This window comes from Taudactylus pleione, unplaced genomic scaffold, assembly GCF_031769625.1.
Source record: "Taudactylus pleione unplaced genomic scaffold, aTauple2 ptg000537l, whole genome shotgun sequence".
In the NCBI taxonomy this organism is placed as follows: Eukaryota; Metazoa; Chordata; class Amphibia; order Anura; family Myobatrachidae; genus Taudactylus; species Taudactylus pleione.
This window is the reverse complement of record NW_028284939.1, coordinates 10588584-10649531: the sequence shown is the minus strand read 5'-3', so window position 1 is coordinate 10649531 and position 60948 is coordinate 10588584. Positions and strand designations below refer to the sequence as shown.

Sequence of the window (60948 nt, the reverse complement as noted above, 5' to 3'; positions counted from 1 at the left end):
CACGCGAAAAAGCCCTGCTACTTTTCCGCAGCTAATCGAATACGGCCTAAGTGAGATTCGGAGCTCGCCTTTGGCATAAACACGGGACGGTAGTGGGTAAATTCTGTTGAAAGGTCCTGTCCAACTTATACTGTATGGTTCTGTATATCAAAACAAGTTCTAGTTTTCAAATTGAACAAAAGCATGATGAGATATCTATAACACACAAACATATTGGAGACTTTTATTTGTCATGTTAAAAAAAGAAACCACAATCATGTATGACCACAGATAACGAATGCTGATCCCTGACAACTTGCCGAAAAAAAATAATACCCCCTATGATCAGAAAATTGACTGGTCAAAGCAAGATCCCGTCTCCCTACATCTCATCATCTTAGCTCGCACAATGACCTCAAGCAATTTCCAAGGTGGGTGTACAAAGGAGATGAGACATGTACAACTGGCGCCCCCTGGTGGACACGGTCGCAATACAATTAGCATCACAAACGTTGGGCTTGTCAGCCAATAGTTCTCAGAGGTGGCAATTCCTCAGTTTCCAGGCAGAGCTAGAAGAACAACAAAGCATTACTTCCCTGATCAGGCTATTAATAAGGTAACAAAATAACACAGGTGAACAGAGAGATACATACTCAGGTGGTTGGTTTAGTTGGGTCTGAGGGGCTGGAATCTGCTATTGTTGCCAAGTAGATAAGATTCCGGTGCAAAACTTGCTGGTACCTGAAAAGAAGTTAATACTTATTAATGGTGTGAATAATGTGAGATTGCACAAACGGTCTTGTCTATACGGGAAGCCGACTGCCTATATACCGGCAGCCGGCTTCCCGACGGTCTTATCCCGGTATGGGTGAAATGCCGGGCATCTAGATGTAGACGCCCGCATTTCCCTGACGCCGGGAGACCGGCGCCGCGAGCGGACAGCCGCGGGGGGGAGGGTTAGGTTTAGGGCTACCGGGGGGGGGGACTTAGGGTTAGGCACTCCCCCGGGAGGGTTAGGCACCCCCCCAGGGGACTTAGGTTTAGGTAGCGGGGAAGGGGGTGGTTAGGCACTTAGAGGGATTAGGGTTAGGCACTTGGGGGGGAAGTTAGGGTTAGGCACCCCTAAGGAGGGTTAGGTTAGTGGATACTTACCTATCCACGATCGGGATTTCCAGCGCTGTCGGGCTTCCGCAGCGTTGCACTCTGCTCCTGTCGGGCTGCCGCTGACGGGAATCGAACCGCCATGCGGTCGACGGTATTTCATACCCATTCCGTCTATACACACTGATCAGTCGCCCGCCCAGCAGGCTCTATTTGAATATGCCCGCAGACTTTTAATGTCCTGTTCATTGGATTCTGGGCCTGATTCAGACCCGCTCGCGAGCGCTGAGCAAGCGGGTCGATGTTGCCCAAGTGTGCATGACGGAGGCAGCTCCGTCGTGCACATGCGCGAGACCCGTATAACGACGGCCAAGCCGTCGTTATGGGTCTCGCACCAAAGGGTGCGTGCTGTCGATGGTGATTGACAGCATGCCCCCTTTGGTGGGTGTGCCGGGGGCGTGGCTGCTCAGACGGCGGCGTTCCCATGGGAGCGCCTACCGTCTGGGGCCGGCCCCACTGACATCACTAGTGATGTCAGTGGGAGTGCTTTTGGCTCTGATAGAGCCAAAAGCACTCCAGGGCTTGCGGCAGGCGAGACCCTACCACAAGGGTCTCGTCGCAAGCCCGATGGTCTTGACCATCGCGACCATCATTTTGGCCGCTCACTATAGCTGTGGGTGACCTCTCCAAAAGGTAAGAGGGACGGCCTCGATGCAGAGCGAGCGCTGTCAGAGCGTCCGGCTCTGAATCAGGGCCTCTGTGCCAGATATATTGTATATTATGAACAGTATATCATCTCAATATATTGCATCGGCCGTGCAGCATGGTAAATGTGATACATCTGTGAACGACAACGTTCAGATATATCATACGTACACGCTGACCGATGGAACGATATATGGATAGTCAACTGAACGAATATCGGCCAGTGTGTACCCAACATAAGAGTTTTACTGGAGAAAGGATTTTAAATAAATGTTAAACGAAGCCTTGTGGTACCAACTGTTATTGCCAGAGCAGCTTTGTATTACAAGGTGAAAAAGTACAAGGGCCATATCCTTGGACCGTGGCAGAATGACCACCATGGTAGTTCTGCCAGCGATACATTAAAATCACTGGGTGTCACTACAAATGTAGGGGACCAATGGGATGAAGCACGGCATTAGCAGCCCCCTAAATTGTGCTGTGGGGCCTGGGTGCTTGTGGAGACTCCGCAGTCTGACGCAATGTGCAGAACACGGTGGAAAGAGAGGACATTGTCCACACGCCCTGGACACTTACAGTGAACACTCAGCGGCTCTTCCCTTGTTCTGATACTCTACGATGCAACGAATTAGCTGATCATTTTCCTCCAGTAACTACAAGACATGAAATGTGGTTACAGAGACTGAAAACACTGCACACAGCTTAGGCAACATCTGAGACAGTGTAAGATGCTTCTGGTCCCGAGTGTGACGGAGGGTAGGGGGGCACTCCTGGGTGGGTCAATAGGGGGGATGCTGCTGCTCCTAGGAGTGATGGAGAGTAGGGGGGATTCTGCGGTTACTTCCAGGGGTGTGATATAGGGTAGGGAGCTTCTGCCGCAGCTACTCCCGAGGATGTGATGGAGGGTAGGGGGGCTGTCGCTGCTAGTCCCGGGATGTGACTGAGCGTAGGAGGGGGTTGCTGCTAGTTACTCCTAATGGGAGTGACTGAGGTTAGGGGTGGGGGCTACTACCTAGGGGGGTGTGATTATAGGGTAGGGAGCTTCTGCCACTGCTACTCCTGAGGATGTGACGGAAGGTAGGGGGGCTGTCGCTGCTACTCCCGATAGGTGACTGAGGGTAGTGGCGGGGGCTGCTACTCCCGGGGGTGTTATGGAGAACAGGGGGGCTGCTGCTACTCCCGGGGGTGTTATGGAGAACAGGGGGGCTGCTGCTACTCCCGGGGGTGTTATGGAGAACAGGGGGGCTGCTGCTACTCCCGGGGGTGTTATGGAGAACAGGGGGGCTGCTGCTACTTCTGGGGATGTGATGGAGGATTAGAGGGGCGTTGTTCCTACTCCTGGGAGTGTTATGGAGAATAGGGGGGCTGCTGCTACTCCCGATGGGGGTGACGGGGGGCACTGCTGCTACTTCCGGAGGTGTGATGGAGGATTAGGGGGGGCTGCTGCTACTCCCGGTGGGGGTGACGGGGGGCGTTGCTGCTACTTCCTGGGTGTGATGGTGGATTAGGGGAGGCTGCTGCTACTCCCTGGGGGTAAAGGGGGGCTGCTGCTACTCCCGGTGGAGGTGACGGGGCGCTGCTGCTACTGCTTCCGGGGGGTGTGATGGTGGATTAGGGGGGGCTGCTGCTACTCCCAGTGGGGGTGACGGGGGGCGTTGCTGCTACTTCTGGGGTGTGATGGGGAGGGGGCTGCTGCTACTCCCGGTGGGGGTGACGGGGGGCACTGCTGCTACTTCCGGAGGTGTGATGGAGGATTAGGGGGGGCTGCTGCTACTCCCGGTGGGGGTGACGGGGGGCGTTGCTGCTACTTCCTGGGTGTGATGGTGGATTAGGGGAGGCTGCTGCTACTCCCTGGGGGTAAAGGGGGGCTGCTGCTACTCCCGGTGGAGGTGACGGGGCGCTGCTGCTACTGCTTCCGGGGGGTGTGATGGTGGATTAGGGGGGGCTGCTGCTACTCCCAGTGGGGGTGACGGGGGGCGTTGCTGCTACTTCTGGGGTGTGATGGGGAGGGGGCTGCTGCTCCTCCCGGTGGGGGTGACAGGGGGCGCTGCTGTTACTTCCGGGGGTGTGATGGTGGTTTAGTGGGGGCTGCTGCTACTTCCGGGGGTGTGATAGAGAATAGGGGGGGCTGCTGCTACTGCCGGTGGGGAGGGGGAGCGCTGCTGCTCCCGGGTGATACCAGAGGAACACACAGGACTCCGGGTATGTCCCCAGCTCCGGTTGCTGCACCCGGTATCGGGCACGGCTATGGGCCGGACTCTCACCCTCTGCACGTTGTCCTCTGGGATCTGGCAGCGGCCTCGCAGCTTCTCGGGAACAAATACCACCGACATCTCCCCGGGACCCCGCGACGCACACTGACTGCGTCACGCCGGAGGTGACGTTGGGAATTATGGCGACCTCATGACGTCATTGCTACGAGACCGGCACGGGTGTTATTGTTATTACTGTCATAAATCACCCTGTGCAGCTGCTGCTGCACTACAAGCTCCAGCATGCTCTGTAGCAGTCATGGCCAACCTGTGGCTCTCCAGCTGTTGTGAAACTACAAGTCCCAGCATGCCTTGCAAAAGTTTTGCTATTAGGGAATGCTAAAACTATGGCAGGGCATGCTGGGATTTGTAGTTTCACAACAGCTGGAGAGACACAGGTTGGCCAGGCCTGTCCTATAGCATGTAGTCCGCAGCCCCCTCTGTCTTACCCTCAGGCACAGTGCGCTGCTCTCTGGGTATTCGTATTGGGGGCACACATAGGGCCACTTAACTGTTATGGTACCAGCTGGGGTGGGGGATACTGGGGCTTTTAGTTCCACTGTGGCTGCCCGGGTGACAGACAAGTGTGAGAGAATATATTAGTATCGGAGAATTAGGGATGACTAGATCACTTTGATGGCAGGAAACCATTGAGTACACCTCCGTCACACCCTGGGATTAGCAACGGCACCCCCCCTCCTACCCAGGAGTAGCAGTGGTTTCCCCCTACCCTCCATCACCCTCGGGAGTAGCAGCGGCCCTACCTCCATCACACCCTGGCAATAGCAGCGCCCCCTACCCTCCCCTCCATCACACCCTGGGAGTAGCAGCCCCTCTATCCTCCATCACCTCCTGGAAATAGCAGCAGCCCCCACCCTACCCTCCATCACACCCCTAGATGTAGCAGAAGCCCCCATACTCTGACACACACAGGAGTGGCCCCCAATCCCCCAGGAGTAGCAACAGCAGTTTATGACTTATGAGGGGGGGGTATTCAATTAGGCTCCGAAAAGCCTTTATCCCCGACGACATCATTTTCATTTATCCCCATATTCAATTACAAAGGGCTCTATTTAGTAACATTATTTTTACTAAACTAAAGTGAAAAAGGGTGTTTTCACACCCTTTTCACATTATTTTAGTATCACCTATAGTTACTATAGGGCAATTGGAGTAGAATTAGTAAAATTCGATACTTACCTTTCCGCCAGGTCCCGTTTTTGCTTGTTCCTAATTGAATGCGGGGATAAAGCGGGCACGCGCCCTATACTTTATCCCTGCAAAACCTCCAATGTGGAGCGAAAAGTCCAGCACGGACTTTTTGCTGCCTAACTGAATACTGCCCATAGTCTGAGGTACTCCATATAAGTGTAAACCCAAATCCAGTTCTTGCCTTGCTGAATTAGTGTCCCCAATCTATTCCTAATCCAGAATGTTACCTGACTGTCCATATTCTCCTCACACCCACAGGGTGCTGGTGCTAGTGTCCTTTAGAGTATTCGTCCCTGGCCCCAGATTCTCCAGCTCTGACGCAGCAAGATTCCAGATTTGGCTCCTTCAGTACTTTCTTGACCTTTGGTTTTTCTTATGTTAAGCCCCCCACACACACACACACTACATCAAATTGATAACGATTTGGCCGATTCCGACGCATCGGAACAACAAATAGTCAATATCGTGTAGTGTGCACTCCCGTGGGGTCATCAGCTGCATCACCTGATCTTTTGTACATGCCCGTCGGCACGGGGATCATGGGTCGCATCGCTGGGTACACAATCGCTTAGTGTGTGTACCCAGCTTTAGTGTCTAGAACTGGATTTGTGTTTCTACATTGAGTTGACTTTCTGTCTGTATTACACACTATATTGTCAATGTGATTCACCTATGTAGCATTATATCTCTAGCTGTGTGTAAATGTCCCCGACCAGGGAATTTCCCAGGATTGAAGTCCTGGAAAATTTCCCTGCTTATGTCTGAATGGTGCTACCCCGGGAATTTACTACACCCGGGCTGCACCAAGGAGCTTTTACATTGAGTTGGCAGCGCAGAGCGTCCTCAGTGCTGCTGCTTTGAGTAGGCAGCGCAGAGCATCCTATAGGATGCTCAGCGCTGCTGCTCACCACCCCCACGTCGGTGGCTGTGTAGCAAACCCCAGCAAGACGCCAGGGACAGCCGCCCGCACACCTGCTGGATCACCAGGGCAGATATAAATAATTTATAATAAATGGCAGCCGGAGAGGGAATACACTAGGAAGGGCAGAGGAGAGGCAAGTAATATTAAAACTAAAAACCCAGCTTATGTCTGAAAGGGGTCTACCTGGGAATTTTCCGGATAGACGCTGTAGTGTGAAAGGGGGGTCTCGACCAAATACCCGGGAATTTGCACATGAGAAATTTCCTGGGTCGTATGTCTGAAAAGGGTATTACTGTGTCATTGCTGAAGCAAGGATTTTCGAGTTGCTAACTGAATGCTCCCCTTGGCCTAGGGCTGCTGCTGCTGCTGCAAAAAAAAATGCTGAGAGCGTTACAGCACCACAAATCGAGACAGTTTGGGACCCCCTGCTTTATGTGGTTAATAAAGGAGTTCTCCATATGAAGATTATAATCATGGTTCCAAATTTCCCCTCTGAAATAGGCATAAAGGAGGGGGAAGACACCATAATTACGTTAAATAAACTGAACTGCAGCTACCCCAGGGGCATTGTTGATGCAAGAAACCATCCCAATTACAGAAGTATAAGTATGTGGTATAGCACATTCATTTTATGTACCAGATACACAACACCTTGTACGCAGTTTTATTTATGGGATAGGACAGTGTTGGCTAACCTTGACACTCCAGCTGTTGTGGAACTATATATCCTAGCATGCCCTGCCAGTTTTTAGCATGCCCTAATAGCAAAACTGTAGTAGTGCATGCTGGGATATGTAGTTCCATAAACAGCTGGAGTGTCAAGGTTAGCCAACACTGGGATAGGACATGGAGGAATTCCCACCTGAGTGCTGTGTGTGGGGGGAGGGACACGGATAATGGAGTGGGAGAACCCCTTTTAGTACATCAGATACTGCAGAAGATAAACTGTTATCCAAGTGGAAGAACTCTTAGATACCGCCAGGAAACAATTACATGAATAAATACATCTATCTTAACAGATTACAATACATCCTATGTAAAAGTTAAACTATCCAAACACATTAAATATATACTTTTATATTTGGATTAATCTTTGGACCAGTGGTGGCCAACCTGTGGCTCTTCCATTGTTCTGATACTGCTCCCCTGACTGCCTCCTCCGATAGGCGTGCAGCTGTTCAGAGGCTCCTCCTTTGTTGCAGCAGTCTACTCCACTCTGGAGGCATGTATGGGCAATGTGGTGATGTCACGCCGCAAACAGGAGGCGGAGCTCAGCTTGTGACTGAACCTGCAGCCACGAGGAAGATGCGGGCGCAGAAAACAGGAGCCTACCTAGGTGACACAGACGTGGGGGGTGGAGTGTCCCGTGGACTGGGATCAAGTGTGGGAGGTGACTGGAGTGGCACGGGGAGAGGGGGTGGCTGGATTGGCACGAGTCTGCTGGAGTGTCATATGGGGGGCTGAAGTGACAAATGGGGGTTCACTGGAGTAACAAATGGGGGGCTAAAGTGACACCAGGGGGGTTGGATTGTATTATGTGAATGTTTTTTTTTTCCCCAATGTATTTTCTGTATACAGTATATGGCTTTTTCAGTGTATTTCACGTGGCTCTAGCTTTTTCAGTGTATTTCACGTGGATCTGGGTTTTTAATTTTTTTTATATTGTTCTGGCTTTTACTTTCCATTTAATATTTACCTCCACAGTGATTGTGTGCATACGCTTTTACATGCGCCTACAAACATCATACCAGGGTTTTTTTTGCACTTGAGCCGTCCCGCGCGCGCATGATCTCGGCTCTATGACATACCTACAGATATTTTTGGGCTCTATGCCTCTGACTGGCTGGCCACACCTGCTTTAGACTGTCAAAAATAAGTCATCCAAAATGTATCAGAAATCTCAGAATGCTTATAATAATAATGAAATGGTAAACACCTAAGGACCTCTTCATATATAGGAATAGCCAAAAAGTCTAAGTATTATAGTGGAGATACCCTAAACCTAACCCAGCTATCCGCTCTCGACTCCCGGCTCGGGATCTCAGCATGGAGCTACTGGAATGAGTCGGTATTTAGACGCCTATCATTAGTCCCATGCCAGGATTTCAGTCGGGAAGCAGTCGGCATTTCACCCGCCAGCTTCCCGACTACATACAGATTCCCATAGCGTAGGGGTGTGCAATAAGTTGAAAATAGTAACAATTAGTGTTCCACTTGTGTTAAAATATCTTTAGCCTCTGAAGAGTATAACCCATGAATTAAATACATTTGTTTTATTTTCTTCATCTTTCCAAGCTTTATTTTTACCTAAGCACTGGAGTCATGTATTTATATGTCCGTACACCTTTCATATCCTCTCCGTGAGGTTATACATCCTCCAGGTACCCTGAAATGCCATTACTGTTTTGTGAATCTTTATTTAACCAAGGTTTTTTCCTAGCTCCTACCACACAAACATGCTCTATAAGGTCATACAGAGGATCTTAAAGATTCTGTGCTGCTGTTCACACTATTGCTATTACTAGCAGAAGCAAACTTCTATGGATTTTAGAATGTTATCAGGAACAGTGTTCATTCAGCATATCAACAGCGTCTGACAGTTGACATTCAACATGTCAACAGTGACAGAATGTCGACATCCGACACGCGTGTTAAGCTGCGGTAAAGGTTAGTTGACAAGTCAATGGAAAAACACAATATCGATGTTGTCAACATTTGACAAGTCGGCATGCTGCCCATGTCGACATTCTGAATTATACCACACCCCTTTTTCCTCCTAATTTAAAGAACCAGTTGGCAGATATAGAACACTTTGTACTTACCTGAACTGAAGACAAGAAAAACTTCATATTGGTTTAATTGAACTTTATTCTGCCGCAGAATAAAAACCTTTAATTTTCAGGGTATTCCAAAAGAATTACAATATTGTTCTTTGTACAAAAAGAAAAGAAAAAAAACAATCCCTGATCCTTGACACAAAAACTCAATGTAAAGCATCACAGCATCATTACCATCTACAATAGTTTGTGCATTGCGACAGGCCTGTGACACTTTACACAAATTTCCTTTGTCCAAAACACTGGAGTTCTCCCCCAGTCCCATGATTGGATTATCACAAACTCACGCGTTTCACCCATTCTCCAAACCAAAAAACTGACTATAGTGCTATAAAAGTTGGGATAACGCAGATGGATTAGCTCACTGCGACTTGACCAACAGTCACAAGTCCGTAACAGATCGATCCACTAGGCGCTAGAGACACCAATGTGGCACTCTGTGCATCGGTGAGTTCTGTAGCTGCTAGTCTGCCTATTGGTTCAGCGCGAATGGTTGCTTCTGTGCGCAGAGAATGGTGGTGCCGTTACATTACCAGGCATTTAGCCAGGTCAGAAATTAAACACTAACAAAATCCTGCAAGAGTAGACCCTGTATGTCACCTATATAATCTCCTTTGGAACCTGTGTCTCCTATCTGTGGAGACTTAACATCTGGCCACTATAGACTTAACACATCCTAGCACTGTGACTCACTTCTGCAAGATGAGGGAAGAGTTTTGGGGGAAGGGGGTCTAGAAAAGTTCTGATGACAGAACAATGACCGGCTTTGTGATCCCTAGTTTCCGCTCTGTGGATAAAATTACAGCCACCAAATCTTGCCTGCAGACCTAAAAGCTATTTTCTAATCTAAGTATTATGACTGTTGCATCAAGTGCATCATTTTTACCCAAGTGTTGGCCTTTGTAAATACAGCCACCCCAGCTTAAAGTGCCATGTTTTGTACCCTTATTACCATACACTGGATCTATACATTTCCATGTTTAAAAATAGGGAGACCGTAACTCTATAACATCTTTGGTGAAAATGACAGCTTGCGTCAATATAACATTGCAGTAATTTCAGGTAACATGGCCATAATGAGAGCCTTTTGTAGGAGCACAACCATTTAAAAAGGGGCCTACAGTCCTGGACATGAACCACAGTTACGATATGGCACATTTCACAACGCAGCTATAAAATGGATAGGTCTCTGGCTGTTTCAGACTACGATTACTCAAGGGGTAAGGTGGAGAAAGTGACAAATCCATCATTTACGACTGGTCAGCCATCCTGCAGTAACGAGTGACGCAGCACTGGTTGGTGTCGGACTAACACAAACCTTCCACGGATAAACTGGATGAAATGTTAAATTCAGTGTGAGATGCAGGTATGGGGCACAATGGACTAAGACAAACAAAAAAAACAGCAGGGGCCGCTTGTACATCAAAAGGGGTCTCATCTGCATTTGGCAAGTGGTTGCTGGCTTCGGAAAGCACAATGAATGCTGGGTAGCGGTCACATGCTCTCAGCCCCGGTCCGTACATGCACTGCAGGCAGATATAGTGCGCACCAGCCCGTCAGCGGTGCCAAACAACCTAGTGTATTGGACAATGCTCCTTTACATTCCATTAGTTTGGACTTCAGTTTTATATTCATTATTTAAAGCACAAAGAAACCAAGTGGATCTAATCTTACAACCCCATTACATCTTTGGATCCCTTTTTACGTGTCCGCAGACGTTGCCCCTGCGTGAGAATAACTTAACCCTTGTAACAGAGGCTGCAAACAGAACGGCTACTAGTACAAGAGGCATAGGTGCGGTTTAAAACACACACGCACACGAGGCGCTGGAAACGACCTCCGCTATTCACTAGTCAGACAGACGACGTTCACAGCTGCTCTATATAAAGACACAGATATGGTCACAAGAATATGGTTTCAACTGCATGTGTTTCAAATGTAAATCCTTCACTTAAGTCTAGAAAAGGGGGTTTCAGGAATAGAAAAAAAACAAATGGCCTCCATTTAATTCTTACAGAATACAAAAACAAAAGGAAAAAAAAAAATATATATATATATTTCACCTCTGTATCTATCGCGATTAAACTGTGCCCATTCAACCACACGCAACACAGCATTTATTACGAGTGCTCACTCAATACTTCTACTAAAAACATTTCACAAGGTGTTAGCGACATCAGTGAGCCATGAGGCACTTGGTGCCTGAAGCCTCCGTGCCGTCACTAGGACCCCGTAAATGGATAAGCTGAAGATGTGGTTGAACGGATGCCGACGGTGCGTGTAGGCCCCAGGGAGACTCCAAGGCGACGCTACTTCTGAGATGCGCACGATTTACGAAGGTTCAGAGCTAGAGACGGGTAAAGTTGAACGCAACACTTCAAAATATGCATTTTATCTCTGCCTATAGAAAGTGTGTACATCTAATGGAAGCATAAACCCCCCCCCCCCTATTGGCCCATAATGATCTCAACTTGTACAACCCTATTACACATAGCGGAATACAAAACTGTCATTTCTTATTTCAAAAGCTATATAAAGCTCTGCAAGTCTTTGGCAGTGGGATATTATGCAATTTCACAACTATATAAAAAGTGTCCTTTATGAAACAGTATTACGCTATTTTGTACTCTATCCAACGTTAATGTGCTGCTATTGAAGAGTTTGAGATCTTGGGAGGGTCAGAGGAGGACTTCAGTATAACAATGGGAGGGGGTTTATCAAATCACCCTTTAAATAATAATAAAATAAACTTCAGGAGCCCAAACCTCACAGTATTAACGGCATTCTATAATAATTCTCCCATTTACTAGATGTCGGCAGGCGAAACGGGGGAAGGGGCTGTGAGACCCAAACTGCCACATACTGCCCCCCTCTTTATAGCTTGTTAAACTACGTATACCAAAATTACTTCAGGTCTTCCATTTCAAATATATTTAATGCTCAATATTTTCAAAAAGATGGCCTTTTTGTTTTTTTCCCCCAAAAAGAAAATGGCAGAAATGCCAACTGCTCCGAGTCCTTTAGTGTTGCAGGGACCGCGGAACGTGAGGATTGAGCAATTCAGCAAGACCCCGCTGCACTGAAGAAGCTCCATGAGACAGTCAAACAACTCCCCCCCCCCACCCCCCCAGTGCTGGTGACAGGATGTACGGCAAGTTAAACTTCATTCTTCACAAAAGACGGAAAACGAGTTCTCTGGACTGCAAATTTTTTTTTAGTTTTTGTTTTTTTTTTTAAAAAAAGATTCCATCTGCATCTAGGCAGCCACCTTGTTGTCTTTCTGCGGAGAGAGAGAAAAAACAAAAAACACACACATTATACACACCTGATGTGTAACCGCATTGCAGTAACTGCACACTTATAACGGAACAGTATCGATTGCTACCCAACAATATACAGGATCCAGACTATAGACAGTCAAAAGGTCGACTGGGACAAAAGGACTTTTTTTTTAGGGTTAACATTAGGCACCAAAGGGGAGGGTGAGGGTTAGGCACCAAGAGGGAGGGTGAGGGTTAGGCACCAAGGTGGAGGGTGAGGGTTAGGCACCAAGAGGGAGGGTGAGGGTGAGGGTTAGGCACCAAGAGGGAGGGTGAGGGTTAGGCACCAAGAGGGAGGGTGAGGGTTAGGCACCAAGAGGGAGGGTGAGGGTTAAGATTAGGGCTAGTAGAAAAAAAAAAATCATGTGTCAACCATTTTTGTGATGACCCACTGACCATTTGTACTTTTAGAGCTTCTTACATGTCGACCTTTTGTATCAGTCAACCTATTGACTATCTAGACACGGTGGAGCTTTTTACTGTTTGCTAATCCACCCACAACATACAAGAGGCTGAATTTGTTCATAGAGAGAGCATCTTGCAAGAATATCAACTTTAAACATATATAAAAAGGTATAGTTTCCCTACAGATGACCAATTATGGCACACAGCCACTGATCGGCCCCAAGCACCGAGATCAGAAGCACACAATGCTAAGGAGGACAAATTACAGCTTGGGCCGAGCTGCGGATCAGCGACACAGGGACCTGTCAGCGCGGGCAGGGAGAGGACAGCACACGCCAGGGCAGGGAGAGGACAGCACACGCCAGGGCAGGGAGAGGACAGCACACGCCAGGGCAGGGAGAGGACAGCACACGCCAGGGCAGGGAGAGGACAGCACACGCCAGGGCAGGGAGAGGACAGCACACGCCAGGGCAGGGAGAGGACAGCACACGCAACATGTTGTCATTTCCAAACTACTGCCGAATTTGCAGTAGACTTCTTAGTATGTGGCCAGCATTATATAGGACAACAGACGTGATATGTAGATACCATATTCTACAAAGCATAGCTTATCTATTTTAATCGATTATCTGAAGATGGACATCCCCTTTAAGGGAACTTAAGTATATATAACAATAATTATGCAGAAGTTGAATAGACCATATATACTGGCATGGGGGAGGGGGTTCGTGGTGTATTCAAACATCATTTTAAGCATTCTTTAAACTTACCCTGTACTCGTAGTCTCCAAATTCTCTTCCCCCACGTCCTCCTCCTCTGTAACCACCACGGAAACTTCGAGGTGCCCCAAAGGCGCCACCTCCAGGAGGGCCTCTCCTATCACCGCGGCCTCTACCTCCTCGGAACCCCATGCCCCCTCCTCTACCTCTGTAACCCCCACGACCCCTGTTTGAACGCAGTGGAAGTCCAAATGTCTCTGCATTAATCCTCCTTTCCTCGGCCCACGTGGGTCTTCGATCTCTGCAATGGTAAAAACGTGGCAAAAAAAAAAATTAAATAAAAAACACATTTAACATTTTCTACATACATTATATTTACAAGGTTAAGAAGCTGATCCTGTGTGTGTGACCGCAGCCAATGAATTCACTAGGAACTAGCGCCTTATGAATACTAGTCAGACCTCATGAACACTGGGGTCATGAAGAAAGACCGTAAGGTCATTGGATAAACTGCTCCACCGTGCATAGGCGATATCTGCTTCTTAAGAAACTAGTGAAATGACAATATAAGAATTATCCATGACCTAATGACTTGGTATTAATAATAACCATCTACATTTAAAAAAAAAAAAATCTATTATATAGTGTTGCTAGGCGTCTGTCTCCCATAAGCGCAGCTGGTTGTGCATGTACCCTGCATGCACAACCAACTGGAAACCACTGCACTGAGGTAGCGGACACGCGTATGGCGAATGCACTTGTGTGGCACACACGTGGGGAGGGGTGGAGACAGGGAAAACAAATCCTGCACAACTGCTAGTGACCGTCGCAAATAAAAAGTCCAAAATACTAGTTAGATTTTAATGAAATAGGACTAATTTGATGCCGCTAAATTGAAATAGAACAACGCAAAAGAAACAGGTTTTTAAAAAGTTGGTCTCCTGCACTAGACCGTGCTAGAAAAAAAAAAAAAAAAAAAAGACTAGCAATGCATGCTGGGATTTGTAGTTCCACAAGAGTTAAGCGTCACAGATGGCCTAAACCTGGAGGTTGGTTGGGCTACATTAAGGCCGCGTTGTGTGGACTGGAGCGTACTCCCAGCACCTGGTAATGCTAAATATTCACCTGTTATCATCACAGGAGATGTTGTCGAAGAAGGATTTGGTTTTATCATAATAAAGGCTCGCCGCCGCCTCCTCCTCTTCCACGTTTCCTTCACTGTTCTGCGTGTCCACCCCGGAGTCCGCTTTATCCTCCCCGTTCACTGGCTTTTCTGGTTTGTCATCTGGAACAAGTTAAGCGGGAAACGTGTACAACAGGATTAGTGGACAAACAGATGAGCACAGAGCCACAGGAAAAGGCGAAGTAGTCAAACAATATCCAACAGATTACGTCACAGCTCTGGGCTCTAAGGGCAGGAAAAGTTACAGTCTGTGTGCGGGTTTATTTCCACATTCCATAATGCAGGGGTGTACAAGTGCCCGGGCTGCACAGGGAGACTGTACGGCTTTGAAGGGGCTGCAGTAAAAGATTAATTGCTATAAAAATAAAAATGTTTACATAACATTTACTACTGGAAACCAGGCCCCTCTTTGCAGTTATACCTTACTGACCAGCACTGCGTTTATGCCAGTGTGGGCCAGAGGTGCACGGTCACGCTGAAGCGACAGCAGGCTTCATGTGGTGTTGACCATTTTACGATAAGAAAAAAAAAAAAAGTATTGAAATAAAAATAAGATTTTGGTACTTACCGATAAATCTCTTTCTCCGATTCCACAGGGGACACTGGAGCCTCAGTACAATGGGGTATAGGAGTGTGTTAACCGGGAGCTGGCACCTTTAAATAAAAAACTACTGGTAGCTAGCTCCTCCCTCTCTATACCCCCCTCAGGTCAGTCTAAAAACAACGGTGCCCGAGGGGAGCTGGACAGTAAGGAGAAGGAGACAGAAAAGCTACATTACTCACATATACATAAGAAAAACACATACATGAAAACAAGAACAAGTCAGTCAGACAACATTAAACGCAAACTAGCGTCTGAACCTGTAAAAACAGTAACAATGCAGGCAGAACAGCGTAGTGGTGGGTGTCCAGAGTCCCCTGTGGAATCGGAGAAAGGGATTTATCGGCAAGTACCAAAATCCTATTTTCTCCTTCATCCACCAGGGGACACTGGAGCCTCAGTACAATGGGGACGTCACAGAGCTTACATCCCGGGTGGGAGAGCGCTGAGAGCCCTGCAACACCGCACGGCCAAACTCCGAAGCGGAGGCCGCAAAAGTATCAAAAAACGATAGAATCGTAGGAAGGTATGCGTGCCTGACCAAGTGGCTGCTCTACAAAGCTGGTTTAAGGAAACCCCGCGAGCAGCCGCCCATGAAGGAACAACCGAGCGCGTAGAATGCGCCGTAATAGAACCCGGTGGTTGTTTGGAAGCCACCATGTATGCTTGCCTGATAGTGAAGCGAATCCATCTAGAAATGGTCTGTTTGGAGGCCGGCCAACCTGGACGGGCCACATCAAACCGAATAAACAAAGCATTGATTTACGGAGGGAGGCAGTCCTGTCAACGTAAATCCGGAGTGCTCTGACTACATCCAAGGATTTTGAATTGGAAGAGTCATCCTTAAACACCGGAACCACGATAGGCTGGTTTATATGAAAAGCTGTCACCACTTTGGGGAGAAAAGCCCTTTTGAGTACGCAGCTCCGCCCTACCTTCATGGAAAATAAGGTAAGGAGGGCGGCAGGATAAAGCACTAAGTTCTGACACACGCCTTGCCGAAGTGAGAGCCAACAACAGAACCACCTTCCAGGTTAAAGTACTTTATCTCCACTCTCTGTAATGGCTCAAAAGTATCAGACTGGAGGAAGGCCAACACCAAATCCAAATCCCATGGTGCTGTGGGAGGTACAAAGGGGGGTTGAATCCTCACAACTCCCTGGAGAAAAGTCTGTATATCCGGAAGCAAAGCCAATTTCCTCTGAAAGAAAATGGACAACGCGGATACCTGTACCTTTAATGAACCCAGACGAAGGCCTGCTGTGAGACCGGCCTGAAGAAAAAGAAGCAGACGTGATACCTTAAAGACTGAAGGAGGAGAATTACGTCTCTCACACCAAGCCACATATGTCTTCCATATGCGGCAGTAATGTTGAGAAGTGATTTCTTTCCTAGCCCGAATCATTGTGGGAATTACACTAGACGGAATACCCTTCTTTCTGAGGACGGCCCTTTCAATAGCCAGGCCGTCAAACGAAGCCGCCTTAAGTCGCGATAAACAAATGGGCCCTGACGAAGGCGGTCGTCCTGAAGAGGCAGTGGCCACGGCTCGTCTATTAACAGATTCTGTAGCTGGGAGTACCACGCTCGTCTGGGCCAGTCTGGTGCTATCAGAAGCACCTTGATCCCTACCCGCTTGACTCTTTGAAGCAGGCGTGGAATGAGCGGAAACGGAGGGAATAGGTAAATGTAATGAAACTTCCACGGAGCCGTCAGTGCGTCCACTGCAGCTGCCCGTGGATCCCTTGTTCTGGAGTAGTAAACTGGTAGTAGGTGGTTTAACCTTGACGCAATAAGGTCGGCTTGAGGACAGCCCCACCTCAGAGTTAGTTGCTGAAACACCTGAGGATTGAGTGACCATTCCCCTGGATGAACGTCCTGCCGACTGAGGTAGTCGGCCTCCCAGTTTTCTACTCCTGGGATGAAGATCGCAGAAATCGCTACTGCGAATTCCTCTGCCCAAAGCAGAATTCTGGTTACCTCCCTCATGGCGGCTCTGCTCTTTGTGCCGCCCTGCTTGTTTACATACGAAACTGCAGTGGCGTTGTCCGACTGGACTCTGATTGCCTGACCCTCAAGCAGCGGATGCGCCAGCTGGAGAGCATAAAATACCGCTCTCAACTCTAGGATATTTATGGGCAATCTAGCTTCCTGCTGCATCCAGTGCCCCTGAAAATGCTTTCCCAGAGTCACTGCTCCCCAGCCCCTCAGACTTGCGTCCGTGGTGAGGAGGGTCCAATCCCACACCGCAAACCTTTTCCCCGCCAGCAGGTGGGAAGGGTTCAGCCACCAAATGAGAGATGTTCGAGTCTGAGGCGCCAGGAGAACTCTCTGATGGAGAAAAAGGTGGGATCCTGACCACTGGGAGAGGAGATCCAATTGAAAAAGGACGGGCGTAAAATCTTGCATACTGAATCGTCTCGAAGGCCACCACCATCTTCCCCAGAAGGCGGATACAGAGATGCACAGACACTCGGCGATGTTGTAAGACCAGGCGCACCATATGCTGAACGGAGGCAGCCTTGTCTTGAGGCAGGAAAACTCTTTGCTGCACTGTGTCCAGTATCATGGAATAGTAAACGCTGTGTGGGGATCAGGGAGGACTTTTTCAAATTTAGTATACAACCGTGTTGCAGGAGGATGCTCTGAGTTAAGCGAATGTCCCTTAACAGCCGAGCTTCCGAAGAGGTATTTATCAATAGATCGTCTAAGTATGGAACAATGATGACCCCCTGACCATGCAGTAGGACCATCATTGCCACCATAACTTTTGTGAAGACTCTTGGAGTGACGAAAGTCCAAAAGGTAGGGCCTGGAATTGAAAATGTGACTCTAGGACCGCAAAACAAAGAAAGGCCTGATGGGGGGGCCAGATGGGGATGTGGAGATAAGCGTCCTTTATGTCGAAGGACACCAGAAACTCGTTCCTGTCGAGACCCGCTATAACGGATTGGAGAGATTCCATCTTGAATTTGAAAACTCAAAGATGAGGGTTTAAATCCTTGAGATTGAGTATGGGTCTCATGGAGCCGTCCTGCTTGGGCACCACAAACAGGCTGGAATAAAACCCTTGACCTCTCTGATGGGTCGGAACATTCACTATTACCTGGGACAATAACAGTTTTTGTATTGCCCCTAGAATTTCTCCTCGTTTTTCTGCAACCAGAGGTAAACCGGTTTTGAAAAAACGAGAATGAGGATGGGCCCTGAAGTCCAATTTCAGTCCGTGAATAATGATGTCCCTGACCCAGGCGTCCTGGCAAGACTGGATTCAAATGTCCTTGAAACGTAAAAGCCGCGCCCCAACCCTGGGATCCCCCAAATGAGAAGGAAGGACGTCATGCGGCAGGCTTGGCAGCTGCCTTGTCCTGCTGAGTATTGGAGGCGGCTGATGCTGAAGCTCTACCTCGGCCTCTGGAGAAGGCCGGACCTCCTCTGGAACGCCCCCTAAAACTTCCAGAGGCACGAAAGGAGGGAACTGCCAAAGATCTTCTAGTAGGAGGAGGAGCTGCAGATGGTAGGTAAGTGGATTTCCCACCTGTAGCTTGTGAGATCCACTTATCTAATTCCGATCTGAATAGTACCTCCCCAGTAAAGGGAAGGGCCTCAGAGCCCTTCTAGCAGATATAGCTAATGCTGAAGATCTGGCGGATAGATTACAAATGTCCTTAGACGCTTCTCCGCGGAAAGTAGCCGACTCTGCGGTCTGAATTAAGTCGTCAGATTGTGTACCTGTCTTAATCCCCTCAGCCAGCTGCAGCACCCAGGCTTCAACGGCCTTATTCACCCAACAACTGACTAGTGCTGGACGCATCAAAACCCCTGCAACTGTATACAAGGATTTTAATGTGTGTTCCATCTTCCTATCCGAGGTTTCCTTTAGGAAAACCGCGCCAGACACCGGAAGCACCGTTTTCTTGGAAGGACGGGCTACTGACGGGTCCACTGCTGGAGGAGTTTCACATAATCTCCTACTGTCAGGTGGGAAAGGGTAATAAGACAGATATTTCCTAGAAATTTGAAGTTTTGTGTCTGGGTGTTTCCATGCGGAAAAAAGAATCTCATCCAGCTCTTCTGATGCCGGAAAGGTAACAGACTGTTTAAATCATTTACCAAAAATCGATGGTTTTTCAGTAACCTCTAAATCCTCTACATGTAACACCTGGCGTACTGCTGTAATTAAAGCATCCGCGCCCTGAGATGCAGGTTCGGGGTCCTCAGGAATGTGAGTTTCCTCTTCCTGAACCTTGCCCGTGTCCTGCAACTCCTCATCTGACTGTAAGGGATTATGAATCAATCTCCTACTAAGGACCTGAGCAGGAGAAGAAGCAGCAGCAGGTGGGGCCTGGGACATTGCTTTTGTAAGTCCCTCCACAGATCTGGCCAGAGAGCGAGCCCAATCTGGTTCAGCTGCTGTTTGTCTCAGCCTCTCCCTGTCCTTACGAGCCGATTCCAGCTCTGATGACAGATTTGATATAACTGCAGTCAATTGTTCAGACCACCTAGGCTGGACTACAAGATCAGTATCCTGAGGTAAAGACACACATTTATCACACAGTAAGGAAGCATTAGATTGTCCCTGTGTGAATTTTTCACCACAAGTCTTAGACTTCTGTGCTGCTTTAGACCCCTTGGTAGACATGTCTATAGTACAGACACCACACACACAGAGAAAGGACAGTAATGCATTATACAATCGCACCACACAGAGACCTGAAAGGGGCACAGAGGGAGATAAACTATAATGTTTGCAGCGCTAACAGAATAGTGCCGATAACAAGAATAACAAATGCAAGTGCTGATACACAGAGTACTAGCCTGACTCCTACACAGCTCTCTCTCCACCCTGTAGTGCGTGTGCCTTGTGCTTAAAATGGCCACCAGCGTCCTTCTGGAAGCACTGAGGCTGCTGGGAGGCAGGAGCAGAAGTGAAACTTAGGCTCCCCCCCCCCGCACGCTATGGCGCTCTCAGCGCTAGCGGAGCGCACTGTGAATGCCCGCCTAAATACATGTCCTGGCTCCTCTGCTAACCAGGGAGCCAGGAAACACTAACCTTAGCCCTGCCTGTGCTGCCGGCAGCGGGCATATGCTACTGGGTCCCGCGGCGTGCACTGCATGCAGCGAGTCTTTGGGAACCCTAGAGACTGAGGTCTCTGTAGCAGGAGACCTCAGCGCAAACCGCATGCAGCAGCGGTGAGGATCTCCCCGGCAGTTCCCTCGTCGCAGACAGGCAGGGGCAGTAGGCTGCCTGTCTGTCCTCAATGCTTGAGTATTTTTCCGGAGCCCTGAGGAGGCTTACGTCCAGCTCCCAGGGCACATTTTTTAGACTGACCAGGGGGGGGGTTTGGGGGGGGAGGGGCTAGCTACCAGTAGTTTTTTTTATTTAAAGGTGCCAGCTCCCGGTTAACACACTCCTATACCCCATTGTACTGAGGCTCCAGTGTCCCCTGGTGGATGAAGGAGAAATACATTGGAAAGCTTTATTACTGCAGATTGCAGATGTGCTGGTGTCAGACATGTAGTATTCTCAGGTCTCTCCTTACATAGACTTGTGTGAGAAAATCTGATTACCTAATACTAACACCACTGGCACTCTTTAGCAATCTTATATATAAAACTCATTGTTCGGTTTGTCTGTCCGGTTATGCATGCGAACACCCCTGCACCGATTGGGATGAAACAAACGTGAGGTGGGCCAGTTGGATCCTGGCCCGGTTTTAGGGTCGGACCTCCTGTTGGTGTACGCCGAGCAGATCTTTGACCCGGGGAGCCTGTTCTGAGCCTTCCACTGGATGGATTTGGACGAAAACTTCAGAGTGGTAACATTGGATCCCAGAAGACATACTAGGGGTTTGAGGTCCCGAAGGTGTACACTGGGTAGAACTTTGCCCTGGGGACGGGGGGTACACTAGGCAGAACTTTGCCCCGGGGAGCCTGTTCTAGGCCTTCCACTGGATGGATATGAATAAAAACTTCAGGAGGGGTGGCAATTGGTCTGGGATGCCTAACGGAGTGGTTGTAGTCCCGTTCGGACCTCACGGCAGAGTGCGCCGGGCAGAACGGTGACCCAGGGAGCCTGTTCTGGGCCTTCCCCTGGATGGATCGGGACATCACATAATAAAACTTAACTTGAAGATTTCAACCCGGGCGCTTCAGCTAGAGATTGTTTTAAAATTATGACTCACGCTAAGTATTGCTGATGTGGTTATGTCTGCCCGCAGAACTCTCTCATTACACAAAACATCCCATGACACTGATGTTTGCATGAACATAACCACAAAGAGTCCCACATCTGACTGTGGATATACTGAACACCAACCTTTTAACTTTAATTTATTGTGAAATTCCCTGTCGATTTCCTCTTTGTTGAACTGTGCGTTTGCACTCTCAAAGTCAAAGTCTTTCTCAAACTTCATGGGACCGTCTCGTCTAACGTTAAACCTCCCTCTGCCTCCTCGGTGTCCGCCGCGGCCTCTCCTCGGTGGGGGAGGAGCTAGTAGTGCTGCTGAAAGGGTTAAAAAAAAAAAAAAGAAGTTTCCAATTAGAAATGACGCGGATTCCAGAGGGTGACGAGCAATCTGACGGTGTGTTCCCTCTTCATACCGCCGGGTTTAAATAGAGACCAATCCTGCCATTATAAAGAGGGAGGCATATGACAGAATCAACACTTTTCATTTCCGGAGAATACACATTATGGGGAAGAAGGAAGGAGTTCTAGAGTTAGTGTTTAATAGACAGGAGCAGTGCATGTAACTGGGGATATCCCAGCAGGACTTTTTGAAGCGAAAACTCTGAATGACTCCATAACGGGAAGCAGTCGGGAAGCCGGCAGATGCAATGCCGACCGCCCGCTTCCCGACTGCTTAATCCCGGCAAGTGTTAAATGACAGGTGACGAAATCCCGACGCCTGTCATTTTACCTACGCCTGGAAACAGGCGCCCGGCATCCCGAGCAAGGGGATGCCAAACGCCGCAGCGGACAGCCACTAGGGGGGGGGTGTTAGGTTTAGGCTCCCGGGGGGGGGGGGGACTTAGGGTTAGGCACCCCCCCGGGGGGAGGTTAAGGATTATAGATTAGTTCTAGTTACCTCTCTAGACGATTGGGATTTCTTCCTGTGTCGGGCAGCCGCTGTCGGGATTTGAACAGCCGGCCATGCGGCCGGCGGTAAATCATTCTGGTTCCTCCGTACACGCCATGGAACTACAAGATCCAGGCCCCTCATTAAAGTACACAAATATCAGGTTTGTAGTTCTGTACCTCAAGAATTGTAGTATGATACGAAATATATGTAATTAGGATGTTAGTATTTATTAGGCACCACAAGGTGTACACAGCGCTGTACATGGGGTAGACCTAAAAATAATTTAAGTAAATACAAACAAATGATGCGTCAAGAGTGCAGTACAGCCACGAACAGGGAGTACAGGGTGAGGAAGGATAGGGCAACTCACCCTCAATGATCCTGTACCCAAATAGTTATCAGTCACTACACCTGTGTTAGGGCGAGACACCCTGAACACCACGCACACGCCCTCACCTGCTTGTCTCCTGCCCAGATCCTGTTTGTCGTTCCTGAGCAGGTCTATGTCTGGCCTCGGTGCTCTGTGCGTCTCAGCTGTAAAACAAACTGCGGGTGAGGTTTGCGTGACGTGCAGGCTGGCGGGTTTACGTAGACAAGAGGCGCTTCTCACCTTTCCTCTGCTCCTGACTCTCCAATGTCTTCTGGCTGGTGGATGGCAGCGATCTAGAAGTTACCGGACTTCTCTTGCCTACTGCGGCAGTCACAGGCGCCTGTACCGCTGGCGCAGTCTGAACACTCTGTTCGATTGTTGGGCTCTTCCGTAAGGGGTCCAACAGAGGACTTGAGCGCCCTGCAGGCAGAGAAGGAAACTCCTGTTACAATGTACTATTTACATTCATTAACAGCCATTATCCAGGCATCCCATCAGAATACATAGATATTGGTCTTGCTCTAATGACAGGTCCAGTAAAAATGTAATCGTGTCTATTATTCTCCCCCCCCCCACTAAACACACCATGCCCCCACTTGCGCTGTTTTGCTGGGCTGCATTGATGAAGTTCTCTCGGAGCAAAACTGTTACCCTACGGCAACTGAGAACCAGGTTGGAGTGCCCACTAATGTGTTACAATGAGACCCTAAGCAGGACTCCTGAGTGATCTTCCATACAACGGTATGAGCAGGGGAAAGGGGCAAATTTATGGTCAGAATTTACTGGTACCCCCCAATTGGCGATAGAGTTTCTTCTCATTTCATGAAATGTTTTTGAAGGCCACAGCAGGCGGCTATAAATAGTGGACGGAACAAATATTCATTAGGCTGAAACATGGAATGTTTTATTCTAGGAATAATTAACTCTCCCCGAGTACACGAGCTGTGCATGCCGCAACACTATCCTGCTGGAAAGAGCCGCAGAAAACGTCCTCAGTTAAACATCCAATTGAAAGTTACAGGGTCACAATAATCTTCCACATTTATGGTGTTCTCCAAGGATAACGAATACCGTATTAGGGGGCGGAATTCACTATTACTAAATAGAAAAAGGTTTCAGATCTCCGGTTAAATACACGACTTGACAGTAACTTTTGAATAACTAATTTTCAGAGCGCTCGTCTCTGGAGTAGAAGAACAGACCACAATGCCGCTTGGGGGAAGAGGACAGTAGTGGACGTTTATTTTCACCCCGAGGATGGGGAGCTTCCTTTCTGCCTGCAAACAGATTGGGGAAGCTCCCAGTTTTGCCTATGGCTGGCTCAGGGGATCAAAGAAATCCAAAATGGTCAGAATCAGCGAGTCAGGGATTTTTAACATGCATCATTTGCTGCCAAATAGCGGAATGGACCAGCCGGATGGGGGAATTGTGGTGCTGATGTATGGGCCACCCCTTAACCCACAGTCATCAACTTAAAAAAGAAGCCTAAGGTTATCTATACTAACAAGAGCGCAAGAGTCAAAAGCATTTTAATTCTAAGGCCCCATAAACGGTGCTCATGTATTTTGGGCATCACTGAAAAATGGAAACTACCAAGAAGTACATGGCACTAAAGTCTGACAGACAGCAAGGTAATAATGGTGGAATCCCCAGGACCGGTGACGTCGCAGTGTGCCTGCGGTGACACTAGGTGGTGTTATTTAGCTGAAGGTCAGGCAGTTGGATTTTACCTTTGATGTTTGTGGCAGAGCAGAGGAGATACACCAGTACACTTGCTTTTTAACAGAACTTACACAGAAAACTAGGATAAGACTATGGGCCGTATTCAATTTGAGGCGAAAAGCCATTTTCACGTGTTTTGGGCGAAAACTTTTCGCCGATGACTTCATTTTCGCCTGTTTGGGTTTTACTCCGTATTCAATTTGGGAGGCTTTTCGTCTAGGCAGAAAGTCAATGCCATGTACTAGGTGAAAAAATTTTGCCCATCAATAGCAGGCGTAAAAAAGTGCAGAATTGGGGTTTTGGGGTACAACGTTGCGGGTACCCCCGTGAAGCCTTCAGACAGTCCCCCAAAGGTATAGTGTGTCAAAAATGTAAAAAAAAAAACCCACTGAAGGACACCCCAAAAATTACTTTGAATTTGGGGGCAAAAAAAAAAAAAAAAGCGTTGGAGGACAAAGTTAGAAAACTAGCGAACTTGACTCTGGGGGGGTCCCCAAGTATGCCCCAGGTGTTTTTTTCACAATTTTTCCAACTTAACTTCAGCAACTTTTAAATATGCTGACCCCCATTTTCAAGTACCGCAAATTTGCTGGGATAAGTTATTTTCTGGGAAAAACCCTCCTGAATACTATTCTGCACCACTTGTACAAAAACGCCGTTTAGCAGCTATTGAGCCCGTTTAAAAACACCAAATACCTTCAGCAAGCCAAATTGGGGGGGTACCATAGCTAACCCCATGTCAGAGCATCTTTTGGGGGGTGTCAGGCTGATTTCCACAGACCCGACAGTACTTTCCGCCTGCAAGTTTCGCCGGGTTCCGTTTTCGTGTACTTCCATATTGAATACGGGGTAAAGCGGGCACGGCCGCGATGCTTTTCCGCCTACAAAAGACGCAATGTAGGCGAAAAAGTGTTGCAGATCCACTCCAATTGAATACGGCTCTATGGGGGAAACGTATCATATCTTCTAAAGGGTATAGAGAGAGATTACCCATAGCAACCGAGCAGCTTCTACCTATCATTTTATAGAATGTACTTGATAAATGCTAGCTGGAAGCTGACCTGTTGCTATGGGTTACTCCTCCACTCTTTAGAAGGTGTGATAATTTCCCCCCTTAATGCATGTAATGATCATTCCCCATGTATTACATGAAACATAGATTTTTGATAGGGTCTAAATGAGGCTACAGAATGACCAAAATAAAGAGTCCTACCGACTCCGACAGCTCCAAACTGCTGAGGCACCAGGGGGCTGGCGTTAAACTGGTTGTACGACGGCATCCGGCTGAATGGAGCATAGGAGCTTACAGTCTGGAATGAAGACGATGCAGAAGACCCTAGAGAGGACTGGAGAGGAAACGTAGAATTATTAACAGTATATAACAAGCACATAGACATTTCACGTATCAGCCATTATACAGTTAAAGTTGTCCCAGTCACAGGTGAAAATCCAAATTACCCCAATTGCTCAGCCTACGTACTGTACAGAGGAACTGTGCTCTTTCTGTAGCAGAGTGAAATACTTTTATTCAACTATAATTATACAGCCGAGAGAGAAAGGAAAATAGAACAATGATTCCCTCTTATATTCCCCTAGTTAGTTTCATCACAAATGTAACTCTGCATTTAATCTGGAATAAGGACGTCTGCTCATTTATATGTAGCGTACTCATTTATTCTCTATTACAGAGCATGGGGTAATGGGACATCACAGTGAAATGAGGTGCAGCTCGTAGAACGTGTTTATATTGGAGGTTGGACAGTTAGAATATGGAGATCTCCATATGGACACAGTTTTCACTGGAGCTTCAGTTCTCAAGTGAAATCTCCAGTGTCTGACGCACAGAAGACCGGACACGCACCTGGACTATTGCAGGGTCTTGCGGTAAGGAGCACTGGGGTTTAGGGGGCTCGCACACAGTGAGATCCTTAATATCACTCCCCCGGAATATGATGTACTCGAACACTTCATCTCGGGGAGGAATAGGTCTGTCTGTTGGTCGATCCTCTGTTCCAAATGAACGAACTGGAAGGGACACAAAAAGGGTTATTGAAATATAGTGCCCTAAAGCAGCAGGGCACCAAAACATACTCCTGGCATTTCCCTATGGGGCTGAAAACACAATGCAGAACAAATACAAGCTCAATAGGAGGCGGAGTATTTACTGTACAAATACGTGGTGTCATAGTGGGGAATGTAACGCACCAGTCTGTAGGGACTACAGCTAGCAACGTACAATGGGTGCACCAATCAGCATCAGCGTCTCTTAAAATAATTTTGCGCAATATATATATATATATATATATATATATATATATATATATATATCCTTTACACACGTCTAGTGTCCTGTATAAATAAGTAAGAAGGAGGCTCTTGTATTATACTAAAACGGATGGCTCCTAGTAGTACATTATCAGAGCATGGTAACATATGCTCATAGGTAAAATCACCCTCAGTTATAAAAGCATCCAGAATAAAATGACCCCAAATATTAACAATCAAACGTACAGATTGTGGACCAATGAGAATTGCTGTCTCATGCATCTTCTATTCCAGATAATAGTTCACAGTTCCAACAATATAACACTTCATGTAAGGGAATGGGTATGAAATACCGCCAGCCGCATGGCCGGCGGTTCGATTCCCGTCAGCGGCAGCCCGACAGGAGCAGAGTGCGACGCAGCGGAAGCCCGACAGCGCTGGAAATCCCAATCGTGGATAGGCAAGTATCCACTAACCTAACCCTAACCCTCCCCTCCTTAGGGGTGCCTAACCCTAACCTCCCCCCCAAGTGCCTAACCCTAATCCTCCCTCAAAGTGCCTAACCCTAACCACCCCCTTCCCCGCTACCTAAACCTAAGTCCCCCGGGGGGGTGCCTAACCCTAAGTCCCCCGGGAGCCCTAAATCTAACCCCCCCCCCCCCCCCCCGCAGCTGTCCGCTCGCGGCGCCTGGCATCACTACGATCGTGATGCTAGGCGCCAGTCTCCCGGTGTCGGGGAAATGCGGGCGTCTACATCTAGACGCCCGGCATTTCACCCATGCCGGGATAAGACAGTCGGGAAGCCGGCTGCCGAGATATAGGCAGCCGGCTTCCCGATTGCTTCCCCATCTAAGGGAGAAGCCGCCTGCGCAGTAACAGAACGATGCGTTCTAGCGCCGGTATCACGGTATAAGCTAGAGAGCTGGATGTTCCTGCATGACCTATGATCTGATAGACACACAGCAGCCGTGACTTGCCGTACCCCGCGCGTCTGCAGTACAGGCAGTAACCCCAATATCGGCCTATAAATAGTGGTTAGTGACCGTAAGCGCTGTAGGAGTTCCCTGCCCGTGTAAAAGGATCGGTGTCACAGGTCTATCTATGACAACCATATAACTTACAGCAGGGAGTGCATTAGGCCTCCTAATACAAACACTTTTCTAATGAACACCGGCGTAATGGCCTAAGAAGATTAATAACACTGCACAACAATGGAAATGTTTCCGATGTGAAAATAGTTACCTCTAATTGCTGTCAGCATGCAAATAATGAATATGACATTTAAAATTCTCAGCTCTGAGTTCGGAGTTATAGCCCATTTATGACGATGTAGGGGTATTCCTAGTGATGTGAGCAGAATGGAGAGAATCTTACCAGCAATCTGCGTTCCGCGCAGAGGGGGCGGGGCCTAATGACCCAATTAAATGAATCCGTTATTTGTCCCCTTCCCTATTCAGATATATGCGATTCACGGGATTACCCCCACAAGATAACTGTGGTGCACTGAGTGACAAGCATAGGGAGCGTGACATCTCAGCAATGGAACAAAGATATCAGGGTAGGTGACAGTGACAAGAGATGCCCCAGGGGAGGAGTACAAGCGACAAGCAAAGAGAAAGCACCCCCATGAATAGGCCACTATATTACATAGTACTTTCCTATGCTGGCTGTATGTTTCCTGCGCTGTATGTTTCCTGCGCTGTATGTTTGTTTCGTTTTGTGTTCTTATTTGTGCTTTAATTCAAACAACTTATTTATTTTCTATCAAGAAAATATCAGATTTTAAAATAGCTATTCACTATGACTATATTACTAATGTACATACAGTATAGAGCAAGTTGTGTAGCTCAAAAAATAGAGCTAGTAAGAACATTCTGAAATCATTTTAGTTTTTCTTGACCTCAAATTAGTAATGCATGACTATTTTTAGAAAGGAAACAAATTAAAAGTACTAATTTTTTACAGTGTAATCAGTTGTGCATTATAAAGACATACGGTATATAAAGGGTGTCACTTTGCCTGCTGCGAACAGCAGTTACACAGCCTCTTCATGCACAAAAATAATGTGACTACTTTCTATTTAACAGTCTAATATATATATTTTCCTAAAAACAAAACAAACTATCACCTGTTTAAGTCACCCCCAATCCCAACCGCAGACGTACTTTACTTGCTTGTCCTCCATTGCAAACACACAAAATTACTAACAACTTTCCAAAATGTACTTTCCATGTATAAAACACAAAAGGAAAACAATCTATAGCCCCCCAACTTATGGGAATGATCTGTACTGCGGTCAGCTGCTGTGTCATATACTGTAGCTCCTACATTCCCAGTCATTTCACACATGTACATATGAAACACTAGTGACATGTAATCACTTGGCCCCTACTAGCCATTTAGATGCTTAAAGGTGCCCATCCACTAGCAGACATGAAAACGATAACGACATTGTGATCGAGCAGCCGTTTGTCAGTCTGTGATGTGCCTGCACTGAGCGAGCAGTCGTTCAGTGCAGGCTCATCAACCATCTGCAAACATGCTCAACCTGACGTTATCATCAGATTGACCAGCATGTTTGCACGATGGTCGTTTTAGACATTTTTGCAAACGATGAACGATTGTTATCGTTCAATTGCTCAACTTAATCGCCTCCCGACACTATTCAATTCAGTGCGCTGTGTGGTCGGAGAATGCCAGTTATCTCGCCTTAACAAGGGTGTTAAGGCGCAGTAACCTGCATTCTCTGACCAAAGTGCTGTTAGCGCCTCGCTATGCAAAAAACCAGCCGCGCATTCAGCACTTTGGTCGGATTTCTCTTCGCATCCCCAGGGGGGTGCGAGAAGAAATCCTTAGCGCGCCCAAACAGCGCGGTGTATTGAATAGCTTCGGGAGTCCCTCCCGTCGCTTTTCAATAGCGCGTTGAATTGAATCGCCCCCAATGTTAGCGGTGTTTTTTTCTCCTGCCCTATGGGATTGATGGGGGAGAAGTCTCTGCTTGATGCAAGGCAGATTTAGCACCTCTTATCTGGTTCATCCTCCCTATAGGCTTTGTAGTGTGTGTGATTTACTGCATTGGTTCATCTTACTCAGATAACGCCCACACGCAACAAGAATGTAAAATAATACCAGTCACAGCGTTGTGTCTCTGGTCACAGCATAATAAAAAAAAAAAAAAAAAAAACACATTTGGTTTAAACCAGGCAACCCCTGCATAGGGGTAATTCAATTGTTTTTGTGTACCCATAGCTCAGTTCACTTGGTAGCAACGGCCGGGTTCTCGCGCCCAAAATGCACTGGATCGGCTGCGTAAAGGGGCTTTTCCCTTGCAAAGTACCTATTAAGGTGTCCAAAAGCCAGGGGCGGAGGGGCGCTGCAATTATGGTGCCCATAAGCTTGATTTTGGGTGGAGTTCATCTCTGGTGTAAGCAGAAATCCGTGATGAGTGATGGGCGCCTAAAACAATTAAATAGCTCCAGGTCACTTCAGATGGGAGCTACGGGCATGAGAAACAATTGAATTTTCCCCAGAGGTACCAAAATAATCAGCTAGAAATGTCATCAATGTGTTCCAATGGGGTTTGTGGTTCCAATTTATTCTGCAGGTGTGTAATGGAACAATCGCTGCCATTTAAATACACCATAATTACCTATACACAAATATAATGCTTCAGGTTTCATCCCTTAAAGCAGGAGCATAAATCCAAGAATTCTGCAACACCTTCTAAAGCACACAAATATGAGATTAGGAATAACGTATGGGGTCTTCTGTTGAGGGCTGTGAATGGATTAAAGGATAGCTGTAGCGCAGAAAACCCACCACTCAGATAGAACCATAACATCCATTGCCAAATCATGGCTTACTGTACATCTCACATCTGTACATGCCCTTATTGTGCATTAGCAGATATATGGGCTGTGATCAGGCAGTTATACCTTACAGACGTGATGTCAGAACCGCTGAGGCGGGATATACCACTGATGTCATAACCATGGCTTCCTACAGTAGCAAGAGCACCTCGGGTGAAGTAGCACATAACTGAACCCAGCATTAAGCCTAGGTGCCAAATGTCAGGGCCTCAACCCAAAAACTGTAATTGAAGGGTACAGGCTGGTGTGCAATTCTTCAGGGTTACAGGGTAAAATGTTTAGTGGAGGCAGAAATCATTTTATCATGTACCATCAGGAACAGGCTGGTGTAGCCATCTGTGGGGGAGAGATTGAGTTAAGTGTTGGGCACAGGCTAGGGTAGTATAATATACAGGACACAGGCTGGCTCTAATAGCCTGGGGCAGATGGATTCCAAAGGCTTGCAAATGACTTGTTACAAGACCAAAGTACACAGACAGATTCAGTTGCTGTCTACTTGCTTTAATGTAAAGGAGAAAAAAAACAAAAAACTAATAAAAACTACTTCTATATGCCAGGACTGTACTACCAGGATAGGAACGCTAGGTAGTTTACACAGCTGTAAAAAGTGGACATGGCCTGATGTAAGCAGAATAATCATGATTGTTTGGTGATTATTACATTGAAATGTGAGAAATTAAAAAAAAAAAAAAATTCCATTTTTTTTAGGTTTAAGAAGTGGTTTATTATAGCTTTTATTTAGCTTTTTCTAATCTTAAAAATAGACCATTTCAATACCAAGATTTGTTTTATTTCTTAATTTGGCAGCACAAAAAATAAATAAATAAAACTAAATCGCTTTTCATAAAAGAAAACCTATTTGATGTGAACTCAGCCCAGACTTTAGATATGAAATATTAAGTAAATCAAATAAAACCAATAAAATGTAAGGTAACAAAACCTGACACTCATACTCTTGTGTTATACCCACATCCTCTGTGTACAACGGGGGTATTACGCAGCTTAATTCCGGCACTACCGGCCTTTATTAAAACAATATTAAATTGTGTATCGATTCCCCAGACACATGAGAAACCATTGTGCATTTTATCCCCACAGTGTACAACTATTAAATTATTCTCACGCACAAATATGCCTTATATTAGTACATAGCTGGGTACTTTATTTACACTGGTCACCACACAGTCAGTGTACTGTACAGGGGTGTGATAGGAATTGACGCCGGCCGCATGTTCAATTCCCGACAGCAGCAGCCAGGCAGGGGTGAAGATCCCGATCATCCAAAAAGGTAAGTATGCTAACCTAATTCTACCCCCTAACCCTACCTTAGGGGTGCCTAACCCCCCCCCCCCCCCCCCCCCCCAAGTGCCTAAACCTAACCCCCCCCCCTTCCCCGCAACCTAACCTTAAGTCTCCCGGAGGGGGTGCCTAACCCTAACCTTCCCCCAGGGGTGCTTAACCCTCCCGAGAGGGTAGGGTGCCTAATCCCAAGTCCCCCTCCAGGAAACCTATACTGTACCGCTCACATCCCCCAATGTGTGTATATTATACTGTACCGCTCACATCCCCCAATGTGTGTATATTATACTGTACCGCTCACATCCCCCAATGTGTGTATATTATACTGTACCGCTCACTTCCCCCAATGTGTGTATATTATACTGTAGTTACCAGACACCAGTGTATAATATACTGTACAGCTCACATCCCCCAATGTGTGTATATTAATACTGTAGCTACCAGACACCAGTGTATAGGTGTATAATATACTGTACCACTCACATCCCCCAATGTGTGTATATTATACTGTAGCTCCCAGACACCAGTGTATAGGTGAATATACTGTACCGCTCACATCCAATGTGTATATTATAATGTAGCTGCCACACACCAGTGTATAATATACTGTACCGCTCACATCCCCCAATGTGTGTATATTATACTGTAGTTACCAGACACCAGTGTATAGGTGTATAATATACTGTACCACTCACATCCCCCAATGTGTGTATATTATACTGTACCGCTCACATCCCCCCAATGTGTGTATATTATACTGCAGTTACCAGACGCCAGTGTATAGGTGTATAATATACTGTACAGCTCACATCCCCCAATGTGTGTATATTATAATGTAGCTGCCAGACACCAGTGTATAGGTGTATAATATACTGTACCGCTCACATCCCCCCAATGTGTGTATATTATACTGCAGTTACCAGACGCCAGTGTATAGGTGTATAATATACTGTACCGCTCACTTCCCCCAATGTGTGTATATTATACTGTAGCTCCCAGACGCCAGTGTATAGGTGTATAATATACTGTACCGCTCACTTCCCCCAATGTGTGTATATTATAATGTAGCTGCCAGACACCAGTGTATAGGTGTATAATATACTGTACCGCTCACTTCCCCCAATGTGTGTATATTATAATGTAGCTGCCAGACACCAGTGTATAGGTGTATAATATACTGTACCGCTCACATCCCCCCAATGTGTGTATATATTATACTGTAGCACCCAGACGCCAGTGTATAGGTGTATAATATACTGTACCGCTCACATCCCCCCAATGTGTGTATATTATACTGCAGTTACCAGACGCCAGTGTATAGGTGTATAATATACTGTACCACTCACATCCCCCAATGTGTGTATATTATACTGTAGCTCCCAGACACCAGTGTATAGGTGTATAATATACTGTACCGCTCACATCCCCCCAATGTGTGTATATTATACTGCAGTTACCAGAAACCAGTGTATAGGTGTATAATATACTGTACCACTCACATCCCCCAATGTGTGTATATTATACTGTAGCTGCCAGACACCAGTGTATAGGTGTATAATATACTGTACCGCTCACATCCCCCCAATGTGTGTATATTATACTGTAGCTGCCAGACACCAGTGTATAATATACTGTATCGTTCACATCCCCCAATGTGTGTATATTATACTGTAGTTACCAGACACCAGTGTATAGGTGTATAATATACTGAACCGCTCACATCCCCCCAATGTGTGTATATTATACTGCAGTTACCAGACACCAGTGTATAGGTGTATAATATACTGTACCGCTCACATCCCCCCAATGTGTGTATATTATACTGTACCGCTCACATCCCCCCAATGTGTGTATATTATACTGTACCGCTCACTTCCCCCAATGTGTGTATATTATACTGTACCGCTCAAATCCCCCCAATGTGTGTATATTATACTGTACCGCTCACTTCCCCCAATGTGTGTATAATATACTGTACCGCTCACATCCCCCCAATGTGTGTATATTATACTGTACCGCTCACTTCCCCCAATGTGTGTATAATATACTGTACCGCTCACATCCCCCCAATGTGTGTATATTATACTGCAGTTACCAGACGCCAGTGTATAGGTGTATAATATACTGTACCGCTCACATCCCCCAATGTGTGTATATTATACTGTACCGCTCACATCCCCCCAATGTGTGTATATTATACTGCAGTTACCAGACGCCAGTGTATAGGTGTATAATATACTGTACCACTCACATCCCCCAATGTGTGTATATTATACTGTAGCTGCCAGACACCAGTGTATAGGTGTATAATATACTGTACCGCTCACATCCCCCAATGTGTGTATATTATACTGTACCGCTCACATCCCCCCAATGTGTGTATATTATACTGCAGTTACCAGACGCCAGTGTATAGGTGTATAATATACTGTACCACTCACATCCCCCAATGTGTGTATATTATACTGTAGCTCCCAGACGCCAGTGTATAGGTGTATAATATACTGTACCGCTCACATCCCCCCAATGTGTGTATATTATACTGCAGTTACCAGACGCCAGTGTATAGGTGTATAATATACTGTACCGCTCACATCCCCCCAATGTGTGTATATTATACTGTAGCTGCCAGACACCAGTGTATAATATACTGTACCACTCACATCCCCCAATGTGTGTATATTATACTGTACCGCTCACTTCCCCCAATGTGTGTATATTATAATGTAGCTGCCAGACACCAGTGTATAGGTGTATAATATACTGTACCGCTCACATCCCCCAATGTGTGTATATTATACTGTACCGCTCACATCCCCCCAATGTGTGTATATTATACTGCAGTTACCAGACGCCAGTGTATAGGTGTATAATATACTGTACCACTCACATCCCCCAATGTGTGTATATTATAATGTAGCTGCCAGACACCAGTGTATAGGTGTATAATATACTGTACCACTCACATCCCCCAATGTGTGTATATTATACTGTAGTTACCAGACGCCAGTGTATAGGTGTATAATATACTGTACCGCTCACATCTCCCAATGTGTGTATATTATACTGTAGCTGCCAGACGCCAGTGTATAATATACTGTATCGCTCACATCCCCCAATGTGTGTATATTATACTGTAGTTACCAGACACCAGTGTATAGGTGTATAATATACTGTACCGCTCACATCCCCCAATGTGTGTATATTATACTGTAGCTCCCAGACGCCAGTGTATAGGTGTATAATATACTGTACCGCTCACATCCCCCATGTGTGTATATTATACTGCAGTTACCAGACGCCAGTGCATAGGTGTATAATATACTGTACCGCTCACATCCCCCATGTGTGTATATTATACTGTATCGCTCACATCCCCCAATGTGTGTATATTATACTGTAGTTACCAGACGCCAGTGTATAGGTGTATAATATACTGTACCGCTCACATCCCCCATGTGTGTATATTATACTGCAGTTACCAGACGCCAGTGTATAGGTGTATAATATACTGTACCGCTCACATCCCCCAATGTGTGTATATTATACTGTAGCTGCCAGACACCAGTGTATAGGTGTATAATATACTGTATCGTTCACATCCCCCAATGTGTGTATATTATACTGCAGTTACCAGACACCAGTGTATAGGTGTATAATATACTGTACCGCTCACATCCCTCCAATGTGTGTATATTATACTGTAGCTCCCAGACGCCAGTGTATAGGTGTATAATATACTGTACCGCTCACATCCCCCCAATGTGTGTATATTATACTGTAGCTGCCAGACACCAGTGTATAGGTGTATAATATACTGTACCGCTCACATCTCCCAATGTGTGTATATTATACTGTAGCTGCCAGACACCAGTGTATAATATACTGTATCGTTCACATCCCCCAATGTGTGTATATTATACTGTAGTTACCAGACACCAGTGTATAGGTGTATAATATACTGTACCGCTCACATCCCCCCAATGTGTGTATATTATACTGTAGCTCCCAGACGCCAGTGTATAGGTGTATAATATACTGTACCGCTCACATCCCCCCAATGTGTGTATATTATACTGTACCGCTCACATCCCCCAATGTGTGTATATTATACTGTACCGCTCACATCCCCCCAATGTGTGTATATTATACTGTACCGCTCACATCCCCCCAATGTGTGTATATTATACTGTACCGCTCACATCCCCCCAATGTGTGTATATTATACTGTAGCTGCCAGACACCAGTGTATAGGTGTATAATATACTGTACCGCTCACATCCCCCCAATGTGTGTATATTATACTGTAGCTGCCAGACACCAGTGTATAATATACTGTACCGCTCACATCTCCCAATGTGTGTATATTATACTGTAGCTGCCAGACACCAGTGTATAATATACTGTACCGCTCACATCCCCCAATGTGTGTATATTATACTGTAGCTCCCAGACGCCAGTGTATAGGTGTATAATATACTGTACCGCTCACATCCCCCATGTGTGTATATTATACTGTATCGCTCACATCCCCCAATGTGTGTATATTATACTGTAGTTACCAGACACCAGTGTATAGGTGTATAATATACTGTACCGCTCACTTCCCCCAATGTGTGTATAATATACTGTACCGCTCACTTCCCCCAATGTGTGTATATTATACCGTAGTTACCAGACGCCAGTGTATAGGTGTATAATATACTGTACCGCTCACTTCCCCCAATGTGTGTATATTATACTGTAGCTGCCAGACACTAGTGTATAGGTGTATAATATACTGTACCGCTCACATCCCCCCAATGTGTGTATATTATACTGTAGCTCCCAGACGCCAGTGCATAGGTGTATAATATACTGTACCGCTCACATCCCCCCAATGTGTGTATATTATACTGTAGCTGCCAGACACCAGTGTATAGGTGAATATACTGTACCGCTCACATCCAATGTGTGTATATTATAATGTAGCTGCCAGACACCAGTGTATAGGTGTATAATATACTGTACCGCTCACATCCCCCAATGTGTGTATATTATACTGTACCGCTAACATCCCCCCAATGTGTGTATATTATACTGTAGCTGCCAGACACCAGTGTATAGGTGTATAATATACTGTACCGCTCACATCCCTCCAATGTGTGTATATTATACTGTAGCTCCCAGACGCCAGTGTATAGGTGTATAATATACTGTACCGCTCACATCCCCCCAATGTGTGTATATTATACTGTAGCTGCCAGACACCAGTGTATAGGTGTATAATATACTGTACCGCTCACATCTCCCAATGTGTGTATATTATACTGTAGCTGCCAGACGCCAGTGTATAATATACTGTATCGCTCACATCCCCCAATGTGTGTATATTATACTGTAGTTACCAGACACCAGTGTATAGGTGTATAATATACTGTACCGCTCACATCCCCCAATGTGTGTATATTATACTGTAGCTCCCAGACGCCAGTGTATAGGTGTATAATATACTGTACCGCTCACTTCCCCCATGTGTGTATATTATACTGCAGTTACCAGACGCCAGTGCATAGGTGTATAATATACTGTACCGCTCACATCCCCCATGTGTGTATATTATACTGCATCGCTCACATCCCCCAATGTGTGTATATTATACTGTAGTTACCAGACGCCAGTGTATAGGTGTATAATATACTGAACCGCTCACATCCCCCATGTGTGTATATTATACTGCAGTTACAAGACGCCAGTGTATAGGTGTATAATATACTGTACCGCTCACATCCCCCAATGTGTGTATATTATACTGTAGCTGCCAGACACCAGTGTATAGGTGTATAATATACTGTACCGCTCACATCCCCCAATGTGTGTATATTATACTGTAGTTCCCAGACACCAGTGTATAGGTGTATAATATACTGTACCGCTCACATCCCCCAATGTGTGTATATTATACTGTAGCTCCCAGACGCCAGTGTATAGGTGTATAATATACTGTACCGCTCAAATCCCCCCAATGTGTGTATATTATACTGCAGTTACCAGACACCAGTGTATAGGTGTATAATATACTGTACCGCTCACATCCCTCCAATGTGTGTATATTATACTGTAGCTCCCAGACGCCAGTGTATAGGTGTATAATATACTGTACCGCTCAAATCCCCCCAATGTGTGTATATTATACTGTAGCTGCCAGACACCAGTGTATAGGTGTATAATATACTGTACCGCTCACATCTCCCAATGTGTGTATATTATACTGTAGCTGCCAGACGCCAGTGTATAATATACTGTATCGTTCACATCCCCCAATGTGTGTATATTATACTGTAGTTACCAGACACCAGTGTATAGGTGTATAATATACTGTACCGCTCACATCCCCCAATGTGTGTATATTATACTGTAGCTCCCAGACGCCAGTATAGGTGTATAATATACTGTACCGCTCACATCCCCCCAATGTGTGTATATTATACTGTACCGCTCACATCCCCCAATGTGTGTATATTATACTGCAGTTACCAGACGCCAGTGTATAGGTGTATAATATACTGTACCGCTCACATCCCCCCAATGTGTGTATATTATACTGTAGCTGCCAGACGCCACTGTATAGGTGTATAATATACTGTACCGCTCACATCCCCCAATGTGTGTATATTATACTGTAGTTACCAGACGCCAGTGTATAGGTGTATAATATACTGTACCGCTCACATCCCCCAATGTGTGTATATTATACTGTAGTTACCAGACGCCAGTGTATAGGTGTATAATATACTGTACCGCTCACATCCCCCCAATGTGTGTATATTATACTGTAGCTGCCAGACGCCAGTGTATAGGTGTATAATATACTGTACCGCTCACATCCCCCAATGTGTGTATATTATACTGTAGCTCCCAGACACCAGTGTATAGGTGTATAATATACTGTACCGCTCACATCCCCCCAATGTGTGTATATTATACTGTAGCTGCCAGACACCAGTGTATAGGTGTATAATATACTGTACCGCTCACATCCCCCCAATGTGTGTATATTATACTGTAGCTCCCAGACACCAGTGTATAGGTGTATAATATACTGTACCGCTCACATCCCCCCAATGTGTGTATATTATACTGTAGCTGCCAGACGCCAGTGTATAGGTGTATAATATACTGTACCGCTCACATCCCCCCAATGTGTGTATATTATACTGTAGTTACCAGACACCAGTGTATAGGTGTATAATATACTGTACCGCTCACATCTCCCAATGTGTGTATATTATACTGTACCGCTCACATCCCTCCAGTGTATATTATACTGTAGCTCCCAGACGCCAGTGCATAGGTGTATAATATACTGTACCACTCACATCCCCCAATGTGTGTATATTATACTGTAGCTGCCAGACACCAGTGCATAGGTGTATAATATACTGTAACCCCTAGAATCCGATGTAAATTATACTGTATTCCCATATCCACTGGTTTGTGTATAGAATATAGCCCCACATCCCCCATGTGTGTATATTATACTGTAGCCACCAGGCTCCTATGTGTATTTTATACTGCAGCCCCACATATTCAGTGTATAGGTGTAGACCCCAGACAGGGTATTATACTGTAGGTGAAGGCCCCTTGAAACGCGTTGAAGCTATCCTGTGTTTCGGGATCTGAGACAGAAGACCCGGAAGGATTGCACTGTTGCGTGCTGACAAGTAGATCACGTGTGTATTAGTTTCAGCTTACACGGACCTTTCCTTGCGGCCTCACTGCAGCTTCACGGCGCAAATGCTGTTTGGATTGCGGTCTCCGCACAAATATCAACACCTCCGGTAGTTCCAGGACTTTTACTTTTTTATGTATTCATTCTCTACACTGCCTTTTGTTTTTTATGGAATATTGTGTGAATAAATGACCTTTTCCCTACATTTGGATCTGGCCCTGAGATAACAACAAACAAGATGAAGGAAACCTTGATATGAATGAGGGACACAACGCTTATGTAAGTGTTGCTGTTTTTATATCATTGTTTCCTACTCACTTGAAGGAAAGATACCTTGTTGTGTATTCCAGACAGAATGTTTATATAAGTCTCCATTCAGTGTTTACTAGAGAGATACATTGTTTCAAAACCAAGGAGTCTGGATATAAAGCAGTATTGTACTGAGGCTTCCTTTATTAAGCGCTGGTTTTTCATACTGTAGCCCACCTAGACTCTGGCATGTATATATTATACTGTAGCCCCTCAGACTCCAGTGTACAGGTGTATATTATACTGTAACCCTTCCCCCCCAAACATGTTATACTGTAGCCCTCGAGATCCTAGCGTGTGTGCGTAATACACGGCAGTCCCTACATTGTGGGGTGTGCGTAATACACGGCAGTCCCTACATTGTGGGGTGTGCGTAATACACGGCAGTCCCTACATTGTGGGGTGTGCGTAATACACGGCAGTCCCTACATTGTGGGTTGTACATGGCCCCAACTGTGTGGAGTTTGTATATTCTCCCTGTGCTTGCGTGGGTTTCCTCCTGGTGCTCCGGTTTCCTCCCACACTCCAAAAATATACTGGTAGGTTCATTGGCTCCCAAAAACCTAATGGTGCTACACACGGTCAGATTTTCCTTCAGCTCTGTACAATAACGATTTTAAAAATCATTCATATCTGAAGGAAAATCTGACATATGTGACATGTTTGTCAGATGACCGATGCGCGTTCCCGCTTCTCAGATAACGATCTCTGACATCGGATGTGATTGCAGTCAAACTTGGACGATTCCATTTACTTTAATGCAGTCAGAAATCATTCAATCATTGGTAAAATAGTTCATCTGACTGTGTGCGCATGTGGTAGGGAATATAGAGTGTAAGCTCCACTGGGGCAGGGACTGATGTGTATGGCCAGATATTCTCTCTGTAAAGAGCTGCGGAATATGTGTGCACTATATAAATAACTGGACATAAAGTATACACTAGTCCCCACAGTATGGCATGTACATAATATAAGTTAGTCCCCACAGTATGGCATGTACATAATATACGCTAGTCCTCACAGGATGGCGTGTACATAGTATACACTAGTCCCCACAGTATGGCATGTACATAATATAAGTTAGTCCCCACAGTATGGCATGTACAGAATATAAGTTAGTCCCCACAGTATGGCGTGTACATAATATACGCTAGTCCCCACAGTATGGCGTGTACATAATATACGCTAGTCCCCACAGTATGGGGTGTACATAATATACGCTAGTCCCCACAGTGTGGCGTGTACATAATATACGCTAGTCCCCACAGTGTGGCGTGTACATATTATACGCTAGTCCCCACAGTGTGGCGTGTACATAATATACGCTAGTCCCCACAGTATGGCGTGTACATAATATACGCTAGTCCCCACAGTATGGCATGTACATAATATACGCTAGTCCCCACAGTATGGCATGTACATAATATACGCTAGTCCCCACAGTATGGCATGTACATAATATACGCTAGTCCCCACAGTATGGCATGTACATAATATACGCTAGTCCCCACAGTATGGCATGTACATAATATACGCTAGTCCCCACAGTATGGCATGTACATAATATACGCTAGTCCCCACAGTATGGCATGTACATAATATACGCTAGTCCCCACAGTATGGCATGTACATAATATACGCTAGTCCCCACAGTATGGCATGTACATAATATACGCTAGTCCCCACAGTATGGCATGTACATAATATACGCTAGTCCCCACAGTATGGCATGTACATAATATACGCTAGTCCTCACAGTATGGCATGTACATAATATACGCTAGTCCTCACAGTATGGCATGTACATAATATAAGTTTGTCCCCACAGTATGGCATGTACATAATATACGCTAGTCCTCACAGTATGGCATGTACATAATATACGCTAGTCCCCACAGTATGGCATGTACATAATATACGCTAGTCCTCACAGTATGGCATGTACATAATATAAGTTAGTCCCCACAGTATGGCATGTACATAATATACGCTAGTCCCCACAGTATGGCATGTACATAATATACGCTAGTCCTCACAGTATGGCATGTACATAATATAAGTTTGTCCCCACAGTATGGCATGTACATAATATACGCTAGTCCCCACAGTATGGCATGTACATAATATACGCTAGTCCCCACAGTATGGCATGTACATAATATACGCTAGTCCCCACAGTATGGCATGTACATAATATACGCTAGTCCCCACAGTATGGCATGTACATAATATACGCTAGTCCCCACAGTATGGCATGTACATAATATACGCTAGTCCCCACAGTATGGCATGTACATAATATACGCTAGTCCTCACAGTATGGCATGTACATAATATAAGTTAGTCCCCACAGTATGGCATGTACATAATATACGCTAGTCCTCACAGTATGGCATGTACATAATATAAGTTAGTCCCCACAGTATGGCATGTACATAATATACGCTAGTCCCCACAGTATGGCATGTACATAATATACACTAGTCCCTATATTATAGTGTACATAATATACGGTAGTCCCTATATTATAGTGTGTACTTAATATACGGTAGCCCCTACATTATAGTGTGCACATAATATACGGTAGTCCCTAGATTCTGGAGAACCCAGATAGTAATATAAACAGCCACAGAGGGCTGGGATCAGTCTGTGGCTATAGGGGGGCCCGTTGGCCCCTGGAAGTTACACAGAGGAGAGGGCTGGGCGGTGGGATCAGTCTGTGGCTATAGGGGGCCCCGTTGGCCCCTGGAAGTTACACAGAGGAGAGGGCTGGGCGGTGGGATCAGTCTGTGGCTATAGGGGGCCCCGTTGGCCCCTGGAAGTTACACAGAGGAGAGGGCTGGGCGGTGGGATCAGTCTGTGGCTATAGGGGGCCCCGTTGGCCCCTGGAAGTTACACAGAGGAGAGGGCTGGGCGGTGGGATCAGTCTGTGGCTATAGGGGGGCCCGTTGGCCCCTGGAAGTTACACAGAGGAGAGGGCTGGGCGGTGGGATCAGTCTGTGGCTATAGGGGGCCCCGTTGGCCCCTGGAAGTTACACAGAGGAGAGGGCTGGGCGGTGGGATCAGTCTGTGGCTATAGGGGGCCCCGTTGGCCCCTGGAAGTTACACAGAGGAGAGGGCTGGGCGGTGGGATCAGTCTGTGGCTATAGGGGGCCCCGTTGGCCCCTGGAAGTTACACAGAGGAGAGGGCTGGGCGGTGGGATCAGTCTGTGGCTATAGGGGGGCCCGTTGGCCCCTGGAAGTTACACAGAGGAGAGGGCTGGGCGGTGGGATCAGTCTGTGGCTATAGGGGGGCCCGTTGGCCCCTGGAAGTTACACCTAGCACCGGCGCCTCCATGTTTGTTGTTGTGACAGCTGGAGCCGGTCCCGGATACAGAGACACCTGTCACCCCGCCGCCTCCAGGAGCCCATGTCCACAGTGACCCCCGCTCCCGGGCCCCCACCCTGCCGGTACCTTTGGCCAGGGCCACGGTGGAGTTCTCGGTGTCGATGGTGTAGAGGATGCCCTCATATCTGATCTCCGCCTTGGAGATGAGGCTGATCTTGCTGCCGATGTACGGCGTCCCCCCGCTCATGGTGACTCCCCGCCCGTCCGGATGGATGCGGATTGCCGGCGCCCGGGTGCTGCCTCCGTCAGCCGTTCCTTCCTACGCTCTCCGGACAAGGGCCTAAAGCAACATGGCCGCCGCTGCCTTCATCTTCCTGCGCGGGGCACGCCGGGAGCTGCTGGCGCACTCTCCTCTCGCGGGAACTGGCTGGCTGGCAGGCGGGATCTGCATCCTGCCAACCAGGGCCTTAAAGGGACAGTGACACCGATAGAGGAATAACCACTGACTACACTGTGAAAGCCCCCAATATGGGCACTTTAAAATGACTCCTTTATGTACATTTGTAGCTTCAAGAATGTACCTCAACAGAGTTTAGTATGTAACTTGTAATAAAGGCTAGCTCCACATAAACCCCCACCCAGGTAATGGGCTGGTTACAGTCACTGGGCCTGATTCCGTGATTTATGCAATGCAGATCGAGCGATTGCTATTTCGCATGCGCAAATGTCACACTGCGCATGTGCGGCGAGGCAATTGTATTGAAATCACACTCGCACGGTGGATTCACTAACAAAGTTAGTGAAAGGTAGTCAGCATTTGGGGGACTTAACGGCGTGGGGGTTAGGCAAACGCAGGTAAGTCTGTACCGTTTAACTTCGTTTCATGGGCGTCAGGAGAGCCTCAGTGTTTGAGGCATTTCGGACTTGACCTACAAGCTGCTTGGCTGCCGGGTCTGCGTCGATGTTACCGATGTTTACGCTGTTGTACGTCATCGGACAGATATGAGAAGGCAGCAGCGGGTGTCCCTATGCTCGGCTAAGATTTGTAAGGTACTAGCATATTTTAGCAGTAGCGATCCGTAAGAGATGGCAGTTGGGATTCGGAATCAGGCCCATTGACCGTTTACCACCACCCCTGCCTTCAATTCCCAGCTGGAGGGGAGATTTATCAAACTTTCTAAAAAGGACAAGTCATCCCACCCAACCGTCCCGCCCTTCGGGCACTGTCCTGTCATCCTGCCCGCAGTCCGCTGTGTCCCGTGCAGGGTCGAATAGGGATGGCACTCTGGCAGCTTTGAATGGATGCAGTGTGATGGGAATGGTGCATGGTCACACCCCAAAACGTAGGACCTCCACTTCTCCCATTAGATGGTTTGATAGATCTCCCCTATGAAAAAAAGGAGGAGCCACAAGCCTACCCTCCAACATGACCCCTTCCACCCGGTACAAAATGCTCTGCTCCTGGACTTGCCACCTAATTAATGATTGCTGACACCTGTGTTGAACTAGTTAATAGCAGGGTTGCCGACACTGAGCTCCCTCCTTCCGGGAGGGAGCTGTCCGGCAACCACACGGGGGAGTATCGCGGCAAAAAAGGGGCGTTTTGCGTGGAAAGAGGGCGTGGTTCAGAGGATGACACGTCTTTGGGGGCGGGGCATGGGGCGTGACAGCACGATCGCGTCATCGTGGCCCCGCCCCCTCTTCACAATGCCGAGATTAATGGCATTGTGATGCAGGGGGCGGGGCTACGATGACGCGATTCAGCGCGAATCGCGTCATTGGCCCCCCGCTGCCGGGGTTAATGCAGGTGAGTCGCTGGGGCCGGGAGACTTGCCTGCCTTTCCGGGGGGCCGGGAGCAGCGCCCGATTTTCGGGAGGCTCCCGGCCGAATCGGGAGGGTAGGTAAGTATGGTTAATAGATGAGACAGGGGTTTCACCACAGGTGTCTGCAATCATCAATTAAGAAGGAAACCCAGGAGCAGAGTAATTTGTACCGGATGGAAGGGGTCATTTTGGAGGGTCTGCACAAGGTAAGATTCAAAGAGATGAGAATGAGCTGTCTGCACTGAAAGTGTATGGCAGCTCCTGTATCTTTTCAAGTGGTCATTGCATTGCAATGGAAGGTTGTCATAGAGAAAGGACCTTCACTGAACCCCCACATGGGTGCAGCACCCTGGCAAAGCCCCAGCCCCCCACCTGTGACATGACTAATACCCCTTTCAGACATACTGAGATTCCCGGGATTTTGGCCTGCCTCGGCCAAAATTCCCCGGTCTCATGTCTGTGTGAAAGGTACCTACCCGGAACACTTTCCCGGGTAGCCGCCCCTGCAATCGACCAGGGTTTTTCCCGGGACTTAAGTCCCGGGAAATTACCCTGCTTCTGTCTGAATGGTGCTACCCGGGAATTTACTACTCCCGGGCAGCACCAAGCAGCTTTTGCATGTAGCTGACAGCGCAGAGCGTCCTATAGGACGCTCAGCGCTGCTGCTTTGAGCTGACAGCGCAGAGCGTCCTATAGGACGCTCAGCGCTGCTGCTCACCACCCCCAGCACCGGCCGGCTGTGCCACAGCGGGCCGCCCGCACTCTCGCTGGACCACCAGGGAATTAAAATAAATGTTAAAATAATTATAATTAAAAAAAAAACTGCATTACGATTGGCCGGCTTTTGGCTGCTGAATGATGACATCATCATCATCAGCCAAAGAGGGGATAGGCTAGGAGGAGCAGACGGCAGAGAAGAGGCAGGTAAGCAGAAAAACCCTGCTCTTGTCTGAAAGGGGTCTACCTGGGAATTTCCCGGGTAGACACTGTAGTGTGAAAGGGGGGTCTCGACCAAATACCCGGGAATTTGCACAGGAGAAATTCCCGTGTCTGAGCAGGAAATTTCCCGGGTTGTATATCTGAAAGGGGTATAAGAGAGGGTCTGGAGCAAGAAAACTGCCCGCTCTCAGGTGGATTTCCAGGCACCCTGCAAGCCATATGCATGTGCTAATGGGCCAGCGACAGTGACACCCTGGTCAGTGACAATGCTATGCTAGCACACCTCTAGTTACAGCTCCGTCTGTGTGGAAGTCTAGGCAAAAAAAAAACAGCTTTTTGTGAGGAGTTTTAACTTTATTTTGGAGAATGTAACTTGTTTCAGTAACACGCAAGTACTGACTGAGGGCCTGATTCAGCAAGCAACGCACATGAGAGAACGCACGCTCTTGGCCGATGGTTTTGTACTGCGCATGCATACGCATTGCACAGCGCGTGCGAGAACTAGCCAGTGCGGTTGGGTAAGAGTACGCAGACTACATGCAGCATGCACGCAGACTCCTTCCGATATTACTTGACAGGAAGTGCCGTTTGTGGGTGGTGATGGGGGTGGTCGAGCGAACGCAGGCGTGCATGTGCGTTGAGACGTCGTTTAAAGGGCCTCCATAATTAAGCCAGTGCGGCGAAGCATGCAGTGATGAGACTCCGTGCACACGGGAAGTTGTCAAGATCCTGCGTGAGGTCTGGTCAACCACTTTTATGCAAATGTGATAGATGGTTCTCGATGTTACCGATGTTTACGGTATCTTGAGTACTGATCAGGCTTTGGGTAAAGCGAGATGGGCGGATTAATATGGGGCTGGGCATCTGCATCTTGTGCTGCGGTCTCCGTGCGTATGCATTGATTAGCATATCCTCGCAGCGGCCGGGTGCGTGTGTCTGCTAGCGTGCGTTCCTTGCTGAATCTGGCCCTGAATGCAAAGTCTGTTGCTGTGAATAATGAAGGGAGGATATTTGTGAGAGCCAAAGGGTCCTCTGGATTCTCCTGGTGACCAAATATTAATTCAGTTCTAATATGTGCTTTATTCCCACCACAGTAAGCTGTCTGTGAATGATACATAGATGCACCATAACAGTTGCCCAAGACCTTCAGTTAGGTACACACCTTAAAGATATATCTGCAGCATACTTGCCAACTCTCCCTCATTGTCAGGGAGACTCCCTGAAATAGTAGCAATCTCCCTGTCTCCCTGAAGAGTCTAGTAATCTCCCTCATTTCATCCTTACCCCCATTATGAAGCGGTTATATTAAGAAAGAGTTATATACATTCAAATGGGATCATTAGTGTCATTTCCTTGCATTGGTTAGTTTAAGGCACAATGGGCCTGATTCAGAGCCACTCGTAAGCGGCCTCTCGTTCACTCCGAGCGATGTTTGCCCAACTGCGCATGCGTACGCATCGTTCGTTATACGCATGCGCGAACCAGTCAGTGCGGTTGAAATTCATGTGCTTGCAAAATAGCGAATGCCTGCTATTTTGAGTGACAGGATGAGGCGTATGTGGGTGGTAACAGGGGAAGGTGCTTGAAAACGGGGAGTGGAGATCCGATCGCAGGCGCGCTTAAAGGTCAAAACGGGCGTTTTATGGGTGTGCATAATTAAAACAGCAGCGTCATTGACCACGTCACTGGGTTATTTACTAGCCAGAACTGCTCGCAAAATTGTGGTAGCAAAAACCAACCACAAGAATAGCGAGCAGCTCATACCCTGGTCGATGTACTCGATTAATCTAATAAATAGCGGACATGACGTAGGATGCGAGCGGCCAGGGGGCGTAGTTTCCCAAAAAACGACCGCAAGTTCTGTTCGCTCGTTCAGACCTAGAGGCGTGAACAGACCGCAAACAGCGAACGGTTCATTTGAATAGCCACCCCTATTTTCTGGACGAGCGAGCGCTAATTGCGTCCGGCTCTGAATCAGGCCCAATGATCCCTATGAATTTCTGAAAAGTATTAGTGTGTTTTCATCAACAAACAGATCTTACTGACTGCTTTTGAGCTGGGTTTATTTGGATGTAAGTCAGGTTTAGGACACGCCTCTCAGATTTATCAGTACACGCCCACTGTACCACGCGCTCATAGGTGCTGCTCTCACAATCTCCCTGAAATGCTTTTTCAAAACTAGGCAAGTATGATCTGCAGATGATGGTTGTTCATACCTACTGTACAACCATCACTGCCATCTAAAGATATATCTGGCCGGGGGTCCTGCTGCCTCTGCAGCAATTGTACGGGCAGTTTGGCTGACCGTCCTTACACACAGAACAATGCACCGATATATCTGCAGGTATATATGCCATCGGCTGTGCAGCACAGCCAAAGTGATATTTCTGTGAACGATGTCCTTCAAAGACATATCGCCAGGGGCGTCTTAAGAGAGGGGGGCCCGTGTGGGGCCCCCTCCCCTCTCCCCGGTGGCCGGCAGCTGACTGACACGGCTAGCCAGCCCCCGGAGCCTTAGTAGACTCTAGGCCGTTTTCCGGGGTTCTTGCGCATGCGCAGTAGGCTCCGGGCACACTCTAGTGCCCGGAGTCTACTGCGCATGAGCAGAACACCGTGAAAATTGCCGCGGCGGCCATTTTCTGGTGTTCTGAGCAGCGCTAACACCCGACGTGGGACAACGGACAGGTAAGTCTAAAATAATATGGGTGCAGTGTGTGCGGTGCGGGGAGCCTCTGGACAAGGGGGCCCATGTGAGCCGCACACACTGCACCCATTATAGATACGCCACTGCATATCGCTGGTGCACACTGGCCGATGTACACACAATATATTTGCTCGGAAAAGCAGCTGTCCCTGCGATTCCTAACACCGCTACAGAAGTAGCAGTAATACCACTGCCGATCTGGCCAACTGCACTTGCGTGACCATGGCTGCAGGGCGCACGGTGTGGAGGCCAGGGCCGGTGCAAGGTTTACGTGCGCCCTAGGCAACATTTCACCAACCGCCCCTGTTCCCTCCAATTCATAATATGCCGTACATCAGTCTCCCCAGTTAAATAAAATGCCACACAGCAGTGTCCCAAATTCATAATATACTATATAGACTATTACACACAGGAGAGCGACAAAATCATAATGTTCCTCATAACACTGCCGCAAATTCATAATATGCCACATAGCTGTGCCACAAATTCATTATATGCCACTCAGCCATGTATTATGCCATTCATTTTTTTTGTGGACAGTGGCGCCCTCCAGTGGCTGGCGCCCTTAGGCGGCTGCCTATGTTTACCTAATGGCGTTGGTTCCTGCAAGCAAGCTCCGAAAACTTTCAGTTTTTAGAGTATACTGAATACTAGGCGGCCCCATCGGATCTGTAGGAGGCTCCATCGGCGTGTAAACTCCACTGTTTGCAGGGACTGGTCTTAATTGACTGAAATATTCTCAGTAAAGCATTGCGCAATATGTGGGCCTGATTCAGTAAGGATCGCTTATGCAACTGCGTACGCAGATTGAGCAATTGTTAGCCATTGTGCATGCGCATAAACCACACTGCGTGAGCGCTGATATCGCACTACTATTACGCACGCACAAAGGCCATCGCTGTGAGCGTTTGGGGGCAGTGACGGGGGAGTGGCCAGAAAACTGCAGACGTGCCTGTCCGTTTGAAAGCCATTGCATTGGGCGTGCATAAATTAGCCACTGCTATTGCATACGCAGTTGGAGTACTCACTGAATGCAATGAGACTTGCTTTTTCTGCGGCAGGTGAGACCTGCTGTAAATGTGCATGACTGGCCGATGTGCCTCGATGGTACCGATATTTATGCCTCGATGGTACCGATGTTTAAGAGACGTCGGGTCTGCTTTTGTCGGCCAGGCGCTGCCGGGAATGCGGCCGGCAGTATTTCATACCGATTCCGATCTATCCACTACAGCAGTGGTTCTCAAACTCGGTCCTCAGGACCCCACACAGTTCACTTGTTGCAGGTCACCCAGCAGGTGCACAGGTGTATTCATTACTCACTGACATATTTTAAAAGATCTACAGGTGCAGCTTAACTATTTCACTAGTAATTATGTGAGGAGACCTGCAAAACATGCACTGTTTGGGAACTGTGCACTACAGTGACTGCGAACTGTAATGTACACTGACGGGTGTGGTAAATAAGGGCGACATTCATATTGTTGACATGAGAATGTCAAAATGGTTGAAATGTTGGCCTGCTTTTCATGTCGACATGCGCCATGTCGATATTTACCATGTGGAGGCTGATGAAAGGTCGGCATGGTAGAATATTGACAAACCAACCCTCGTGGTCTAGCAGTGACTTATTCCCAGCGGCACTTCCAGCTGTGTCTCCTGTGTCTCCACAGTCATGTGTGAAGTACTTCCAGCGCAGACCTCCAGCGCAGACCTCAGACTTAGTAAAGGGCGCGTCAACGTGAAATGCGCCTAAGATGGCCGGCAACAAAAGCGCAAATGTGCCTCTTTGGCATGACACAGCTAGCAGATACTCAGACCCTGGTGCAAGCCATGAGAGCTGATGAAGATTATGGCCGCAGGGAACCGCGGGTGAGTGGCCTCCTCATAAATCCCCCAGAACTTCCAGAAGAGTGAGCAAGTATGGTGGAGACAGTTAGTTAACACAGGGGTTCCCAAATGCGGTCCTCAAGGCACCCTAACAGTCTGTGTTTTAAACATAGCCATGGTTGAGCAAAGGTGGTTAAATCAAATTGAGGTAATGATTAGATCACCTGTGGTCAAGCATGGATATCCTAAATACCTGTACTGTTAGGGTGCCTTGAGGATGGACTTTGGGAATCACTGAGTTAACATCATCCTAAGCTGTACTATTTACTGAACGTTCATGACATTGTCTGTGTCAGGACGCGCGCTTAGACTAGCAGCGCCAAGAGCAGGACCAGCACTCCCGCGTGCCTCATACCCCGTCAGATCTGCCTGCTTTGCCTAATGATTGATTTAGCCCAGTCCAATCCCCACTTGATAATGCCAGTATTATTTATCAACACACTTAATGGTTTCCCGCCTCTAACATGTTCTGTGGTGTCTCCAATGGCGTTAACATCTTCGGTGGGGTAATTCAAATATCGTTAAACATCAGGCAACAGCAAAACACCTGGCTCAGTTTAAGGCGTATTTAAAATCACTTTATTCAGGCTCAAATGAGCAGAGTTCTTTCCGCTCAGTATCAACATGCCCCATTAGATCGTTATTATAGGAGCAAAACCGTTTCCACGGAAAACCTTTTGTCCTCCAGCTTGTAAGCCAGCAACGTTTATAGAGCCAATACACAATGACAAATATTGTGTTTTTCTGCAGCGAACAATTGTGTTGTTTTTTTTTTTATCAGCGTTTTATATATGTCTTAATATTCATCTTGATAACGGATCAAAGGAAAATGATTCTTTACGCTGAAACAAATAGCTGTTTAGCATGCCACGCGTGAAACAGTCTCTGGGACGTGAATTGTCTTGAAGCAAGTGTATAATTGACAGAAGTTCTCGTTTTTTAAACCCGCCATGTATCTGCTTCCTGTCAGAGATGGAGGGCTCCTCACTTTAACTGCCTTTTGTCTCTTCTCATTTGCTACAGGGCAGAAAATATATTCCTTTTAGGGATGATTAAGCCAGAAAAGCTACATCCTCAATAATTTAATTCATCCCAGTCATCTAGATTTAGACAAATTGATATTGGCCCAGGACCATATGAATGTAAATAAACAGTTCTTTTCCGAATGACAGGAGGAAACCATCAGACACGGTAACTCTGTAGCAGTTTATTAAGTTCTTCTCTTCCCAATATGTTCCTCGTCAGAAATTCATTGCTGAATGAGCTGATATTTAATTATTCGGAGAGGCTGGATCTTCTGTCATTTTGCTGCAATGCTACGGTTTTATCGACAACAAAAACACCATAAAGCATAACAGATGTCATTTTATTTTATCCTTACCCTTAAATTTACTTCTACTGCCCTTTACTTCGCAATATTCCAATGATTAACAAACAGAAATATTATTACGGCTTAAAGTTACGATGTCATTTATGGCACTGACCTAGGAGGCAGAGCGGTTCATTACTAGGTTATACACGATTATGCAAACAGATAGAAAATAGTATTTTATTTTAAACATCTTTTTATTCAAGCAGGACATAAAGAAACAATTGTAGCAACAGAATCATATCATAAATTAGACATGGATATAAAAATTGGTAGCACAAATATGTGATGTGCATACTATACATACCTACTCTCCCGGAAGTTGCGAGAGGCTCACAAATTTTTGGGTAGCCCCCCAAATTACCCGGGTTTGCTGGAGGGGCCCGGTGGGGGCCTGGGTCAGGCCACCCCCCCCTCCCTCCTACATCACAGCAGCCCAGCACCTGCTGGGCTCGCAATAGCAAAAACATGCTAATGTCTCCAAAGCTTAGGGACGACCACTGCTGGCTTCTTGTATACGTTTGATGACGTGCAACAGCGCAAACATCGGGAACATCGACTCAGATCAGGCAGCCACTTAGCTTCTGAGTACGTCTGACCTGTTTCAAACACTGCGGCTTTTCTGACACGCCGACAGCTCTTAGCTGTGAAGGAGATCGCAATGACGACCAGAGCTGGCCAGGCATATCGTGAACAAAAAGAGAAAAAGAAATCAAACATAAATTTACCAAACCGAACTGCGGGTAAGAGAGAGAATGCAAAAAATGTCAGCGTGGGAGACTTAATAACACAGGACATCTGGGGAATAGACACACGGAAAAAGAAAAACAATATAGCAGCAACTAAACAGAAGGGAAACATAACAGGGTGGGAGAGGGAAAACCTAGGGCCTGATTCATTACGGATCGCAACTGCGATTACGCACGCAGAAGGAAGATTGTTGTGTTCTGCGCAAGCGTATGAATCGCAGTGCGAGTGCGCGAAGGTCACACTGCGATCACAGACACTACGCAAGTGATTGGCAGGAAGTGAGCTTTAGGGGGTGTTCATGGGGTGGTCGGCAAAACGCAGGGATGTCATCAGGGGCGTTTCTAGAGAGGAGGGGGCCCGTGGCAGTCTCCAACGTGGGCCCCCTCCACTCCACCCGGCGGCCGGCAACACACTGAGCTGTGCGCGGCCAGTGCCGGAGTTATAGACTCTGGGCACTAGAGTGTGCCAAGAGTCTATAATGTATGCACATATCACCGGGAAAATGGCCGCAGATATGCCCCTGGGTGTCAGTGCATTTGAATTTCGTTACAGGGGACTGCATAAATTAGTCCCTGTGACTACATACGCAGCTTGAGCTCCCACTGCGTGCGACGAGGTTAGACCTTGTGCAAGTGTGCGTGAGGCTACGATGGTACTCGATGTTACCGATGGATTCGCTATTTTACAAAGTATTATGGATGTGAGAAAGGGGAAGTAGGCGTCCTTATTTTGGGCTGCATCGGCACTGCGATTCCACACATTAGCGTATACTCGCAGTGGTTCTGTGTGCGTAATCATAGCTGCGAACACAATAGCGATCCTTAATGAATCAGGCCCAATAGTAGAATGACATAGAAATGGAGGCATATATATTCCAATGAACTATAGAGGCATGATCGGCAATAACGTACCAGCAGAACAAATAAAGTGTGATATCCTATAAAAATAAGACCAATCTGGAAAAGAGCATAGAGCTCAGTGCCATTTTGAATAAAGTTTATTTAAATAAAAAAACAAAACAGCAGTTTGAGGAGTGACAGTTGGAGCGGCTGTGAGGGGATAGAGGGCTTTATTCAGAGGCGGCCGTACGGTCTACGACTGCACGGCCGCCTCGATGTTTGTCTACTGCGCATGCGCACGAGGGAGCCGGCTCCTTCGTGCGCATGCGTGAGACCCGCTACGACCGACAGCGCTGGTCGTAGCGGGTCTCTTTCCAAAGGGGGCGAGCTGTCGATGTTGATTGACAGCTCGTCCCATTTGGAAGGCGGGCCGGGGGGGGTGGCAGCCCAAACAGAGGCGCCTGCCGTTTGGGGGAGGCCCCACTGACATCACTAGTGATGTCAGTGGAGAGCTTCCGGCTCTGACAGAGCCAGAAGCTCTCCGGGGCTTACGACAAGTGAGACCCTACCCTAGGGTCTCGTCGTAAGCCCCGATGGTCGCGATAGTCATTGAACAATCGCGACCATCACCCTAGCGGTCGTTAGAGCTGTGGGTGTTAACCCACAGCCTAACGACCGAAACAGAGGCGGCCGGTCAGGATGCAAGCGGCCGCCCAGTTTCTGAGCGACCGCTTGCATCCTCCGACCGCCTCTGAATGAGGGCCAGAGTGTAAGCAGAAGGGAGAGACATGGCAGTAAAAGAGAGTCAAATTAAGAACTGTAAGGTGTAAAATTGTGAACCCGTTGACACCCCCAGCCAAGAGAGCGCCCTGCAAGTGTCAGAGACAATAGAGTTGAAAGACTTTATACCAGTGTTGATTTGCTGAGGGAACACTGCCTCAGCAACGTCCATTGGGCTGGGTGAGATAAATCCTTTAAGTATATATATATATATTTAGAAATCTGCTCCATGGCACAGGACATTATCCTATAGATGCTATATATCCTATTTTAGGTTGTGGAATAAACTGTTTTATTATTTCATGCAAAGCCCTGTCTGCCTTTCTTTGTGACTATCTGGGGAAACCTTGCCTCTCTGCCAGGGTAGGTTATAGGGAAAAGCTGCTGCGAAACAAAGAATACCCTACCAAGGTAACTCTGACCTGTACCTACACCACATCATTTGCACCCTTATCACACCAGGGTATTACAAAAGGACATCAAATTCAAAAAAGTAGGAAAAAGTTAAAAGAGGGACAACCTGGGGGAGAGTGACTGAGAGGCCACAGAAGTAATGGGGATGCAGTTATGAGACCGGCGGCCGCGATGCCGCCGGTCTTAATACCCACACTGAAATCCCGACAAGGGACTTAAGATAGGCGTTGAAATACTGACGCCTATCCTAATCCCGACGCCGGAGCGCCAAAGGAGGCCAGACTGAACGAGGTAAGTGCGGGGCGCCCTTAGCGTTAGCTGCTGGGGGGGGGGGGAGAGTTAGGTTTATGGAGCGTAGTGGGTTTAGGGTTAGGTTTTTTTGGGGGGAGGGTTAAGTTTAGGCACCCCTAAAGGGGTTAGGGTTAGACACGAAGGGGGGGGTTAGGTTTAGGCATACTTGCAAACAATCAGCTGCAGCCTTCCGGGAGGGAGCTGATTGTCGGCTAATAGCAGGGGGCGGGGCCGGCCATTGGGGGCGGAGCCGGGGCGGCCATGTGGTGGCACACTGGGGGCGGGGCCGCACGATCACATCATCGTGACTCCGCCCCCTCTTCACAATTGTGTTATTTTCAGCATAGTGAAGCAGGGGGCGGGGCCACGATGACGCAATTCTGCGCGAATCGCGTCACCGGGCCCCCCGCTGCGGGGGTTTCCGTTTTTCTCAGGGGGGAGGCCGGGAGGGTCGCAAGCTTCCGGGAGGCTTGTCTGCCTTTCCGGGGGGCCGGGAGCGGCACCCGAAAATCGGGAGGCTCCCGGCTAAATCGGGAGGGTAGGCAAGCCTGGGTTTAGGCACTAATGGGGAGGTTTAGGGTGCGGGATGGGGAGTGTTAGGGGGAGAAGGGGGGAGGGTTAGTATACTTACCTGACTGACAGTCGGCATTACATACCCATTCCAAGAAAAGTAGTGTATGGGCCCCTGATTCAGAGATGGATGGCAGGGGAGATAGATGGCAGGGGAGATGGATGGCAGGGGAGCAGCTGAGTAATACCATCCAACTCAAATGTAAATGCAGCAGGAGGTGTCTGTAGGTTCCTTGCTGCCTCTGCGATCCGAGTGCAACGCCATCGGTTATGATGGTTGCTCCTTTGGCCAGGCTGCGTGAGCCTGGCTGGATCCTCCCCATTACCTTCTGGCTCTGTGTTGTGAATGAAGCAGCACAGTCAGCGCTGCTGCATAGAGCACAGAGCGGCTCCTGAGGCCTGACATCAGTGATCAGCGTCACGGACATGATGTGTCACATGATGCTGATGAGGGGACTCGGGAGCCGCTCTGCGCTCTATGCGGCAGCGCTGACTGTGCTGCTTCATTCACAACACAGAACCATAGCAGCTCAGCCCCCATCTGGCAACAGGGGACACTGGACACCTGTACTCGGCAGGGTCACACTGACCCTGTATGGGCAAGGGCTAATATAGGGTTTTCTGGGTTGGGCTGCTTTATTTATATTTTTATATATATATATGGGATGTAGTTATGAGACCAACGGCCGCGATGCCACTGGTCTCAATCACGGCACTAAAAGTCAGATACAGGACTTAAGATAGGCATAGAAATACCGATACCTATCTTAATCCCGACGCCGGAACACTGAAGCATGCCTGCCTGAACGAGGTAAGTCCGGGGTGCCCTTAGTGTTAGCCGCAGAGGGGGGAGGGTTAGGTTTAGATAGCAGGGATAGCGTTAGGTTTTGGGGGGGAGGTTAGGGTTAGGTACCCCTAGGGGGAGGGTTAGGTTTAGGCACAAAGGAGGGAAACTTAGGTTTAGGCACTAACGGGGAGGGTTATTGGGGGGAGGGTTAGGGTGCTGGGTGGGGAGGGTTAGGGTTAGGCTACAAGAAGGGAGGGTTAGGGGGAGAAGGGAGAGGGTTAGTATACTTACTCGTCCCCTGTCGGGATACCAACCATCGGGATGCCGCTGTCGGTATTGTGACAGGAGGCACCCAGACAGCCGGCATTACATACCAATTACATATATATATATATGAATATATATATATTATATATATATATATATATATATATATACGTGTGTGTGTGTTAAACACACAAACATGCCCACATATAATATATATGTTTGTAGAAAACATATATATTATATATATCATACACTAACACACATACACAGTATATACACATATAAATTGTGTGTGGGGGCCTCAGGACGACCGCCCTTGTCACCCATCCTTAATCCAGCCCTGACGGCAGAGGCGACAGCACGACATATCAGCCGCAGATTGAATCTCTGAGCAAGACTATGCTGTCTCCGAATAAGTGTCTCACCAAAGAATGAGCGTTGTGGCCTCCACAGCTGCGCCTCACTAGAGCTCGCCTAGAAAACGGTCTGAACACACCTGCATTTTTCTAGCCACCTCCCGTTACCTCCCGCAAACGCTGACTACCTGTCACTTACTTTGCGAATATAAACTTTCTGCGACCGCCATCGCTAATCCATCGCCGAGCCTACGCAGTGCGGATTTGATACATGCACAGTGGCAAAAAAAGCACTCCACTGCGTCCGAAATTCACGTTGCGTCCATATCGGAATCAGCCTCAAAGAGCACATTTTTGTATTCATTTTTAAGTTAACAGGTGTTTTCTTTTTTTCTTTCCCAGCGCCTCTGTGTGTACCAGCTCCTATTAATTTACAATAAGCGGCACCTTAAAAATACATTTTATTTGAAGGAAGTTTGAGCTGAGATATATTTTATTAAAACACTTTGAAAACTTTGTTTGTGATTCAATTCTTGGGTCATTAAATTGTGCTCAGGGGTAGAGGGGAAAAAACCTTTCTTCACGGCTTGTCAGCCCTGAGCTACCCTAGATCCGGGACTGACAGTTGAACAACACTGTTCTGATCTTTAAAGTGAAGCAATGTTCTAGGTAACTGTTATCCATGCACTAAAATCAAACTGCTCTTTTTATATGAATACACGTTCGGCAAAATCCCATTAATTGTATGCATTCTCTATATTAGAAGCAGCCAGACCTGTAGCTTTCCAGTCTTTGGGGAATCACAAGTCCTAGCATGCCCTGACAACCTCGTCATTGCCTAAATTTGTTGGAATTTCCAAAATTTGATAACTATGAGGATGGCATCACCTCATACTTACCTACTCTCCCGGTACAGGTGGGAGCCTCCCGATAATTGGTGGTGCTCCTGGACCCCTACAAAAAAGCAGACAAGTCTCCTGGCTGTCTACCCCCCTGGAGCCCCCCGCACCTCCCACACAAACCCCCGCACCTCCCACACAAACCATCGCAGCGGGGTGGGGGGGGGCAGATGATGCGATTCGCACTGAATTGTGTCATCATGGCCCCGCCCCCTGCTTCACAATGCCGGTAATCTCGGCATTGTGTAGCTGGGGCGGGGCCAAAATGATGTGATTGCATGGTCACGCCCACCTAATGTCTTGTAACATCCCCAGCCACATCCCCTATGCCAAGCAGTTGGGGAAGTTTTGCTTGTCTGTGCCATTCTTGCCTACCTTGTCAAGCTCCTCCCTGGGAGAACCCGGGGAGGAGAAGCAGCTGGGTCATGACGGGGCGGGGCCTGAGAATTTGCACTATTAAGCCCCGCCCCCTACGCGATAAATTGGCGCGATTGGTGCACAATTAAAAAAGGGACGGGGTTAAATGATGGGATTCATGTAGAAGCACATCATTAAGCCCCGCCCCCTACACAGGGACCCGCGATCGCCGCGGAAGTTCTCCCCATTCTGCCCACTTCATTAGGAAGTAGGCAGAATGCGGGAGAAGTGCCTACCCTTCCGGGGTACAGGGGGTTACCCGAAAAATCCGGAGCCTCCCGTGAAAACCGGGAGGGTAGGCATGTATGGTCTGTGCACATGTGTAATAAGTGTGCTTGCTGCTTTCTGATTTTGTCTGCAGCACATATCTAAGTGTAAGTAAATGGGTTAACAGCATAAATCATCCATCATATATATATATATATATATATATATATATATATGTATTGATAGATCGTAATTATTCTTCTGTGGGTAATTACCAACCAAAGCTCATTTATTGTATGTCAGACCCTTGTGTTGCAGAGTATACTCCGGAGACAAAATCAACACGCAGTCAGTATGGTGTTCAACATTCTTCTAACTATATTTACGTGTCATACAATAATATAAAGCACAGTGTTCTCACATTAGCAACATATGAGTATTTTCACACTACATTCCAACACAGCAGTCATTGTTAGTATTCATTACATTATTATCTATACACAAGGGAGTGAATTGTTAGGGAGGTAAGGGAGGTGAGCAAACATAGGAGTTTAGAATACACATTCTAATCATAAGCTATCTAGTCAGACACATCTGCCAATTTCAAGGTACTCTGAAACTCAAAGGCTAGCAAAAATCATTTTCTATAATATTCTGCAATTCAAAGTTTATGAATAACTTAAAGGCATACACCATCTTGTATCAAGATGGAGTCTAATGTGGATAGCTTAATAACAGATTTATCATTTTCCCATCTTTTTATTCATAACTTTACCCTATACTATCTACATAAGAGGAACGCGATCTTGCTATTCTAACAGGTGCGTATACATACAGGCTCCATCTACAAGAACCTATACATAGGATCATCCGCCTCTCCTTGGGAGCATTGACCTATCCCCTGCTGGGGCAAGTCCACGGTCCTCACTCTCTAATTGTCTTTTATCTTGTCCATCTTGTCGTGAATATTCAGGGTAATGATGATAGTCTTGTATTGTCCACATGTTTGCTTGTCATCCTCAATGAGGCCGGTTCCACAAATGGTACAACTTGGAATGTTGTCTTAGGCATAAATGTTATCACAGACTTGAGTTATCATCAAGGCCTTTAGTGTAATCTCCTTGGAGAAACAAAAGTCAAGTGTAAGTAACTTCTTAATCAGAAAAAAACAAGTTTTATAGCAATATAAATGATTACAAACAAAGCTAAACCTTATTAATAAGTGAAAGAATTCCTGGTATCCATCTACTAAATTCATGAAACGATTTAGCTGGGTTTATTTAGGAAAACCATTCATTATTCATCAAGATCCTACTCTGGATCACTATGTGTTTTCCTAAACTGGTCTTTCAGTTCCTTGATTTTTCATATGTTCCTGTATCAGGTCATAAAAGTAAGCTATATACATTATAGCAGGCTAGTCTCACTATAAGACACATATCTTATTAATCAGCCCAAAGGTAGTTGAGGATCAGTTTAAACTGTCCAATAACCTTTACTTTAAATTGCAGTTCATTAGTGATCATTTTAAGCACATCAAATATTTCATCTGTAACATTTTCTATATTGTGATTATACTATACACTGATTCTAGATATTGTTACTGCTTCATCTCTTGATATACCACTATATATACAGTTACTCAGCCTAATACTTGTAATAAAAACTCAAGGTTTTAAAGCTAAAATTAAACTTATAACAAAGCAAAGCAAAATATACATTTCCTCAAGTCTTTGTCTGGCTTTTGACCTAGGAACATGTATCTATTCATAATATCAAATTACTCCAACTCCCCTTGGATGAAGACTTTGCAATAGGAGGCATATATTCAAGTGTCCTCATGAAGTTTCACTGAAATAAGTGTACTCATCAGGATTTGGAATAAACTTGCAAATCTGGGTTCAATAGCCTTCCTGGTATATTTCCAAATTATCATCCAATCTCCTGGTTGTAAACAGTGGGTACCTGTATCAAGGACTGGAATAGAAGAAAACACCTATGTATTTTAGTTAATTGTTTCTGTAAGATTGATACATAGTACACCATATCTGCAGTTGACCTTAATCATGATTTTCTTAATTATCTTAATTACCTTGGCCATTGTCTTTGCATCTGCCCTCCAACACGCCTACCCTCCGGGCCAGTGACTGATGAGGCTCGTACAAGAGGACATCACATTCGGAACATTTGGGCAGTGGTATAAAACCAATTTGTATCCTTTGAAAGGAACACTGAGCCTGGGGAGTACTTTTCAAAGGGGTTGGGACAGTCTTACCCAGATTGTTCAATGCACATATTAGGCATCCTGTTACAAAGGCCTGTGCTGTCTGTGCAAAACCCGGAGATATCCAATTACGGTTGGTGATAGCCACCATTGTATCCTTCCCCATGTGCACTACACCATGTATTATCCGGGCCATAACTGGGTAAAGTGCTTTGGTAGACATAAACGTTGAC

General features: G+C 46.9%; 2 protein-coding genes across 2 annotated transcripts; both read right to left on the bottom strand.

Annotated features, from left to right (window-relative positions):
• Positions 1 to 209: 209 nt before the first annotated feature.
• SS18L2 (SS18 like 2) lies at positions 210 to 4175 on the bottom strand. Its single transcript, XM_088451144.1, has 4 exons — positions 4050 to 4175; positions 2362 to 2438; positions 633 to 720; positions 210 to 548 (listed from the first exon to the last, which is right to left on the bottom strand). Exons 1-3 carry the CDS (start codon positions 4116 to 4118, stop codon positions 633 to 635), a joined length of 234 nt encoding a protein of 77 aa, XP_088307270.1. The 5' UTR covers positions 4119 to 4175; the 3' UTR covers positions 210 to 548.
• Positions 4176 to 9021: 4846 nt separating this feature from the next.
• LSM14A (LSM14A mRNA processing body assembly factor) lies at positions 9022 to 43614 on the bottom strand. Its single transcript, XM_088451098.1, has 9 exons — positions 43318 to 43614; positions 26272 to 26435; positions 25624 to 25756; positions 22929 to 23108; positions 22775 to 22852; positions 21556 to 21741; positions 14578 to 14737; positions 13504 to 13753; positions 9022 to 12288 (listed from the first exon to the last, which is right to left on the bottom strand). Exons 1-9 carry the CDS (start codon positions 43436 to 43438, stop codon positions 12265 to 12267), a joined length of 1296 nt encoding a protein of 431 aa, XP_088307224.1. The 5' UTR covers positions 43439 to 43614; the 3' UTR covers positions 9022 to 12264.
• Between the last annotated feature and the right edge of the window lie 17334 nt (positions 43615 to 60948).

What these genes read in the sequence shown, in the direction of transcription:
- SS18L2 (XM_088451144.1), bottom strand. Translation starts at nt 4,118, where the DNA reads ATGTCGGTGGTATTTGTTCCCGAGAAGCTGCGAGGCCGCTGCCAGATC. An exon ending in CAGAGGACAACGTGCAGAGG is followed by an intron (nt 2,439 to 4,049) that starts GTGAGAGTCCGG and finishes CATGTCTTGTAG; the next exon opens with TTACTGGAGGAAAATGATCA. An exon ending in AGAGCCGCTGAGTGTTCACT is followed by an intron (nt 721 to 2,361) that starts GTAAGTGTCCAG and finishes ACTTCTTTTCAG; the next exon opens with GTACCAGCAAGTTTTGCACC.
- LSM14A (XM_088451098.1), bottom strand. Translation starts at nt 43,438, where the DNA reads ATGAGCGGGGGGACGCCGTACATCGGCAGCAAGATCAGCCTCATCTCC. An exon ending in CAATAAATTAAAGTTAAAAG is followed by an intron (nt 14,738 to 21,555) that starts GTTGGTGTTCAG and finishes AACTTGTTCCAG; the next exon opens with ATGACAAACCAGAAAAGCCA. An exon ending in TTGGAGACTACGAGTACAGG is followed by an intron (nt 12,289 to 13,503) that starts GTAAGTTTAAAG and finishes CTCTCTCCGCAG; the next exon opens with AAAGACAACAAGGTGGCTGC.